This window comes from Blennius ocellaris (assembly GCF_963422515.1).
Source record: "Blennius ocellaris genome assembly, chromosome: 9".
Classification (NCBI taxonomy): domain Eukaryota; kingdom Metazoa; phylum Chordata; class Actinopteri; order Blenniiformes; family Blenniidae; genus Blennius; species Blennius ocellaris.
This window is the reverse complement of record NC_137658.1, coordinates 13,942,727-14,014,605: the sequence shown is the minus strand read 5'-3', so window position 1 is coordinate 14,014,605 and position 71,879 is coordinate 13,942,727. Positions and strand designations below refer to the sequence as shown.

The 71,879-nt window shown below is 41.4% G+C and overlaps 6 protein-coding genes across 6 annotated transcripts; 5 read left to right on the top strand and 1 right to left on the bottom strand.

The window, feature by feature from the left end:
- The first annotated feature begins 10,834 nt into the window (after positions 1–10,834).
- On the top strand, positions 10,835–12,639 carry tmsb2 (thymosin beta 2). The gene is made up of 3 exons (XM_080502584.1): positions 10,835–10,965; positions 12,077–12,181; positions 12,466–12,639. The coding sequence occupies exons 2-3, from the start codon at positions 12,082–12,084 to the stop codon at positions 12,501–12,503; spliced, it is 138 nt and encodes a 45-aa protein (XP_080358710.1). The 5' UTR covers positions 10,835–10,965; positions 12,077–12,081; the 3' UTR covers positions 12,504–12,639.
- Positions 12,640–14,745: 2,106 nt separating this feature from the next.
- On the top strand, positions 14,746–17,546 carry LOC308134129 (protein Wnt-8a-like; the record flags this gene model as incomplete). Its single annotated transcript, XM_080501759.1, has 6 exons — positions 14,746–14,801; positions 15,945–15,978; positions 16,122–16,260; positions 16,451–16,576; positions 16,664–16,806; positions 16,986–17,546. The coding sequence occupies 6 exons, from the start codon at positions 14,746–14,748 to the stop codon at positions 17,544–17,546; spliced, it is 1,059 nt and encodes a 352-aa protein (XP_080357885.1).
- A 573-nt stretch (positions 17,547–18,119) lies between these two features.
- LOC308134127 (protein Wnt-8-like) lies at positions 18,120–19,775 on the top strand (the record flags this gene model as incomplete). The annotated part of the gene is given in 7 exon segments (XM_080501757.1): positions 18,120–18,187; positions 18,267–18,300; positions 18,404–18,533; positions 18,757–18,882; positions 18,976–19,118; positions 19,211–19,723; positions 19,725–19,775. Coding segments are annotated over 7 exon segments (1,065 nt in total).
- A 9,395-nt stretch (positions 19,776–29,170) lies between these two features.
- foxi3b (forkhead box I3b) lies at positions 29,171–31,102 on the top strand. The gene is made up of 2 exons (XM_080502824.1): positions 29,171–29,901; positions 30,008–31,102. The coding sequence occupies exons 1-2, from the start codon at positions 29,301–29,303 to the stop codon at positions 30,583–30,585; spliced, it is 1,179 nt and encodes a 392-aa protein (XP_080358950.1). The 5' UTR covers positions 29,171–29,300; the 3' UTR covers positions 30,586–31,102.
- A 17,391-nt stretch (positions 31,103–48,493) lies between these two features.
- Positions 48,494–56,900, top strand: gabrp (gamma-aminobutyric acid type A receptor subunit pi; the record flags this gene model as incomplete). Its single annotated transcript, XM_080502619.1, has 8 exons — positions 48,494–48,602; positions 50,967–51,034; positions 51,375–51,592; positions 54,296–54,378; positions 54,582–54,719; positions 54,846–54,998; positions 56,273–56,466; positions 56,568–56,900. Exons 1-8 carry the CDS (start codon positions 48,563–48,565, stop codon positions 56,898–56,900), a joined length of 1,227 nt encoding a protein of 408 aa, XP_080358745.1. The 5' UTR covers positions 48,494–48,562.
- Positions 56,901–57,480: 580 nt separating this feature from the next.
- Positions 57,481–71,614, bottom strand: afap1l1a (actin filament associated protein 1-like 1a). The gene is made up of 19 exons (XM_080502517.1): positions 71,549–71,614; positions 67,798–67,923; positions 67,563–67,646; positions 67,377–67,456; positions 66,872–67,010; positions 66,593–66,688; positions 66,120–66,334; positions 65,851–66,030; positions 65,621–65,704; positions 64,638–64,713; positions 64,238–64,357; positions 63,947–64,158; positions 63,415–63,560; positions 63,251–63,314; positions 62,651–62,765; positions 60,873–61,040; positions 59,631–59,806; positions 59,420–59,545; positions 57,481–58,891 (listed from the first exon to the last, which is right to left on the bottom strand). Exons 1-19 carry the CDS (start codon positions 71,577–71,579, stop codon positions 58,865–58,867), a joined length of 2,265 nt encoding a protein of 754 aa, XP_080358643.1. The 5' UTR covers positions 71,580–71,614; the 3' UTR covers positions 57,481–58,864.
- Positions 71,615–71,879: the final 265 nt, after the last annotated feature.

The window sequence follows — 71,879 nt, the reverse complement described above, 5'->3', positions numbered from 1 at the left end:
CACACACACACACACACACACGTGGACAAACGCAAGCCAGAGCTGGTAATTGGGCCCATGAAGCCGTAGGACAAAAAACGGCAAAATCTTACTTCCTCTCTTAATGGAGCGCTGCCCGAGTGTGCAAGGCGCTTTTTAGTGTTTCAGTACAAAATGCCCTGGCGCACTCTCGCCATCCCAAAACCAGACAATTTCCTGTGAAGCCGTCCAAGTGTGACAGCAGCAGGTGGCTAATGGGCAAGGCTTAGGAAACAGGGCATTACCACAATTCAGCAAACTCAATTGTATTAATCCTCTGGATTAGCAGCTTTAATTCTCAACACGTTTCCAGTTTCAAAAGTCTTATTTCCTCACTGAAAATAGGAGGAGCACATGAGGTGAATATTTAGCCAATTCAAGTGTCACAGGATAGTTTCCTCTTCGTTTTATCAGTGAACACTTGTTTAAACTTTACTCTCCCATCATAATTCCACTTTTGATGCTTAATGTGAAATTATGAGATATGGCTCCTCCTGCATGAGACACAATGATGGCGACTGATGTGCAGTGGAAGCGTGTTCGAGGCGTTTTCACTGCTCGTTTCTTTTCCTCTCTTATTTATTCATGTCCTCATTTTGGTGGCAGTAAACAAGTTCTTTTTTGCAGGTTCCAATTAATATGTTTGTGTGTATGCTCTAGTATATGTGTGTATATTGTTCATTTATGCCACATTGGTTTGTCCTTTTCCATATGATCACCAATGAGCTGAAGAAAACCGAGCGTCATACAAGTGCAGGACTCAACAGAGAAAACCTCGGCTGCATGTTTTGAAGAATCTCTGCTTTACCTGTCAGTCTTTTGATGAGCTTTTTGCTAATTAACCCTGCGATCAATCCCTTGCTCGTACTATGGTCCCAGCATCTTAACCCCACTCTGCATGTTGGCCCCGCGACCACCAAAAACTGTCAGTTTTAATCTCTCTCACAACCACCATCCGCCCAGCTCCCTTCGCGCACACATGCAGCTTTCAAATAAGGGATTTAGATTACAGTGAACAGCGCGAGCTTCATGATGCTGAAGTGTGTGTAGTCGGAGGGTGAGCCTTATTGGAATTCATATGATGTTTGTTGACTCCCCTCATATAAACAGGTGGCTGAGTGGAGATAACGTACGGCATATTGTGCCGCCGATGACACTGCTGCACGTGCACGCTGACGTGCACATACAGTGTTGTGTTTTTAATTTAGTGTTGTTTTTTTTTTTAATTCCTAAGCAGTCAGAGGGACATTTAATAATCTCTCTATTTCAGAAGAAGGGAGCCTTTCAGGTGTATGAGCAAGGATTCCTGAGCACGTCACCTCGTCGCCACCAAACATTGAGGCTCAACAACTAAACAAAACAGGCTTTGATTTGTTTCCATAGCTGCCGAATGCTGTTTCATAAAAGACTTATTTCTGTCCCCCATCCCCCCCACTTCCTGTATTCTACCTGAAGTAGCTCCAGTTTATTATCGAGTTATCAGTCCCCCTGTTTAGAAGCCATATGAGTACTTTAGATGTGCCTGACAGAATGATGAATCCTTATTTCAGAGGGTAAGTGGTACTCTTTTTTTTTTTTTTTCCTCTTTTGAATTACAAATGCATAGCCTATGCAAGCACACAGAAAGGCTTTGTTTCATTCCTCAATGTCACACTAACGAGAACCCGAGTGTCACCTCGCCCTATCTCTCGCCACAAACTGACAATCACGACAAAACGAAGAGTACTTCGTGTGTTTGTCTTTTTGCTGAAAGTGTGTGTGCGACACTGTGAGACTGTTCATTTTTCTTTGATGATCCTTCTGCCAGTGTCTGTAAATGCCACGTCTACATGTTGACCTGGACTCTCCACATCCAGTGGCAGGATGCTAACCCTTACACTGATCTCTCATTTTACAGGCTGAGAAACATGAAACGGCAAAGCTGACAGCACCATTACAATTCATCATGACTGAATAAAACAGCCTTCACTTTGTGCTGGAATGTTTTCAAGCTCGTGTGAAGGGTTCTTTATATCAGCTTTTTTTTTCACATGGCAAAAAAATACAGAAATGCATTTGTATTGTTGAATCTCTTCCATATTTCAATTTCTGTTGATTGAAGACCACAATAGGCAGAAAATGAAAAAAAAAAAAAAAAAAAACCAGACCAGGTGATGTTGCACTGGTATATGTTCATACAATAAGGTTATAAATAACGAGATTCTCCTTTAAACACACACACACACACACACACACACGCACACAAAAAAACCCTTTGAAAAGCCTCTGACTCATTCAGCCCACACAGCTTTTATTTGAATATTACAGTAAACCACTAAAAGCTCTCCTACTGTATAAGGTCACTAGGAATGATGGCGTCACTGGCTACTGGCAGACAAACACCAGTGAACGAAATGCTTCTAACAATGTCAAATATAAAATGAAAGGTTGCTGCAGGACATGGAAGGACGGGCAATCTTAACAGAAAAAGTCAAGCCCAGCCCAATTGGGAATATTCTTTAACCTGACTGTGCAGTACTTTAACTCAAACAATAAGTGATACATTCTTGTAAGAGTTGGAGTTCAGCTGGTTGAGAAAACAAAACTTTTAGCCAAACACACACCTACATTGCGTTGCTTACCAACCTGAGGAATGACTGAGTTGGAGAACCAATCAATGCCGTCTGCACGTGTATATCTCAGGAACTAAAGCTGAGAGGCAACTCTTCTTGAAATCCTCTAAAGCTCTGCTCCCATTCCCAGAAAGTGAAATCACTAAATGCACCAAGTGAATACTACAACTGCACTCACGTTTGTTTAAACAGACAGCTTTGTTGATGTTTTTTTTTTTTTTTTAAGAAACTTAAATTTAATGAGCATTTTTTTTTTTTTTTGCTTTCTTCAGGCAACTGTGAAAATAAATAAAGTCTAAGCTACACAGCATTAATCATTAATGTAATGAGAGGTTTTGAAGACACACTCATTTTCATTTGTTCAGACATAAATCCCAAATGTATAAAGGAGAAACAGCAAAGTAAAGCTGTTGTTTTTGGGCCGTATTAGGTCTTAGATAGCGTAGCCTCCAAAACCATTAAAAGCCACATGTTTAGACCACACATGCATGCGTTGTTTAGGATTTTTTTTTTTTTTACACTGTCAGATATACATGACATTTTAACTGTGGAATGCAGTGAAAAAATAAAGTCAGTGAATTCTCTGTCTGTCGACGCTGAGTGCACATCACGGATCATAAATGTTTACAAGCATGTGAAAAAGTTTGCCTCTAACATCACAAAAAGAGATGAAATAGAAACACAAGTTATCGATTTTCCAAAGGGCACATTTAAGAGGACAAGTTGGCTCACAGCTGGAGGGGGGCGGGGGGGCACTGTCACACTATTGATGGTATGTTGTTTTAGCATCTATTCATCAATGAGGCTCCGTCATCTCTACGAGAAGATGACAGCTCCTTTTAACTGTACTTTTCCATCTTTTCCACAGACTCTTAAATGTACAATATGAAAGGCTGATGTAATTCCAGCTCCCTCTTCTGTCCATTTGCATGTCATTCTAATATATTTATTGAGGTGATGAATGCTCAAGGTTCTGATATCCAGTGATGCCAAATGAGAGGATGTTTCTGTGTTGGGTTTGCATGTTCTACCTTTGCCTGCATGGGTTTTCTCTGTGCATTGGGCCAAAATGCAAAAGGTGAAATGGCAACTCTAAATTAGTCTTATATGTTTGTGTGTGAGTGCATATATAAACACATGTCCAGGCTCTATCTATTATCTCTATAAGCTCCCTAATTTTAATAAAACAAATATGAAAGATGGATGGACATATGCACACAAATCCAAACCAAACCCCTCCTGTGAATACACAACTGCAACAACCTTCACGGCATGACTCAGAACAGATGAAAACACATCACAAAACAAGATGATTATCTGAAAAATAAATAGTAAACCAAAGCCAGATTGAACACAAACATTATCTACAGCCCTGAGCTGTGTCTACAAGCTGTCAGAATATCTATTCACTGTATGAGATCAAAAAGTAGAGGTATAGATTTTTATTTTTTACAAACACACCAAGCAACCACTGACTTGTCAGTTACTGACAGCACAGACTGCAGAATGAAGGAGTCCCGTTAGTAATACAGAGTAGAACATGCATCTGGAATGATTAATGAAATAATAGACCATGTTTAGTCTAGTGCAGCTTCTTCCTTTATTTTCTCTCTGACTCAGAGGTTTTCTCTCTTTTCCTTTCACAAAATGTTTATTGGATGATGTTTTAAGCACCCCCCCACCCCTCCTTGTAACTACAAAAACAACTGAAGAGTTGTGTTGTTTTCAGCTCGGCTGAATATGAAGCAAATATTAATCGACTATTTGGACCTGGTTTCTCTGCAGGATGCAACTGGAATCACAACACTGAAAATCTGGAGTTCACAGAGTGAAATCTCGGCACCACAATATCTGTCAGCACATCCAAGCAGTCAGTGCAATGCACGCCCTGAATTCAGGAGAATCCATCTTTGCAGGTAAACAGATTCCTTACAGCCGACAAGATAATATCGCTGAGAACCATGCCATCCATTCTCAAGACTCTTTGGGGCTTTGTTGATATAATTGTAAGAAATTGCTCAACTATAAAACTGCATTAGCACAACATCCTTTAGTGGCTAAGTGTTATTTTAATTGTCAGTGATGAACGGCTACGCGGCTCGCCCAGTTTTGTTTTCCTTTCAGCAGAAAGTTGTTCTATTTTTAACAAATGAGTAAAATTGTCTGCCACGTTGCTCATTTGTTTCTTTAATTTACAGGGGTGTGTGTTTGAGGGATTGATTTCTGGCTTAATCCATTCACGCCTGCGGTTGTGTGCACGTTTAATGTGTTGCATTCATCCCGGAGAGACAGAGGGAGAGATGAGGGAGGGATGTTGAAAGAGAGGAGATGCATACAAGATATTTACTCTCATGTGTTTGCCAACAAAGCCTGAGCTCGCCCTAAAAGTATAGATATCTCAGGAAAGGCGTGATGCAATCGACCCACAAAAACTACTAACAACACTCTGAGCGCACACAGACAGATTCAGAGATTGCCATCGGCCTCTGATACCCGATAAGGTGCATTACAAACATGCTTTCTTGTTGTTTATTTTTAGTTGATTCACCAGGCGTTTACCATCTCTCTTTCCATCTCCTCTCCTTCCTCTCTGCTGCTTCTCTCTCTCTCTCTCTCTCTCTCTCTCTCCCTCTCTCTTTTTTTCTATTTCATCTCTGTCACTGTCCTCCAGCTGGCTAGGTGAGATAACTCCTCCACACTCAGATCCTCTTGGCTCATTGGCCGGGTGATGGAACACAGGGCGCCAATCAAACGCTGCATCATTAGTTGTGGAGATCATGAGCTGCGGCTGTGTGCTTATCTGATCTGACTGATCCCGTGACTGTCCTGACCCATCCTCCACATCCGTCCGCTTAAAGAAGAAGAAGAAGAAAATAAACTCTCTGCTCTCTGGGTCGTCTCCATAATAGCTCCATTTTGTTTAACACTAATTCCTCTCTGAATCTGAAGTAATCAGACGTGTTTGAGAGACAACCCGGCGCTCTCGCTGCTCCTGACAAAGTGAAAAGATTATTTTGTAAGGCTTTTGCATATCTGCCTTTGAGTTCCTCCATTCTGTTGGTTTAAGGCTGATAAAGCGCTGGGCAGGATTTAATTTGTGTGACTGTGCTAAGTAATTACACTTCAGCCGGAGTTCTTCTTGTTGAATAACAATGTCCCCTCCGTTTTTGTTCGGGGCAAATTGCTCTCTCCATTTCCAGCTCCTAAAATCATCTTCCATCAACATGGACAATGAAAAATAACTCAGTGGAAGTGTGTGTGTGTGTGTGTGTGTGTGTGTGTGTGTGTGTGTGTGTGCGTGTGTGTGTGTGTGTGTGTGTGTGTGTGTGTGTGTGTGTGTGTGTGTGTGTGTGTGTGTGTGTGTGTGTGTGTGTGTGTGTGTGTGTGTGTGTGTGTGTGTGTGTGTGTGTGTCTGTGCGGACAGGAAAGTTAAAGTTTATATTTAAATGTCACTTAGAAAGGACTCAGCACTTCAACACAAGCAAGAGAAGTGAGAGGAAGGAATTTTGAGAGTAAAAAGACAGAGATGGATTGTTGATTTAAATAAACCCATGCTAAAATATGATGACTAAAGCTGCTATGTCATTTTTAGAGGAGGTCAATCATATCCTGTAAAATACAGTTAAGGAAGGCATGTTCGGTCCACCCATCCATCTTCTATGTTCTCTTTAACCAGAGTGAAGTCAAATAAATGAGTATACATCCTTGATATGTCCTGCCAATCTATCAAAGAGCCATGTGCTCAATAATAAATCTAAAAAGATCCGTTCCAACAGGGGAAATGGCTGAATGGAAGCACTTATCAACACAATGTGATGCATCAATACAGAGCAGTGTTTGGCCGCTGATATTTCACAGCCATAAGTTTGGGGGCCCAATAGGTTGTGACTTGCACAAACCTCAGTCAGAGGAAAGATCAATGACTCTAGCACACCATCTCCTTCTGTCCTGTGCATGATGCAATGGGAAGGATGGTTGGTATAGTCGGTCATGCCCCATCTCACTCGGCTGTGACAACGCACAGCAAGTTCAAGACAACACATTACAAGAAAATAAGCAATCAAGTATCAATTCTGATTTTAAATTACAAGAAATTAGTACTTTGTTGTCACACAAACGTTGCATGAATGTCACACAAATGTTCCTAGATATTGCATGCACATCACCAGAGGAGGATTACTAATTTTTGGCACTTGTGACTCTTTTGCAGCTATCATGCAACACTAGTGAAATTATTGAGAAAGGTTTGAGATGAGTTTAAGGCATGTACATCCACATGAGAATAAAGAAAGCCGGGTGGGGGGTGTATGGCATTTTTGAACATGCTCAAAACTCAAGCAACACATTTGCAAGATTCTGCGACTCGTGAGGGTAAATTACAAGCCTTGCCAAAGGTTTTAAGACAAAAACATGTGAAAAGACTAATGGAATACAGATTATGCAAAGTTATGCTGAACCGAGAGCCCATGCCCACTGATTAGCGTTTTTTCCTTCTCTGCAGCCTCTCTCAGACAGTGTATCACTTGGCTGCTGAATCTAGATTCATATTGACCATACAGTCATACTGTAAGTCCCTGATCTCAATATCCCTATTTTACTGTTAATATGTATCCTAAGTTTTTCTGGCCAATAAACACAGGACTCCTGCATATGGCATATGATATGAGCTTCTTCACTCACTTCTGTGCTCCCCAACATCTTCTGGTAATGTTTATTTATAATCTGGCCCGTGGGTTAAGAGTTGTTTTAAAAGATAATGCACGTTGCAGGTTTACCTGTCACAGATGACTGTGACATTGTAGAGCTTCAAGCTTCACACTCTACTCATCCTCTACTTTCTCTCAGAGTCCCTAACTGTGGCCAACTGTCTTGAATATGTTATTAAGAAAGAATTATCAGGAGCAAATAATTTTTTTTCTTTATAATAAAGCTGGTACAAGCTGCTGGTTGGTTCTGGGGGATGAGTGCGCCCTAGTGGTCCCTTGCAGACAACTTTGCTCAAATAAGCTCCACGTCTGCTGATTTTTCCATTGTCCTGTGCTGCCATCCTGTGTTAAGGCCACATACAGGTTTAACATTATAAGCAGCAATAAAGAACTGTAAAAAAATGTTTTATTAATTAAAAAAACAAAAACAAATATATTGTCGTGAATTAATCATCTACATTTTTTCAACCCATAGATCAACCTAATCCCTCATCGGGTTTACTGGTAACCACCATCCACCAACATGAATTTGTTTGGTTGTCAGGTTGTTCTGACAAGCCATTTGGCTGCTGTGCCTGACCTTTGTCCATCTGGATCTTGTCTCCAAGCATCAAATATGAAAACACATCAAACATAAAGGTTAATAAGAGAGGCTGGGGGAATTAGAGAAGGTCAGATATCCTTCTCAGCCTTCACAGGCGCGCACAGAAACAAACAACCGGATGTAAATATGCTTCTAAAAGGCTGCATGCGTTTGTGATCTGAAGAGCATTGGAGTATAATGAGCTGAAAAGGGCAGAGACGCAGGTTGGTCTCTTTAGTGTCTGGAGTCCTGTGAAAATGTCTGATGGTTACTCAACGTGAAATTCTCACGGGACTCAGTTAAATGAGGCAGTACCCATGATTGGCCAGCAGATGGCACTGCAGCCTTCATTCAGAGGCCCATGATCTCATTACAATGATGATGTAATCCAGTAAAATCCAGAGTCATCCAGTAATGTGATGTCACACTTTAATAAAGATTACCAGAACCTCCAGAACCTTCCACCCGGGGCTGTTAGAGTCACTCTACCTTTTTTTAAAAGGATGAGGTCATGTTGGAGCAGCAGATGAGGTCCTGCACATCATCTCAGGATAAAGATGACCAAATCCAACTCACGAGCTGGAAATATTAGGATCCCACCATCAGAGATATGAAGAAAGAAAGAAAGAAAGAAAGAAAGAAAGAAAGAAACTTGGTAATTTTGTATGTCATAAAGTCAATAAGATAATAACTTGCTAATTGATAGATAAAATAAAAATTCTGACTGAGATTGCTGCCTAATATGTTTGATAAATGATCAGTGTATGAATATGACTATCCCTTCCACTATACCTTTTTTTTATATGCAAACTGCATAAAACCTGACACCAAAAAAGGCTTTTATTCCCTAGAAATACAACACTATTTATGCATGATTTCAATTTTGGCTACAGTTATGACATGTTGAAATGATTTTCTTTAATGCTACTCCAATCATGTAATAACTTAAGGCATTGCAAGGCCATATTATCATGATAATGGATCAAATATCCATCAACTTATTACATTATGGGGGTATATTGCCTTGAAAAAGGCTAAAATCATTACATTATTGGCCATTTTTACATTATTGGTTGTTCGCTTCTTTCATTTTTTTGAATGTACACAGCAGCACACAGAGATTTTGTCCTTAACCCAGCAGTGGACAGCTATCATTCATCATCAAGGGACCATTCAAGGTTTAGAAACCATTTAAAAGGGTCCTCTGTAGTGGTGATTAAGGTGGGGCACATGTAGTGGCTTCAATCTCCCCATAATAACCTCCTGCCAGTATAAGGATTCAATCCGATGACCTTTCAGCTATAAGCTCACTTCTCCAACACTATAGCTACCACTACCAAGAAGGAAAGGAAAGCAACTTAGATACTCATTGAAAATAGACTAAATTTACTTTGTATAGCTGGGAGGAAGGAGGAAGGTTGGGGGAAGGAGGCGGGGGCTGTCATTTCATACCAACTGTCCAGTCGCATCACAGCACTGAGCTCGAGTTGACTCATCAGCGCTCTGCTATTCTGAGAGGAGCTGTCTTTTTCTGAGCCGTGTCTCCTCAGCAGCTGCCATCAGCAGCCTGTAACTGGACCTCCGGGAGGATTAAAGCATAAAGACCACCTGACATCAGCACAGATCTGCAGTGTCTACACGTCACAACTCAGCCGGTGCATAATCAGATGCAAAATAAAGGAGGTGACAAATTAGTGTCCAGTGATTATCAGTTCCTATGTTGATTATTTTCCATAAATCTCAGTACCAAAAATTGTTTATGTCAATGTGAGTGACTGTGAGGGACAAATATTTGACATTATACACATTGTTACACTTATGGATTTGCAGTAAAGCTTATTAGATTTTTTATTATTAATAATTTTCACCATACTATGCAATATCCATTTAAATTACAAAACAACCCAAAAAAAAAAAAGTCTGTAGTTTTACTCTCTACTTGTTCATTTGGAGAATGGTTTTTCAAAAATGTAATGAAAGAAATCATGCTGAGATAAGGAAACCCAATGGCCCACAGACATTTTTTTTCTGTTTTGTTCTATAACGAAATGTGTAATCCAGTGTGATTTTTTTTTAAAGAAAACACATTCAAAGACATTAAAAAATGTCGGATAATCTATTGTGCTGCCTTTCAAGCCGTTTATCACGATAACACGAACACAAAAGCAAAATGTATTAAAAAGCAGGAAGAGATCAAAGCTGGTGATGAAGATGAAAACAGATACCTGCAATATTGAGAACTGCAAATATTAATGGTGCTCTCAAAAGACATATTTCAGGTTAAGAGAAACAGTTTTGTCGTAAAACAAAAGTGCATAAAAGTAGTGTTCTGAGATAATCAATACAAAAGGTATAAGGTACTAGTTCCCAAAGGATTACATTTTTCCATAAAGACTATGATGGCCAATGTATTCTAATCCTTATAGTTTTAATCTAATGTTTGGGGTCCCTTAAAGAGTGGATCTTACAGGTTTAGTGTATTAGTGACGAAATGACAAAATACATGCATTGGAGGATTGTGATCGTAGGCCTGTGCTTTTCCCCGTCAAAACTATAATCAGAGTATCTGACACACGTCCAGTATGTGAGGGTTGTTCTAAAGGTGGAGAAGTATAATTTTGGCATTGATGGAGCACATTATTACCAGCTGTACAGATAAATAAAATCCTCTTTCCAGCATCTGATGTGGTGGGTCATGGGCATACTCAGCAAAACACACTATATGATAAATCTATAACACACATTATTTATTACACAAATAATTTATTACAGACCAGCTGTTTCCTAGAAGGAGTGGCTTTTCTCTTTTCTTTCCCCTCAGCAACATTAATATTGATGACATAAAGGAAAGGCTGACCATGCTCAGTCACTCTCTCTCTCTCTCTCTCGCTCTCTCTCTGCCCTCCCTCCCTCTCACACCCTGGATGTAGGCAGGCGCGTACACACCGGAAGATTCACTCAGCTTCCTCCATCTCTGCCTCTATTCCTCTCTGCTCTCTCTATTTCTCCACCGGTGGATTTTATCCCACATCTGTGAGGAACATCGGTAAGAGAAGCTCCATTCTCCTTCAGTGTGTTCTTTGTTTCTGTGTGTACACATTTCCCTTCGAGGTTGTGTTTTAGCTGGATTCAAACAAAGGACTGGGGTGTGGCTGGGCAGGCAGACAGCTGGATGCTGTTGGCTGAAGGGGAGGGGGGGGGGGGGGGGGGTGATGAGGTTGATGATGAGGTTGTTAAAGAAACAATACAGCAAATGCCTAATTATTATTATCTATTCAGTAATTGGATATGATTGCATTATGGCTGCTGTGGTTAGTGGTCAGTCAGTTCTTGTCAAAGGTGGAGAGTCTCCTGAATAGGGTGATCACAAATAGATTCAGTGTTTTGTTTCAAAAAGAGAGATATTTTCTTATCCTGGCCACGTGCTTAGCGTGTCTGTTGCTATGTCAAACTGACTCTATTAGGCCTCATTCAAATTCATAAGAGTGAGGACAATTTCACAAAAGCCTGGTTTGCAAATGACTGGTGGAGGGGGTGGGGGGGGTCAAATCTCTACAGAGGTGTCTGACAGAGCAGTGGTTCAAAGAGGCGTGACTGGGCGAGACTGTGCAAGAAACATTAGTCAGACCTGAGGCTAGGTTGGGAAAATGACTGCAGTGGAGCCTGTGGAGCATTGCCTACATCCATGAGGCTGCAGGGGTGGATGCAGAGAGAGAGAGAGAGAGAAAGAGGGAGGGAGAGCAAGGATGCGGAGGGTGAGAACAAAGACTCGAACAAGAGGGGAAAAGCGGAGACAAAGGGAAGGACAGACAGCTTGATAGAAATGTGCGCGTTAGCAAGATAGACATTTTAGAGAAGTGCATATCAAGATGGAGCGTGTGTGGGAGGCAACCACCACTCACAGGCATCCATGTGGTCGTAGTCTGAGCTGCACATGTTATAGCCACTCCCTTTTTGTGCAGTCGCTTACATCACAGGTATTAAATGGTCAGACAATTGGATTTTTAATAGTTTTTCATGATGAACGTTCATATCCCTTCAATGATTTTTACTTGTAATCCATGGTGACTGATTATGTCACGCTGTGTTATCGGTATAATGCTCGACAGGAAAGGTCAAAAGCTGTATGTTCAGGTGTCTTATCCTGTACTTCACAGCCAAAATGTCTGACAAGCCTGACATGACTGAAATCGCCCGTTTCGACAAGACAAAGCTGAAGAAGACGGAGACAAAAGAGAAAAACCCTCTGCCCACCAAAGAGAGTGAGTGTTACTAAGGCGTGTGTGTGTGTGTGTGTGTGTGTGCGTGTGTGTTTCTGAGCAATGCAGAGGCCACAAAGCAGTCATCCACATGCAGCATTGTCATTCTGTCAGGACCCACTCATCATCTCTTCTAACACTGCCAGAAAAAAAACCAACAAACTCAGCAAACAGGGCAACAAAAACAAATAGCTGCAACATCAGCGCGCCATGGATATACAACAAATCATAAAGAATCTTCTTCTCCCATGTTCACCAAACATGCTCTTTTTCTTTTCTCCTTTCAGCCATTGAACAGGAGAGGAAAGGCGACGCCACACCTTGACTTGAGCACACGAAGAAAAGAAGCTGAGATGCCACAGCAAAAAGCACTTTCTTTTGATTATCACAGTATTTCAATCTGTTAACATTGTCTTCAGAATGGGGAGTTCTTGAGCTCTCTGGGGTGCTATAAGGGTATATGGCATCCTCACATTGGGTGGGTGGGGGGGGGGGGGGGGGGGGGGGGACTCTCTTACCACTCTGAAAATGCCTGCCTGGGTGCCTGTCTTGCACTGTTAGCCCATAGCTAGCATGTCTCCAATATTGCCAAACTGGGGAGTGGTATAGTGATGTAGCACAGAGAGATAGGCAAGCATCCAGGCTAAAGGGGAGGTGGGGGTTGTCTACAGGCACGGAGGGCGGTCAAGTCTAATCATGTGGGATGTTTTCTTAATAAACTTTTTACTTTTCTTTATGAAATAAATATGAAGACATGGAACTGGTCTGTCCTGAGCATTTTTGGCTGTCTTATTCATGCAGACAATTCCATTCACAAATACATACACACAATGCACTCATTATAAAGAGAGCATGGCTTTACAAGCACACAAATAAAGTCAAATACATGCTCAAATATATCCAATCTATCAATGTTTAAAGTCTTACTATTCATGATCTTCAAAAGGTCACCTGAATTTGAGAAAAAGCTTTAATGTATTAAAAGAAAACATTAGTGGGGCATTTGTACTGGATATTTAAAAAGATTTACAAATATTTAATCTGCTTTTTGCCTGGTTAGACCTGGAATCTCTGCCATACAATTAGATTTTTCAATGATTTTCTGTAGTTTCTTTAGATTTTGTCCTTTAGGAATGAAGTTGATGCCACCTGAGCATTTCTCCGGGGGGAAAATAAAGGGAGCCAGACAGTCACACACAATCACAGTTAGACATATTGATCATTTAAAATCACACTTAACCCCATGAGCTGGAAAATGACAGAGAAAGACCACAAATGAGCTCGAATTGAAGATATTCTTGCTGTGAGGCAAGAGCGCAGGCCACTATACCACAGTCTGAACGCTATTACTGTTGCTTAACTAATGAAAATGAGCTAAAATAACTGCTGAGCTCATCAAAATGTCATCCCATGGTATGGATGGGACGTTTTCTTAACTTATTTTAACATTTTAAGATCAAACAATGAAGTTTTACATCATTGTGTAGAAATCAGTTAAAACAGCAAATTCATGATTTTAATTCTAAAGGAATTGCTCCTCTATTGGATGCTTGGTCGATCTAATCACAGAAACATCCCGAAAACAATATTGAACACGTCAAAATTAAATTAGATCATGCAAAGTGCAATAAAACTACCAATTAAACTGATTTTGAAGAGCCTATAACAGGATGGAAATTAGTGGCATAATGTCACGGTTTTGTTTATTGTTTGCACAGCACCTGAATTATTGTCACTTATTTATGTAATGAGAAAAGGGCAGAAATAGCACTAGCATAATGATTATAGTGTCCTCCTGGCTGGTGTTGCAGCCTGGCGTCACTCGCCCTGCCACCCCTCCTGCAGTCTAACAGACCTGACACCTCCTCAGCCGTCATTGCTCCATTTTTCTCACCTTGCACTGCAGCTCATCCACCAGTGGTGTCCAGACTGCCTAATAGGGCTGAAATGTGCAGCAATTACATTAAGGAGATGGGCATTTTTATACCCAGACATTGGTAAGTCCCCATATGCATACAGAGTGTGTTTAAGTATGCACAAAGACAAGTACACTACAACGCATATGCATCCACTCCAGCCACGTTGACATTTGAGCAAGACTTCTTCTACATGCATTAGGTTGATTTTCATTGAATCTTCACGACCAGCTATCTTCTGCGGCCATCTTTAGATAATCACTGGCTGCTGTTTACTCATCAAGATAGGAAAATAATAATAATAATAATAATAAAATTATGTTCGATAAAATCCTTCAACTGCACATAAATTATGGAGAGTTCTACTCAGGTTGATTGTAATCACTCCGTAGCCGTTATTGACAAGTTGGTGCCGAGCGCTCCAAGTTTCTTTCAGGGTGGAAAATGAGCAGCTGATATCTAATTAGTGGGGATTATCCACACCTACGCCTCTCGATCATATCTCAGTCCATTGTCCGGCTGCGCTGAGTGAATGGTGGCTTTAAGAGATTCTGAGTGGCTTTGGATGATGCTTGACAAGCGATTAACGCTGAGTAGATCCTCCAAATCAGCAGGGGAAAAAACTGCGCAAAGATAATCGAAACTGGCGCGATGAGTGCGCTTTACATCTGGGATACATTAGGGATCACGAGCTCACCCCTGTGGAAGTGAGGAGTGTCCATTTAATGCAGCTTTACGTTCGGTTTTAAAATCCGAGCCAAATATGTGACAAAAAGGAGTGACCAAACTAAACTGCAATTTAATGGTTAAAACGTTAAAGCTCCCGATGTGTTTATACGCTTGTAAATTCCAGACTGTTTTCACACCGAGTTGTTTCCCAGGGAAACAACTATTATCCTATTATCAGGACGATGCCAATTTCGCCGATGTGTGAGGCAGTATTTACATGACTATATACCGTCACCCCTGAAAAGCTTTAAAGTTTTGTAGCTGCGCTGTGTCGCCCCCCCGGGACACTGGTGCCATTTCCCAAACGCTTCAACATCACAACAAAAGTCTCAGGCTGGCATTCATTGATGTATTACAGCGTTTAACAGTTCAGAAGTACTATTAATGAGGGGACATTAAATCCCACCTTGAAAACCTACATTAAAAAACCACTGCAATATTTATATAACGTGGTCTAAGGTGTGTGTGATTGTTGATGCAACCTCACTAGCTTCTCCAGCAACCTTATGTGTCCTCGTGTGCTGATGTTTACACATAAAAAAATCGATTTAAATTCAACAGATTGATTGTTTTCAGGATCAATGGGGGGGGGCTTTCATTCACCAGTCAGTTCTGGTCGTGTCGATTTAATTCTGATTCCCTTCGTGGGAAAAGTATATACGGATTCAAGCCTGGGAACGACAGGTGAATGAATGAGGGGCTGTTAAACTGTCTGCGTCACTTCTTTGAAGTGCACTTATGCACCGACGGCACCTATTTGTCTCTGAGACGCAGCAATCAATGTCCTCTTGACGCATTTTCACAGTGAACCGTTACCTGCAGCGCAAATCTGTCATTCGCTGGAGCCAGGACGTATAAATATCGTCAGGGTGGAGAGAGGCAGCAAAACAGTTGCTCTCTCATCTCAGAGATTATCCACATCTGGACTACTCCGCCTGGACTCAGGAGTTATGGAACTACAGAATCTCCTCGCCGTCATGGCTATGTCCACTTGCTGTTTGTTTCCAGTGGCATCTTCTTGGTATTTTGCTCATTTGCGAAACATTTTTCAATGCAAAGGTGCAATATGAGTGCGTTATCACTGCCATGGTCTCATTGCTTTCTTATTTCTCTTTTAATAGGACGGTAAACAATTTCCTCATGACTGGACCGAAGGTAAATCCAATTAGAGGGAAATTGTGCGTAAAACGTATTTCCTTGGAGTTGATATAAAATCTGTGACCATATTAAAATACCAATAATCTTTCCTGAGTTAATTTATACATTGTATATCACAGTTCTTTGTACTTTGTTCCAAGGCTTTTTTGACCTATGCCAGCAGCGTGCGAGTGGGCGCACAGAGAGGTATACAGGAGTGCAAACACCAGTTCGCATTGGAGAAGTGGAACTGTCCAGAGAGCACACTCCAGCTATCAACACACAGCGGCCTTCGACGTGGTAAGAACTGTAAGAACATCCACATACTTCAATGTCATATTTATGACCGCTAGATATGATGTGTAGTGATTTGCTGCAGTTAAACTTTGCCCAAAGCACCTTTTACGCGCATTTTTGTAACAGCCATTACGCAGTTATGGTGAGAAACAGGATCAACTTAACACAATTTTATTTTGCTTCTTTGTCGTAGCTACAAAGGAAACGTCTTTTGTCCATGCCATCAGCGCCGCGGGAGTTATGTACACTCTCACCAAAAACTGTACAATGGGGGACTTTGATAACTGCGGCTGCGATGACTCCAGAATTGGACAAACGGGTGCGCATTCACTGCGGTCATCTATTTTCACCATAGACCATGGTTTCTTTACATACAATGCAATGATTTGACCTTTATGATTACTAGGTGGCAGAGGATGGATATGGGGAGGCTGCAGTGACAATGTGGCGTTCGGAGAGAAGATTTCCAAACACTTTGTGGATGCGCTTGAGGGTGGGCACGACTCGCGCGCAGCAATCAACCTACATAACAACGAAGCGGGCAGACTGGTAGGTTATGATCTATCTATTAGAATATTAGTAGTTATTGTTTGTCATCCATCACTTTTCACAATGAAGGCACTGATTGCCTAAGTAAGTGAAGCAAAAAAAACCAAAAAAACATGTAACTACTTATTTGCGTATTTTTCGCATTTGCGTAAAGTTTGTCACATTCCCTCTTTTGGCAGGCAATCAAAGCTACTATGAGGAGAGCCTGTAAGTGTCACGGAGTTTCTGGGAGCTGCAGCATCCAGAGCTGCTGGATGCAGCTGGCCGAATTTCGAGAAGTGGGAAACTACCTAAAAATGAAGTATGATCAAGCAAACAAACTGGAGATGGACAAGAAACCAGCGAGAGCGGGGAACAGCGCCGTCAACAGAGGAGGCATCGCGCACACCTTCCGGAGTTTTGCCCGAACAGAACTCGTTTACCTGGAGGAGTCACCAAATTACTGTTTAAAGAACCAAAGCCTGGGGGTGCAGGGCACGGAGGGGCGAGAGTGTTTGAAAGGGAACAGGAACATGCCCCAGAGAGACAGGAAGAGCTGCCGCAGGTTGTGCTTCGAGTGCGGCCTCAGAGTGGCTGAGAAGCGCATTGATGTTGTCAGCACCTGCAACTGCAAATTTCACTGGTGCTGCACGGTTAAGTGCGAAAAATGCACACAAGTGGTGACTAAATATTTCTGTGTGCGAAGGGATAGTTTGAGAAAACAGAAAGCCAAGCGCAGGAACAATGCACACAGACAATGATTTGCTGCATAACTAAACACGGCATCAATTGCCACTGGCTTTATCATTATGAACTGAAATAACCATTGGTATGATTTGCATGAATGTGAGTTCATTTTTATTATTATTTTTGTCAGCATGTCTTCATCTTAATGCACTTTATTTTACTGATTGAATTAATTCCAACATATCTGTTGAGGCCAAAAGTGTTTCTTAACATTAGGAAATTTAGGAGATAACTGAATTGTGTTCTGTAATGTCTGAAATGTCTTTATTTTTGATATTTTAAAGTTATTTTGAGAATATTCACGAATAAATATTTTTGTATTATATATATAAAATACTTGAACCATCACTTCAATTTTTTTATTTGTATATCGGTGGCCTCGTGTTCTAGCAACTTTAACAATGAAAATATTGTGGCCTGATACTTTTCTTTGACGTGTGCATATGAGGCGTTTCCTCAACCACTCGCCCAATCACCATCCTCTGGCCTCGAGGACAAAGAACATGACTAACATCTCTTCCACGTTCAATTAAAGTGAGAAGTTGCTCCGTGCCAGGTCAAAAAATACTGAGATCTTCTTAGGACAGATGGAAATCATGTCATCTTTTATTTACCTCCTTACACTTTCGTGCACAATATACCCGGGACAAGCTTGGTAAGATTAAAATGATTAATTTGCCACTCGCGAGACGATGCAAAATAAATTAACCCAGCTGCTGTATTCCTCTTCTCAGGGTTGCGAGTAACTTCCTTATGACGGGACCAAAGGTGAATTTGAAAAAAAAATCACAATTTCATTATTTTTGATTACACCGACAAGTTGTTGAAAACAATGCAAATTGTGGATGCAAACATATCACTTCTTTTACAGGCCTACCTCACCTATACAAAAAGCGTGCAGGTTGGCACTCAGAGTGGCATCGAGGAGTGCAAATATCAGTTTGCTTGGGACAGATGGAACTGCCCCGACAGCGCAACTCAGCTGAAGGCCCTGAGGCGGGGTAAGTCGTGCTTCTGTGGCAGTAATTCAACTGTGCAACAAACATTTTTCATATGACCAAGTCAAGTTTTTACCCCCCCCCCCCCTATAAATTTCTATTTAAAATGCGTCATAACATTAAATTGCCTACACTTGTTCTTCCATATTTCCATCGTCACCAGATGATTATCCACAAATGTCCTGGTGCAGGCATAATCTGTTGTGTGTTAATTTCCCCCGTTTAGCCACCAAAGAGACGGCTTTCATCCGTGCCATCAGTGCAGCAGGAGTCATGTACACACTCACCAGGAACTGCACTCTGGGAGAGCTGGACAACTGTGGCTGCGACGTCTCAAAGAACGGGAAATTTGGTGAGGGTCACTGTGACAATAACAAGGGCTTTGTGCATCAAGAGTTTTTTTTTTTTAATAATTCAGTGTGTGTGATTTTTACTTTGTGTGCAGGTGGTCGTGGATGGTTGTGGGGAGGCTGCAGTGACAACGTAGACTTCGGGGAGAGAATTTCCAAGCAGTACGTGGACGCGCAGGAGACAGGCCAGGACTCCAAGGCTGCAGTCAACCTTCACAACAATGCAGCTGGACGGCTGGTGAGTGACTTCTTTTTTCTTTTTTTCCCCCCAAGCACACCTTAAGTCAGTGTCGTCATCTAAAGCCATGTTTGTGTTTTTTCTGACGACAGGCTGTGAAGGAAAAGATGAGGCGCATTTGCAGGTGCCACGGCATGTCGGAGAGCTGCACGGTCCAAACCTGCTGGTCGCAACTGTCCGACTTCAGAGACGTGGGAAACTACTTAAAGATCAAACACGGCCAGGCACAGAAACTGGAGGTCGGCAAGAAGCCGGTGAAGGCGGGGAACAGCGCGGACAACCGAGGCGCCATCCGGGACGCGTTCTCCAGCATCGCGCGGACGGAGCTCGTCTTCCTGGACGAGTCTCCAGACTACTGCCGGAGGAACAGCAGCCTGGGGCTGCAAGGCACCGAGGGCCGGGAGTGTCTGCAGCACGGAGAGGGCCGCACGCAGTGGGAGAGGCGCAGCTGCCGCCGGCTGTGTCACGAGTGTGGCCTGCGTGTGGAGGAGAGGCGCACGGAGATCGTGAGCAGCTGCAACTGCAAGTTCCAGTGGTGCTGCAAGGTGAACTGCGAGGACTGCTCCCGGGTCGTGGTCAAACACGTGTGCGCCGGGAGGGAGGGAGGGGGACGCGTCTGGCTCCGGGGAGAGACATCGGGGGCCTAAACGGCGTTAATGGCTTTAGATGCACCCGTCATCTGCTTCTTTGGACTTTTCCGTTCGTTTCCATGTCTTTGTGTTTAAATGTGTATTTATAAATATCTTGCCTTTTTTTTTTTTTTGCTTCTCCAATAAAATGTGCGTGAACTTCACTGTGCCAGGTTTGTTTTCATCCTAATGTAATTACCCCCATTTAACTTAATCACAGTGCCACTCGACTCAATGACAGCACACACATCAGAATAAGAATGTAGCCAATACACTTATTGTGGGGGATTACAAGGGGCAACATGGTGAAGCTCACACTTCACCAAGGTGATGATCCGCCGTGGATCCACTATCACTTTGATGTCAATGTGGATTGACTCCATTCAAAGAGCATAGACAAGCAAGCAGAGCTCTTTGCGCCTTCATAATTTAGAAGGTATTCGGCTTAATAACCCGGCCATGGATGGCTATTTCAGTTTGTGACACGGCCCAGGGGCAATGCAACGGTATGACAATACATCAAAGCGTGAGAGGAAACGCCTTGACAGACATGTATCCCGGCGCTTTTCTCAGCAAGTGGGTCACACTGGGGTTCAACCATTACACAGGTTATAAATAAGCGTGACTCGCATTCCGCCCTGGGAGCGAGTTACGTTCTAATCTTATAATTTGCAAGTAATTAGGTCTGAGAGGAGCCCCGACTCCACCCACTGGTATATGTCTGCCGTCTGAAGGAGCCATTCATTCACTTCCTTCTTCTCTACCCCCTGGATCTCCCAAAAATCCTGCACCCAGCTGGACGTGTCATAAATCTGCCACTGTCTCAGCTGAATGACCGATGGCATGGATATTACCTCCGTCAGGGGGTCCTGGCCTGGAGGGGACCACGTAGAGGGGGTAGGAGTCCAGCAGAGGAGGGAGGGCTGGTTCCAGGACTGTTTCACTATCTTTACATGCAAGACAGATAAGTGAGGAAGATACAACAGGAATATCATTGTACTATAGATCAACTAAGGTGTACAGCTAAATAATTGAAGACTAAAAAAAAAAGAAGCACATATTTAAATCGCGCTATTGCTGGAAATTCCAAGACTGTTCAAATAAATGAAAATGGAAAAGAATGGCATTATGAATGTCTTGCAAAGTTCACATGACTTCATCCTATAACCTTCCAGATGTTCCACTTTATTTTCCTGCACAAGATTAAAATTGACAAAATCCAACACATTTAAACAATTTCTAGCCTGATATTGTCTCTGTACACAGTGGGGTTTGCATGTTTCCACCCACAGTCCAAAAACATGCAAGGGAGGTAAACTGGCTTAGTTAATTGGAGCTAAATTGCCTGTGCATTTCTGTTTGTGACCAGTCCAGGGTACCCTCACTCATAGTTAGTTGGTATCAGCTCCAGCACAGCACAACCTTGATTTTTACAGAATAGCAGGACGTTCTTATAGGTAGCATGTAAAAAGTAATCCTGTAATTGCCAAAATAAATCCTTGAAATGAGTCTTATCTGCATTAGGTATGTGAACATATGCATAACCTACATGTTTAAAACACATTTGCACTTCTTTATGTGCACAGTATATGATTGCATACTGAGTAGTTTTATATTTTTAAGGTAAAAGCAGCAATCAGGTACACTGGTGGACAGACTAGTAAGACATGCCTTTGAATTATTATGAATGTAAAGCTGAAATGTATATGTATATTTATCATTGTGTTATTTACCAACCAGTGTTAATGAGAAAGAATTGTGGAACAATACGGAAGTTATAAAATATAGTTGAATAACTTTTATGACTCTACACATTTTATAGTGTCATAAAATAGTTTGTGTTAAAAGTTCATTTATATGACATTAGCCTCTGCTACAATTGATGGGGATGCTGCACAGATGATTGCATGGATTTATAATGAATGTAAAATGCAGCTTTGCTTTACGTCTTACATTAACACAATAATTCTGTAACTGATCTGCATCATCACTAAAATAAGCTGCACAACTCAGTCACACAGTTCTTGAATACAAGACTCTGATGGCTCAGTCTTGTTATAAGACGTAATTATTATTGGTACCAATTTGTTTACCCTCAACAAGCTAAAATGACCAACCACCAGTCAACCATTCCTCCCATTTGTCAGTTCACTTCTGGGGATGTCCTGTATTTCCCACGCTGTCCTGCTGTGAGTTAATAAAGGTTTTGCTCTACTGGAAGCCCTCAGTGATCCGCCCTTAATTCCTGGCCTCCACTGAGCACAAGCCTGGTTCCAGATTGGTCCCATATGATGTCGTTTCATCGTTGTGCTCTAAAAGAGAGCAAAACCTCCATCTCATTATAATTCACTGTTTTTTGATCAGTTTATTAAACAAGGGAACGTTTTACACAGAACAGTAACTTTCAAAGTATATGGAGACTGTAAAAAAAAACATCGAAAGACTGGAAGTTTTCCTGTGCATTGCGTCATGAATGACCCGCTGTGGCAGTCTGGTGTCTTTTATTGAATAGGAGGGCGGGTTAATCAGACCTGCTACGGACATACACGAGAGTTGAGATGTGACCTCCCACATAGACCCCCTGGGGAAACTCATGTATTCATCCAGACGGGCTTGGGGGTGCTGAGCATGATTGATCACCCTTTTCTCCAGATGCCCTCCTCTGACGCCTGGGTGTGAGATGCCAGAGTAGTCTGACTGTAGACCAACTGGAAGACAAACCTGACCCAACATACAACGCCATGTTATTGTTTACTTTTTTTTTTTTTAAAGCATAGGTAAACATACAATAAACGGCAGCAGTAATACACCAGTAAAATTATATCTGATACCATTTATGGGGGAAAAAAGCTTGCCTTAAGAGGTCATTGACTCAAGACTGTTGAGTTAAGCTTTCATTGTTCTTGGCAAATATATCATATAAGTGACAGCATGAGTTTGATGAAGACTCAATCCAAAGCAAAATGAGGCTGGGATTCCCCAAGTCTCAAGTCCTGTTGACTACAAGAAATGGGTGAGTGGTATTAAAGTAAGACATTTCTTTCTTTTGTTTATGTAGTGTAATATTCAGTCTATTTGTATTAGTAGCATATACGTGAGGCATGCACTTATCCATTAAGACTTTGTTTATTTTCTATTTATTACGACTATTCAATGAAGGATGCAATTTCTGATGACACCTCACCTTGAAGAAAGCATGAAGACATCACTTTCATATCACTCCAAACAAAATAATCTGCCTATTCAAAGTTTGCTGTATTTGATATTTAGTCACCTTGAGCCGATTGATAGATTTTCTTATGGTATAGTTTCATACCATAATGTAGAATATGATGGATTATGACTTGTGTATTTCTTAATGATTTTCTGTAAGCACAATGTTTTTTGTAGACATAAGCTCATCATTGTAATGCACCATTGGTTGTACTAAACTGTACATCTAATGAAAGAAAATCATATTTTGAAGCTCATTTCTTTGTTGTAAAAATGCTTAGTGACAAAATCGTATATACTATTGAAAAGTACATGTGTTATCTTTATAAATTCTATAAGGAGCACGCACCAATGGGAGGAGCAGCACAGCTGATTATGTTCATTAATAAAATGCCAAATTATCTCTGTGAATGACAAAGTGCATATTTAAAGTTGTTTCTTGTTTGGTGGACTTAACAATAAATATATTTAATAAACAGCAGTTTCAGTAGGATATGGAAGAAACATATGTTGCTACAGCAGCCTGTCACTACTTCCTCATGATGGCCATCTTTAACCACGCACAGCTGGAATCGTTTTCATTCTCAATATCACGACCGAGCTGATCCGCAAATCATTTAAGGGGCTGAGTCCATCTTGGAGGACAATTTGTTCCCTGACTGTGGTGATGCCACTGTTTACAGAATTCCATCCTGATTACGGTCTTCAGAGAAGTCAATCAAGACACTTTATGATCAGTATCTAGAGTTTGCAGCAGTTATGCCACACATAACACAAAAGCATGTGACCATTCGATGCGGCCTAATTCAAAAAGGGAAATTATCAGGTATTTCGATGCCACATGATTAGTAACCAAGTATTATGGTTACAACTATGAAATGATTTACCAAAAGAAAAGACTCCTTTTTGTGCATGGTTACAAATCACAGCAGCAAATCTGACATCAAGCTACAGGCTGAGCAGAGTTCTGACTGGAATTACACCTTCATTAAATAATCATCAAGCTCCACTGTGAAATCAACCAGAGAGTAGAAGAAAACTCATTTAAGTAAGGAAACATTTAATTAAAGTGAGTAACACAACCCTTCTTTTACTGTGCAGATTTGCTCAACAAGGTCAAGAAAACATCCCTTTGTCCTTCTTGCACACCACCACTGTTTCTTTCTGAAATGTAATCAAACCAGATTGTTTGGATCTTCTCAAAATGACATACTTTTTAACTATTTGTACAAGAGGGTCTGGCCTGGGACGGAATGTGTCAGTAAATGTCAAAAAGCACACAATTTTAGAATGAATATATGCAACTTTTGACCGTAAGATGGACGATCTAACTGTTCAGGTAAATATTTTTATGGTGTCGAGCAGAAAATCCAAGTTGGAAACGAGAAAAAACAATAAGCCATCAAAATAAAACAAGATGACTTATATCAGACAGAATATCCCACATTTGGTAGGCACTTTGTATTAAGTAATGTTTCAATGCGTTATAGCAACTTAGGACAAAAAATATTTTATTGAGTTGATTATGCCATATATTTTTTTTTCCACAATACAGCTCTTGTCCACCAGAAGGCAGTGTTACAATGCATCTGTTAGAAAGCCACCCACAAGACTCCCTAAACAGACGTGTTTAAACAGGCATTCGGAACCACATGTGAACCAAGGTCTTGGCAGGGAATACTGCTCTTATTTCTATGGTATGACTTATTCCCCTCTCAGGGCAATTAAACATATTTACCTTCTTCCAGTGCCCACAGAGCCCCTTTAAATCAAACAGCAGGCCACACAAGAGCAAAACCTTCAGTTTGATTCCACACTGGGAGCACTTTTAGACAACAGACAGCAGATGGCGGTGTTGTACCAAGAACACAACAGGGATCCCGACATGAGAACTCGAGGAACTGCTTTTTACCACAGATGCTGATTAACTGGAGTGATCTTATGCAACTTGAAACAACACGTCTCCCAAAATAAACACAAGTCAAGTTATTTACTACCATTCCTCTAACAGGGTGCATCCAGGAATTGAATTCCCGCTGGTATGGAGAAAAGCTGATCAGACACCAGGCTCTGAAGATGCTCTGAAGGAGGCCAGATGCTGCATCTCGCATCCTCACAAACCTCATCCTTCTCCAACGGGAGTAGACACAAACAAACAAACAAACACACAAAAGGAAAGGCAACTTAAGCTTCACAGGGTTACAAATGTACGAAAGAAATCAGTGTGCTCCCTTGGAGTAAACTAAAAACTTCACATCTTGCAGCACGCCCCGGGTAATGTTTGCTGCTGACTTGTGCTGCGTCATTAGGTCTCCGACATCTTTTTTGTGTGTGTGTGCTGTTGTGCTATAGAGCTTCCCCGGGGTGACGGAGACGATTACCCATCTCTCTCTCACACAGCCAGTTGCTGCCACAGACCAGACTTCTGAGGCACATCCTGTGCCCCCCGTGGGACTCTGACCAGATCAGAGCACCGGGCTTGATGTCAGCGTTTGGGTCTTTTTTACTTTCTTTTATATGCTAATCTGTGTGCTTATGTGGTGTGTTCAGAATATTTTGAAGAAACCTAAAAACAAATGCCGCAATTTTCACTCCCTCAAAAGGTCATTGTTATGCAACCCGTATTTTGGCTACCTTCACTTGTATTTTTAGTCGCCTGCCAGTTTGTGTATTTTCCTAAGCTGTGTCTTCCAGGCTCACTGCATTACCTCCATTCTTCGTACGCTCCGTTTCAGGTCAAACTGCGGGATGCTGCTCCTTCAACGCGTCCTGGATTTTGAGAAGCTCCAGCTTGTCGGGGTGGCCAACACAAGCAATCAGATCACATAGTTTCAGATGGGTTTGCACTGCAGACAGAAAACAAATATCTTGTTTCACAACAGCCTCCAGTAAACATCAACTATTATTTCACTTCAGACTAAAAAAAAAAAAAGTACTCTTATCTTCTTCTCCATTTCCTTTTGTTAAGCTCAAGTAGTTCTTGTGTTTTACTATGAAGGTAAAAGGTACATTTCTCCAAGAGCCACAAAGACATCAATATGCACATTAATTGTCAAAGGAATATCCAAAACAAACAACTCGCAGCTGAAACCCTTGACAATTAAGGAAGAAGGGTAAAAGCAACATTTTAACACTAAATCTTTAACAAAATGATGCCTTTACCTTGTGCTTTACCATTATACTAGAAGGGACACTTGATTTTTCAAAGTACAAATCAGTTTCCTGTTCATAGGCATTTCTTTGCATGCTACAGACAAGAGATCAGGTGTCACAGTTCTTAACACACCTCAAACTACCAGGTGTTGCAGCGTTCAAATGAAGAGATAGTCAAAACCAAGACAAGTAGAGAGATTATTCTGACAAACTATACCCACAACTGTCCCTCATGGCAAAAACAAAAACGAAAGGTTGCGACATCAAGCCTGTCAGTCGACTTGAAGGACAACTGTGTGTGTGAAATCCTTCAGTTACTCCTATCTGCCCATCAGCAGAGCCGCAATCTGACAGACATCGTGTGGCCTCATGTAACTCTGGACTGGTGACATCCACAAGCAAGGCTAAGCCGGCGTATAATCACCCGCTTTCACTTATCACATTTCATTTCAAGGATCTCAATTTCGTCATGCCCTTTGCATATTTCCAAATTGATCAACATACATTTTTTTTTGCTATTGTAATTGATGGTTTTTGACACTTGTGAGGGTGCAAAGTGAGTGGATGGAGATAAACAGTCACCCATACGTGCAAGCTGATCCATGCAGTTAGACCAGGAGTCCAGCCCTCTCAGGATGTTATCCAGATCAGTGCAAACTGCAGCGGCTTGTTCTGCTCCCTTGTCAGAGTTTTCCATCTGAGAAATTATTCCAGTGAATCAAAAACGGTTAATGTCAACTTTTTTTCTCTCTCTTTGTGGAAAGCATTACACAATTTGAAGTTGACAGTGTTGTTATTATCCAATGGAAAATGGCATCAGTATAATAGGTTTATATAAAAAACAAACAAACAAACAAAACAACCTCATTTTCAATTAGTTTATTTAATGCATCTCAAACAAATCATAACACTTGACGGTCAAACAGTAATAAACACAACAGGGAACAGAGCTGCCGCAATATAGACGAGAACACAAAACAATTACAATCCAATTGAACAGCAGCTAATCTCAGTGCAACACTGGAGGCTTGAAATCATCATTTTTCTGCGACGGCTGGCGCAGCAGGCCCGGGATTGTCTTCCACGCCGGGCTCCGGGTGCGAGTCTCCGCAGACTGCGGCTTTGCATCTCTCGTACGCAGCCTGCAGCGCCTCCATGGCGGCTCCCAGCTCGGGACTGGCCCGCAGGGCCACCATGTCGTAAGCCATCCAGGTCAGCTGCACTGTGGAGGGCCACCGCAGGCCATCAGCACGGATAAACACAGTCCTCAGACGTATCCGCCGCGCTGTGAAACACGCACCTGCCATGTCCTCGACGCTCTCAGTCACGCGCTCCAGATCCCGGTGGAGCTCCGAGGTGTCGACGTCGGGGCTCCGCGGGAGCTCAGCGGGGGACAAGTCGGGCATCGCCACGATATTATAAACCACCTGTTCACCTGACACAGAGGAGTTTCAGCCGATAAACTAATCCTAATTTATCAGACGCTTCAGTTTTTACCTGTATGATGTATTAAATCTATTCGTTTGACGAGCCTCGCGATGGTTTGTGACGAGAAACATGTTAGCATGCTAGGTTCTTCCAGAATGGTATATTTTCTCAATTTAACACTCAGAGAGCGAACACGGCGTCCGGAGTGAAGTGGTTTGAATTCAAGACGGAAGTATAGTTTACCGTGAGATATTTAAATATACAAAATATGAGAAAATTTTGAAATAAACTCACCGTGAGGAAATGTACTTGATTTGACAGTAGAATCTCGCGATATAATGACTGACAACCAGGCACGCGCTGCGCACCGTGCTGAATGACGTCACTGTGAGTGATTTTGTTGCATTTATAACTAATATTTCGCGAAAATAATTGTGTTGATGTAAAATTCACCGTAAAAAATATTTTCCAATATCAATACTAGAATGAAAAAATGAAACAAATTATATATATATATATACATACATACACACACGCACGCACGCACACACACTGTACAAGAGAAGAAGTTTATGAGAACCAATGGTGTCTGAAACTGAACTGAACCAAACTATTGATTTATAACAGCATAACAGCAGAAGATTTAAAGACCTGTATTGCAGATTATGAGGCAACTTTCTTTGAAGTTTGAAGCATCAAACTCTTGTGATTTTAATGATCCCCATTTAAAGAAGGAGCAAAAACAATATTCCTATGTTTTTGTCTTATCTGTCTTGGGCTTCTACTTTAATGAAAAGTGTGTGAGGCTTTGTCATCTCTTCCATATATGAGAGAAAAAAGGCTACTGTGACTACCCTCCAGAAACAGAGAGAATTTGAATACCATTTGAATACAGCATAATCACTGTGAAGTTTTGGGAGTTTTTGTTCAAACCATTTATCTTAATAATCCCTATGCCAAAATACATTTTGTTTCTAGTTTGGTTATTATTAAAATTACCCATGCAATGTTTCCAATTCAATTATTTGCTTTATTTATGAATGGAACTTCTACATGTGCTGAGCTTGTCTTTTTGTAGCTTGTATAGCTTGTGTGTGTATATATATGTATATATATACACACACACACACACACACACACACACACACACACACACACACACACACACACACACACACACACACACACACACACACACACACACACACACACACACACACACACACATATATTCTTTTTCAATCGAACAAACACATCATACAACACAACACCAGAATATCATTACAATCATCAAAATATATCACTTATGGCTGAAATCAATTAATGCTGGATGGACACTTGGAATGGAAAATTCTTTAATTGAGAGTGAACAAAACCCCTGAGGGGAATGAACTAGCTGACAGCAGGAAAAAAAACCGGAGAGAAAGCAGGATGAGATACTCACCTGAGAAAACAACCAATCAAATTACAGGTGGGCGTATCCAGGGAAAAAGATAAAGCAGGCATGACAGGTGACCTCTTGACATAAATGAAGGGCAAACAGACAACAGAATAGTGTAGCGGAGTGGCATATCTCTTGGAAGCTTACAAACAAGCCTGTGGATGAGCTGAAGATTCACAAACAGACAATCGACTGGACGAGAGGAAAAACATTTCAGGCACTGAGAAGATTCAAGAAAAAGAATCTTTACTGAGAGAAGAACAACCAGGGGGAAAGGTTGAGAAGAGAACAAGAGTTGAGGTGAGAAGAAACCTGACAATGTCTTCATTTGAGGCCCAGGGCCAGTCTCCTCCTCGGTGTGGCCCGCAGTTCCCGAGCCTCGGCCAGGAGCCTCCTGAGCTCAGCATGTACGGTGACTGTTACTACCCTCCTCCCTCGCTGCCGAGTCCTCAGCGCAACACGCCAACCTCCTACGACCTGAGCGACTACACCACCCCTTCAACGAATCCTTACCTGTGGTTCAACAGCTCCGGGATCAACACATCACCCTATCTGACAACTACCGGTCCACCCGGTAATCCCGGCCCTCCCTTTGTCCCTCAGCACTATGGCATGCAAAGGCCTTACCTTGGGCCAGCCGGAGCCGGGGGTCCAGGAGGTGAACTGAACTGGTTCTCTCTCCCCTCACAAGAAGACTTGATGAAGTTGGTGAGGCCTCCTTACTCCTACTCTGCTCTCATTGCCATGGCAATCCATGGGGCACCCGACAGGAGACTGACCCTGAGTCAGATTTACCAATACGTCGCTGATAACTTCCCCTTCTACAACAAGAGTAAAGCGGGCTGGCAGAACTCCATCAGGCACAACCTGTCACTCAATGACTGCTTCAAAAAAGTTCCAAGAGATGAAGATGATCCAGGTAATATTTTTAAATCATTCTTTACTGATTTTGTTTTTCTCAAACAACCAAGTGCTTCTATTAATTTTAGACTAAAAAAAAACAATTCTTCTGTCTGATGTTATAGGTAAGGGCAACTACTGGACCCTTGATCCAAACTGTGAGAAAATGTTCGACAATGGAAACTTTCGCCGCAAGAGGAAAAGGAAGTCTGATTCCCTCTCCGGCAGTGATGCCAGCGCTGGGACTCCAGAGTCAGGTGACAGTGAGAGGGGTAGCCCCAAACACTCTGGAAACCCTGCCCTGAACATCTCCCCCACAGCGGACAGGGTCCCCTCTCCTTCCTTGTCGGGACCCACACCGTGCCTGAGCAGCTTCTTGTCTGAGATGTCTGGAGTCTCTGCCGGAGGGACAAGTGAGGTGGGAGGTGATGGGTTAAACAGGCCACTGCAGATCAATCTTTCCTTAGATGGGCCTCATCGACCCACACAACCAGGAGGCTTTAGCAGCTACTCCCCCAACTCAAGTGGCCCAGAGTGGGTACCCCAAGTTCCAGCTCCCCCCGTGCTCTCGTCTTCACCTACCAACTCTTCCCTCGGTTACACCAGCCCCATCCTCAGTCAATATAACAGTTCCACTGGGCACTTCTACCCCACACTGAGCTCAACAGGAATCATCTACCATCGGGAGGGCACAGAGGTTTAATAATAAGAAAGACATTATTGGTGGAGAAGTCGTATTTAGAAAGGCTTTTCACGGGAAATTTCATCTGTCTGCTTACTTTACTTTATGAGAGGCTCTATTGTGTGAAGCCAGTACAAAGTATGTTTGGGGCTGACAAAGACAGTTGAGATCACGACAGCGTGTGACAGCGAGCAGAAAGGCTTTGATTCCCACAGAAACAGCTGAATCAGCTGCAGCCACTGCCACTACCTGAAACCACAGTCACTGTCACTATCAGATCCTCAGTCAGCTATTATTCTAACTAACACTAAGCTCTATCAGATCTGAGTCATTATTAACTGATCCGAGATCTGATCTGCTGACATCAGGCCATTCCACTCTGCTATCAGTGATGCTCTGATGGTATCACCCACACATCGCTCAGGCAGCACATTTAAGAGTGCTTGAATTACATCTTTGTCTACATACTGTGTGTGAAAGAATAAACAAGAAAAATTTACAAGACTTCTTTTTTTCTTCTTTTTGGGAGTGTTATAACTAGAAAACTCAACTTAATGTTATGTGTGACACACAAGTGTAAATATTTGTATGTGCTGAGTAATGTTATACATGATTGTTGGTTTGCTGGTACAAGTTTAATATAGAAAATGATTTCATAATGAATGGTATAAGCTGTATGCATTGTGTTTTTGATATGAATAAACGGTTTTAGAGTTACTGGTGCATTTTCTGTTTTTTAAATATATCTATGGAGACAAATGAATAATGGCACCCTCACCTCTGATCACTTGCAAACACAAGAGAAGAAAAAATAAATAAAAGCATGAGAATGACAAAGTGAGATGAGACAATAAGTACCAACTGACAGAAAACTGTCCTGTCAGAAAAAGCGATGACCAGTAGTGTGGAACCTGCATGTCTGTGAAACCTGATCTTTGTGTGATGGATAGGTAACTGATTCTCCTCAACGTTGAAATTCCACATTCCCATGCTGTTCTTCTTCCCTACACTAAACACTTAAATCCCTTTACACAGGGATAGTGCTGACTGGATGCATGCAGCTTTATTGGGGGGAGGGGTTGGGGTGGTGGGGCGCAACTGTAAAGATGCTGATGAGTGAAGTCGCAGCTAAATTAAACACAGTCACTCAGTCGCGGTTGAACCAATAAATCATTGCTGCTGGATTAGTTCAGCATTACGTATTTAATCTTATTCAAAACAGCTCAACAAACGACAAGAAGGGAGAAAAAAAAAGTACAGATTTAGTCAAATCAATAACTTTCTTGGCATGGATAAAGAAACTGCATTATTCTGCAAATAGCCATGCTTGTCTCATCATACTGTCTGTCATAAAGTGCTGGAAAAAAAGAAAAAGTGGGTACATCGGTTTATACATACAGGGAAAAAATAACATAAATAAAGGGAATGTAAAGCGTTTCGTGACATGCAATATATGTAGATTATAAAAGTTTTGCAATCGTAATGAAATAAGGTGACATATAGAAAGTCAGACGCATTTAAATATTTGGTAGCATATGTTAATATCATTATCTTCAAACGTCACTTTCTACTGCATCTGTACCTGCCATATAAACATCTGGTATTGTTTGACAATGATTGAAGTAATTCATTTTTGTGTTGATTTTCTCATCTCAGTGGTTGGTCTCCGCACAGGTTATCTAAATAAATACAAACCCTTTCATCAATGTCACCCTGAGGCTTTTATTTACCGTGAAACACAGGCAGCATGACAGAAATTTACACTAAACACAAAGACAAAAAAAGTTAGAGAGGTGAAGGACATGCGCGTCAAATCCAGATCAAGAGGAATTTAGCATCCTGGCACAAATAACAAAGTGCATTTGTCATAAGAGGTCAACCAGTCAAAAGTATTTGCATAACGGATTTTAAAACAAAGTAAGAAGACTCCACTTGGATGGATTATAAAGTCCTCCTTTATTAGTTCGACTTACTGGCCTGCCTGATTTAACTGTGTGGAATGTCCTGCCTCACAGTCAGCCATAAACTGCTGAAGTCATTCAGAGAATCACTGTCAAATTCACATATGCAAATAGCATAACTTTCCTCTTTCCTGCAGATACTCTCCCCTCGCTGAATGAGAAGATTTTGACAAAGACAGATATAAATTTGAAGCAAATATCAGACAAGATGATGGTCCTAACCCGTCACCCCTCATTGTTTAGGCACTCCAAACACAGCCGACGAGTTTGTCTGTTTTTTTTCCCCCCAACTTCATGTCATGTTCAGACTAGCAGATGGAAGATGTGGCATCAAGAATAGGGGAGGTCTTGTACGTGGTCTTTCCAGCATGAGCTCTCTTTCAGTGTATCTGCCAACAGAAACATTATAGGGCTTTTGTCTTGCAGACATCGTTCACAGCAGCAGACAACACCGTCTGCTGTTTTACTCAGACAGTTTCAAACTGATGCAAATTTGTAACTGTTAATCACACCGTGGATGAGGATGACAAGTCGCGGAGGGGAGAATGTGGAGCTCCAGATGGAGCTCCCCAGGTAAGAAACGGTAAAAACTTGAGGGATTTACCTTCCAGATTCCCTGAAACCAAACTCAATTTGCTTTTATTGAAACTCAAAACACAATATCTCCCAGCATCTTGGGACTCCCCTTGTCTTTTGAATATTTTCTTTTTGTGGGCAGTTAACACTCTTTACAAATACAGTTGTCTAACTTGACAAAACATAGTTATCCTTTTTCCTTCTTCTTTTCTTTTGGCTCCTGGCATTTGTTCTCTTCTACTTTCATTTATTCTCTAGATGAAAGCAACACAGAGCAGCACTTCCACGTAAGCTTCTTTCACTTTGAGTCTCTACCCTTACCTGCAGAAAATGACTGTGCTTATAGCACAAAATTAAGCTGTCATGGATTAGCACTGACAACTAATCTACATGTATTATAGGACTATATGGCTTTTCTTGGATTCAGGGATATCCAGCACAACATCCATCAATCACATGCTACCCTGGCTATGGACCTTCCTTGCCTCAGGCAGTAGAATTATTGCTCAATAGAGTAATACAATTAAAATCTATAAATCCTCGTCTCCACCTGCTGCGTGAAGTCCTCCACACACCTGTCGAACTAACGGAACGCACAACTGTGTGTGTGTGAGTGTGTGTGTGTGTGTGTGTGTGTGTGTGTGTGTGTGTGTGTGTGTGTGTGTGTGTGTGTGTGTGTGTGTGTGTGTGTGTGTGTGTGTGTGTGTGTGTGTGTGTGTGTGTGTGTGTGTGTGTGTGTGTGTGTGTGTGTGTGTGTGTGTGCGCGCGTGCATGTGCAATGCAGGCCTTACAAGTGTGCGCAGTGTTTATAATATAAACTCAGACAGAGAGCGATTATACGAGAGCTGTTATGCATGACAGATTTGTGTGTGTAAGAACTGTCCTGATTATAGATTATAGCTGCCTCCCTATGCGCTGGCTTGAGCTTGGCAGCAAGTGGATGTGGAAAAGTTTATTCCATCAAATTGATGGGATGCACCGCTTCACTTTTGGCGACTCCTATCTGAGGAGAAAGACAACCAACTGTCCTGGTACCAATTCAACCCAAAACACACACACACACACACACACACACACGCACGCCTTCTGTATTTACTAAAACAGTCTTGTCCTATCAAGGCTGTTTAGTAAACGGTAGAGGAGAACGTCAAGCCTGGAGACATGTCGTCATGCCCACTGCCACAGTGCTGCATTACCCCCTTGCTGTTATGTGTAAACATCCACGCACACTCCGGACACACGCATACAGGTGATGAAAAGAATTTAATGGCTTTCCAGTAGCGTGGAAGTCACGATACAACCTTTCTGTGTTTTTTTTTGTCCTGTTTAGAGGTCAGTGGAAAATGCCAGAGTGTACAGTTGGTTGGATCAGAAGTGCTGCAAACAGGAGTTAAACACAATATTATTAAAAAAAAAATCTCTTGAACACTGAATATTTCTTTCCCCTTTCTCTAATTTTGAAAATTAATGAAATACTCCACAAAACATTAAAAGATGCATAATTCTTCAGAAAGCCTGAATACTCAGGCAATTACAAACGTCCAAAAGTCTTTGTCCATTGAAAAAGTTCACCCTTTCCCAAATTCAGTAGCTTTTTCCATGGAAAACAGGACAAAACTGCAGCGGCTCCTTTGCTGCGAAGCAGAGAATCCCAGTAGATCATAGTCCTGACAATAAGGCAATGAGTGATCTTCCCTTCCTAAACATGGTTTATATACACGATTTGGGGAAAAGTGAAGTTTGAAGACAAACACAGAGCGCAGTGAGAGCGTGTGTATATATGAATCATTGCTATTTCACCCTAAAATATTTTCCATGTCAACATGCAGTACACATGGCGATGTGAGCAGGGCTTTGCAGCGAGGGAGGGAGAAGAAGAAGGAGGAAGGGCGGACAAATGTGCATATAGCTCACATCCGCCGAGTAATGAAGGTGCTTATTACTGGAAGTTGCCTTAAGTTGCAACATCCTGACAGACAGTTGTGATGGATTACAATAAATATATGGACAGATGACCTCCAGATTTATGCTATGGGACCCCAGGCAGGTTCATTACCTTCCACCCAATTTATAAAATGTGTTCAACATCTGATGCAAAACAGTAGTACGTAAGATTTCTCACCATAAAGCCCCCCAAAAGATTAACAACTTGATTTGCTAAAATATTGAAGCCAAACAGTGATGGACATGAACACTCTCACATACAAAAGAAAGTGTTCAAACTGAAAGCAATGTATAGTTTCCTGCTTTAGATTCTAGAAAGTCTGTTTTTTTATGTTTTGCAGACATTGCACATCCAGTTTTAGCAACATCAGGAGAGGCAATGCCTCAGGCCTCTTCTTGTGCGGTCCTATTACAAAGGTTAGGAACCACCTCAGAGGATCATAAAGAAGATCAGGAAGAAAGCTTAGAAATGTATACAGCAAAAACAAACCGAACAGAGTCCTCTCTCGAACAGATTACTTGATACTTCAGTTATTGCCTGCAGTGTGGCTCTCCCTCCATACCTGGTTATCCTGATCAAGAAGAGGAGGGCAGTCAATAAATCAACCACCGGCGTTATTGTTCTCACAAGGCTTTAACTCATTATATTTCTCCTGGAGCAAGAAAATAATTACTTTCTGGGTACCAAGCTTTGCTGATTGCGTTCTGGTTTTTGAGATGCCAGCTGAACGGCGGACTTTATGAGACTGCGGCTCGGTATTTAGGGTGAGGAGTGTATCTCGCAAGCGGTGTGCTTTAACGCAGTTCAAGTGGCCAAGAGGGACTCCCATTTATTTCCATTAGCCACTCCTGAAACAGAACCAGACAGCATGAGCAAGATCCAAACCGTGTCAATTTAGATGATGAATTGCTCAAAAGAAGTCCAATTCTGAACATATACAGAGGGGAAACCAACACGAATGGCTCAATTTCCAGTCTGAAAAGGTGCCAATTAATCTTTAGACACATACTCTGCTATAATGCCAATGCCTCAGGCACAGACAGCAGAAGAGAGTATATGTTTACAATGATTAATATGGTCGTTAATTAATCAAATAAGGCTGTTTTTCTTTAAAAAAAAAAAAACTACTACTGCAATGCTGTAATCTAAACTTTACAGTTTTTAATATTCAGTGGGAGAGTCTCATCTCTCTTTTTTTTTAATAAATAGGATTCACATAAAAATGAGGAGGCAAGTCCTCTGCTTTTTCTTTCCTATCTATATTCAGAAGAAGTACATTCACAAAAAAAAACCAAGCCAGAGAAATACAAACACATTTGCTTTCAAGTTGATTAATATTTATTCACAACTGTGAAGAAGCATTTCTAGATTTATTAAAATTCCATGCTATTAAAAAGTTCTCTTCTTCACTAAAGTTTTCCAATGTGGTGACATGAGCGGCCAAAGGAGAGCTGGTGACCAGCTGCGTGGAGGATTATTCAGATCTGCTGCAGTTCAGTTTGCCAAAGTTTGGAGTCGAGTTTGCAAATAGGTGTCAGAGACACTTCCAGCACAAAGTGCATCGTTTATAATCATAAAGCTATCTGTGTGAAGTCAGTGCCTGAAGGTTACCTGTGATGGATTGCGTGTCACATCTCCTCAGTGAAAAGCAGGAAGCATTGCGAGGAAACAGTTGGTCCTCCATGCTGAGCAGCATCAGACTAGCCGATCTTACAAAAAAACCCTCATAATCTGTATGTTATGACACACTGTGCTGACTTCACAGACAAAAACAAGGGTCCTGACTGCACTGGTCTGGTTAGATGGGTACGGTTTGGGTTTTTCCAAAGAATACCTAAAGTGCTAGGAAAAGAGACAAGATGTTTTGACATGCTGTTTAACGTCTGGCACCAGTTTCAATCACCTGACAAAAATAGCTGTACTCTATAGCATTTGGATATGTTTTATCTTAATACAATGCTGGGTGATTATTTTAATAATTTCAGGCACCAAGTTAAAGCCAAACAGGTCTCTCATAACAATTGTGAATAACAATGTATCAAGTGACATTTCTGATTCATTTCTCAACATCTGATGTGAATATCCTTGTTTTAGTGAACAAAAACATCCCTCTTGATCCATTAAACCAAGTAAAATCACTTTGCTTCACTCCAATCAGTAATTCAAATTCAATCTATGCCATACACATGCACCAAGCTATTGTGTGTGTGTATATGTGTGTGCGTTTATTAGTTGGTTTTTTTTTTATTAATTCAATCCCAAGGATTTTGCAATAACACAGGTAGTCCTACTTTGTTCCATGTGTGCCGTAACCTGACCAGGTGTAGTGACTGCTATTGAAGATAGAAAGACACCATCTAGTGGCCACTGACAATTCACCCCTCTGCCACTAAATTGAATGTGAGACTGAATATGCCACAACTTTACTGAGTGTTGAATTTCGGTAATTTAAAATACCACAATTACAAACTGCTGACATTTCATGACTGGTTTTTATCTGGTAAAATAAGCTGCAACCTCTCATTTTGAAAGCTACAGGGAGTCATTACACATGAGCTGGATGTTACTCCTTCTGATCCAATGCATTCATGGTCAGTTGATCCCAAGTGTGTCAACCCCTGTCATTATATAGCTCAATATATTGGTAGTAATGAAGTCTGGCAGCAAAACGGCACTTTAGTGTGGATCTTAATGAAGGTGTAAAAAGGCAATGCTTTGTTTAACAAAAAAACCCTTCTGCTTTCTACACCTCTTTTGCTGAACAGTGCAGGTTAAAATGGAAATCAATGGCAATTTAATTAGCTGCTTTGTCCTTGCGAAAGAAGGTTTTCATACGTGTCTAATCTGGAGTGATAATCAATGCAATGGAGAAATACTTAATGGCCTATAAATGAGTCACAAGCCAGAAGAGCAAACAAATGCAAAGTTTAGGATATAATTGCTACTTTAATAATGATGTGATGCGCACAAGGAGGAATTTATGATCCACGCAGTTTTTTATTGAAATATTGATTGTTGTGCAGGAATTTATTGCTGTTTATGAGATATGGGGATTTGTGGGTAATGGCTGATGTTACAGTTAATTGTGCCATCACACTACGTCGCTGCATGACTTGCCTCAAATATGATAACACCTACACGCCGTACGAATGCACATTACATACATACTCTGCCCTATTCAGACTGTAACACTTTCTTACAGTCTGATTTCCATATAAATGAGGCAAAGAACAGAGAGGGAATATTGCAACATTGGTTGGATGTCCTATACTCTGGGGATGCGGAGGTGGGAAATGAGTGTGAATGGATAAGAAAGGGAGGGAGAGCTAATGGAGTCTGCTGGATTAACAGGGAGTGTAGGAAAGAAAATCTGTCTATAATATCCTTTTGTGTTGACAAAGGTCGCTGATGTGTGAACACCTATGAAAAACGTCAGGGATCCCACCGCAAGTCCCAGTGCTGGAACAAATGAATTCACTTTCCACCAGACAGTTGTTAAAGCAGAATATATTTCCCCCAAACAAACATCCACCAAGGACCACAGCCCACACCTAAGTGGATTGCAAACCAATATACTGTTCAAACACCACCTGACAATACAAAAAGTAACAGAAATCCCCATTGTGTAACTGTATCCTGCTGAGAGTTAGTGCAATATATTCACCGTGAGTGTATTCTTCATTTGAAATTTGGTCAATTTGAAATCAAAAAAAATTCCCATCTTCTGGATGAATGACAAATGACTACACATGGACCTCATCTGACCCTGTTTTGAGGCATTTTTTAACACATTGTAGCAAGGGTGTGGTGAGCCTCATTAAACATCTTACTCGAAACAATGTTGACAAAATACAGAAAGAAATGAAAAACCGCAGCAACTCTGCAATTATTAGAGAACCCCGTGAAACCACACATTTGAATAGCAGGCAGGAGAGAATGAGGCTCTCTAGGTTTCCTCATTCCAGAAAAGCTGGCATGTCACTTACAGAGCAGGGGCAATGCATCACTCATATGACAGAATTATTCAGTACAATGGCGTGAGAGACCAAATTATTTCATGTTCTCCACCTGTTTCATTGAACGATGGAAAATACTGCAATAGTGGCTATAATGTTCATTAGCCTGTTATTGTGTCTTTAGCTGGGAATCTCTCAGAAGTCATTATAGATGTAACATCTATACTACCGTGTGCTTAATTATTTTCACAGCGGTGTGACACTAATGGCTGTCCAGACAAGACGTACAGCTATGGCCTTGTGAACTCTCATCCTCCCACCGGGCTTTTATCCAGCTCCTGAGTAAATCAACTGGTGCATACTAATTGGAGCCTCTAACCCCTGGGCGAAAATAAGGACACTACGTATGTGTGTGTGCGTGCATGCATGGAAGTGTGCATAGACGTGTGGATGTGCAGTGGGTGGAGGAGCCCGGTGGACCATGTGGATGTTTTGGATCCCATAGCTGGAGGAAAAATATGTCCCACTATACCACAAAACCACAGTACACACAAATACACATCTCTGGATTTCCTGATGAAATCAGTGAAATTTGAGGGTGGCAAAAACACTGTACACTCATACAAGCTAAAAAACAAAGCTTCGAAAGTGTGCCAGATTTATACAGTGTAATCAAATATGTAAATGTTGCAGCATTGTCACCAGATGGGCAAATCCAGCATCTATTGAATGTATGAAGGGGGTGAGCCAAGATGTCTCACAGTGCAGAAACTGAGAAAAACTAATACGTGACTGCCTCTAGCTCTCTGATTACCCCAAGAAAAACATAAGTGAACCATATTTATTTACTTTATTCAACTAAACTTAACATAAATAACAAAACCCTTTCTGGCATGCACCGTCTCCAGACATTGTGGAGCTTTTCTCAGCAAATCAAACGACCAAAATTCTCACCTTTTCATGGGGAATTTATCATAAAGCAATTTTGCTCACCTATTGGTTTCTCTCCAACAAATTATACTGTTAGCAGTTATTTGACAGCAAGATCCTAGAAAATACACAACAGAGCACAAAGGCTTATTTTCCAAAGCATTAATTTCCAGTTTACTCAGGTCCAGCAGTCCATCAGAGTTTGAGGCGTGAAGGCGACAGGAGAATGAATTCCCTGTTCACCTGACCTCCATCCTGTGAAATTGAATGAGATGCCACCCCAGGTTCAGACGATAACTAATCCTGACACTTTACTCATCTGAATTTCAAGTAGAAAGGCAGAAGGGACAGGACACGCCTTGGGGAAAGGGGGTAAATCTGGAAGGAGAGACCACGGGTCAGTAGTTTGATGTGATAAAGGTAAGAGCAATGATAAAGAGAAATTACATCGGAGTTCATTGGTGAAGCAAATGTGACAAGTGGAGAGAAGTAACGGTTACGACCTGCTTGAAGAAGTCCACCAAAAAGCCTAAACAACCATGATCGTCACAGTGCAACAAATTTTCACAGAAGAAATTGCGAGTGTTAATGTGCACTTGACACCACTGACTAGTCCTTCTTCCCAGCTGTTGCCAAGGTTATGGCTGTTCAGATGACATGAAAAAGGATTAAATCCTGTGAGATTCTGCTTGATGGAGTCACACCTCCGCTGCTCAATAAAAGCAGACTGGAGCACTCGGAGCAGAGCAACAGTGGACAAAACCTCTCACTCCATCAGCCCAAGATGGACAGACTGAGTGAAGGTGGAAGACAGAGAAGGAGGGATGGTGTCAGAAGGACTAGACAGTTACTCTTTAGTGGTGCCACACTTGATGCGACTCAAAAAAAATTGTAAGACTTTGATTGCCCTACTGCTGCTAAAAAAAAGACTATACTATTTTGATTGTTTCATTAAGATGGGATATGAATAGAAGAATAGAATAGAATGCTTTATTTGTCATTACATAGTTGATATAAAGACATTGCAGGTGCTGCTCCCATTGGCCTCAATGCAAAAATGCATTTAAAATATATATGTGCATAAGTTATAGCATCAAAATTCCAAAATGTTAAAAAGGTATTGATAAAACACAACAACACTAAAATACTAGAGTCCAGGTTAGCTGTTATTTAATATTCAATGATATACATGCAATAAAAGGGGAAACAACCTTGTGCTGCACCACTGCAATGAACCCAACGTCAATAAAGAAAATGGGAGAAAATGGAAACACGATGGGGAGAAGTGTAAACAAAAGTGCTGTTTACAATTATCACGATCTCCCAGCATGCCTAGTGAGGGTGAAGAATATTTTCCCCGAAGCACAATTTTCCCTCCACAAACCTTTCCAACCTTGTCCCCACGATTCTCTGGGTTCATCCTCACAATGGTTCTGCATCACCCTCTCTCCATGCTCTGCTCACAACACTCTCCTGCAGTTAAGTAATCCCACTGGTGCCTTGCAGATGCTCTCAAGATGGCATATTTACATGTGTATATAGAAGCATTTTGCTGCAAATATAAAGCATGCACAAAAGGTAAAAACATGTGCTTGACAGATTATGTCATTGTAACACTGCCTCATGGCAATACATCTTACCCCAATAGAAAGTTAGTTTGATTCCCTCATATTTGTAAGAAACATGTTTTTTTTGTGGCTGAACAATGATTTGTGCAGTCGTTCCAAAAGATATAAACTTAGTCGATTGGATGTAGGATGGTGAGCTTTGCTGATTCCACAGCTCTACTCATGACGGGCAGAAATTGAATTTCCAATATGATAGAAGACTTTCATTCATGGTGGGTCTTGATACACCTTTACGATAGAGAGGAGCTTTCAGTCTTCTCTAGTGCTGACAGCTCCAATAACAGCCCACGTGACTGAGTGCAGCTCTGTTTGCAGGAGAGGCTCACACGGCGGGAACAAGGTGCAAACGCCACGGTTCGACTATGCCAGCAAAACATTTGCCTATTACTGAATGCACAAGTTCATCCCAAAGGATGAACGGATCACAACTAATTTGATAGAGATAGAAGAGAACAATGGATCATTTGTTTTGATATCTGAGAACTAATATCAACAGTCTGCTATCATGCAAATTTTATTGGCCTCACCGGCTTAATTTCAGATCAAAGAGTTAATATCTTGAGTGGCTGTCTGACTTGATAGTTTGTCAGTTTACCTTTCTCCCATAATTACTCTCTGTGCTATACTGAAAAAAAGCAAAAGCTAATTGTGCTATGGCCAATCATACAGATGTCTTCTGATCTGGGAGGAGCGCAGGAGTTTCACCCAGAAAAAACCTCGCAGCCATCCCGAGTCGGCTCAAGACAAATCAAGATGTTAACATCAAGGGAATGAGTATTTTACACGGGATCGGCCCACCTCTCCTGGGCCCAATGCCAAATCCCAATGTCCTTATGGGGAAGAAATAAACAGCCGCTCCTCTAATAGACCCACTAAGTTTACCGAGTCGATCTCATCACAGTGCTGCAGCATAGAAAGCCTAAATTCGAATTTAATGAAGTTTTTCTTAAACACACAAACAGTAATTGCTACTGGCATTACAGTACATAACTCAATCTGCAAGACAATCTTCTTCATGATTTGTCTTGGTCTCTGGTGTTTAGAACTGCTTTCTGTTTTGGACAAAAAACAAACAAACAGGAATATGTGATTTTGTCGTAATATTTCTCCAGATTTTTTGATATAGATGTAGGTTAATTTCAAATTCAATATATTATACAATCCTGCTTCTGCAACAAATGGGCAACTTCTATTTCAGGTTTTGCAAAAAAATACCATGAAAACCATTTTAAATGTATCAAGTTAGCTAAAAGTTTCAAGTTATAAACACGACTGAAAGAAAGAAAATAATTCCTATTTATTCCAACAAAGTCAGTTCCAGTAGTTTAAAGTGTCCAAGCCAGACGTGGCTCCGAGCCATGATTTGTCTGTGATGTCTCTAATTCTTTCAAGGTCTACTTTTATTAACGTATCTCCCCAAAGCCGTTGTGGTTAGTGGTCTTTCAGGCTGGTGTTTTGCTCCCAGTCCCAAACAGAAGGTGGTGCCATGCTCTGTGCACATTGTTTTCGTTGAATTTTAATTATGCTTCTGCGAATAGTAATCTTGAGAGACCTGGCAGCTTATATCCCACAAGTCAACACATGAATGTATTAAGTTATAAAACATTGGAGGTAGGCTGATGTGGCTCTATAATGCCAATCATTTTCAGTTATATTGTTATAATGATCAGAGTTTAATTCCGTGTGTGGTTTTAGTGTACCAATTATGCTAGTGTTGAATTGAACCAATAGAATAAATACTACTGATGTCACTCACATGGCATATGAGTGAAGCAGATAAAATGTAGATTATAGATTGGATTATTTGATTCTCGTTGAGTGAAAGTGTTCACTTGGAAGGAACATTTTCTTGGGGATTTCTTACAACAAGAAAAGAACCAAAAAAAACACTTTAAAAGGTTTAGTTTTTTTCTAAAGCAGTGACGTGATAAAGAAGTTGATGACTAGTGCTGGAGTGTTCTGTAAACTGAGGGATTTCAGCTATCAAGAAGAATAAAAGACTTGAGCCTTTCAACAAGTACAATGACAGAGAGGAAAACACAAAAAGAAAGGCCTGCTTCAAGTTCAGCCGCAGGATCACACCACAAACTAAAAATCCTTTGAGGTTTCCAGATCTCAAAGGATGAAAAGGAAAAGCTAAATTACAGTTCATGTTGGAGTGAGAGGGCAGAAAACTCTTTGTCCTCCTCCCAAGTAGACGCAACAGTCACAGGGAGACGTGACAGCTTGCTGGAAGCGTCTACGCCACATTAATTCATACGTGTTCCTCCTGGACATGGCAGCCGTCACAGTCATTTAGGAGAGATTTATCTCTGTCCCTCTCATGAGCAGTCCCGTGACATTTCCATTTGTCACATGACAGCAAATCACTGGGCCAGTGCGCAGGGCAAGCGACGTGTCCATTTTCTGGTGCCTGAGTGGAGTTCTACAGAAGACCACTACCTGAAACACCATGAAATCAAAATGCATCATCATATTACCAAGGAGTGAAAGGAAGAAAAATGGAGGGACTGACTTAAAAATATGTCTATGCAAGAAAGGACTGAGGACAGATTTAAAAATATGTCTATGCAAGAAAGGACTGAGGACAGACCAAATAAAAAGCCGAAGCAAGCCTTACTGGATTGTCAGAAAATGAAGGGTGGATGGGTGGGTTAATGGAAGGATGAGAGAGAAAGAAAAAGACTGCAATAAAAGTGGAGGTAAGGCTGGAGCTGCAGAAGACACAAAAGATAAGTGACAGATGAGGAAGGTCATTATAGCAGCTGGCTCCAGCAGCAAGGTTAAGTGATGCCATCTGAAATTAAAAATGAACAGAGGAAGTGACCAAAAGGATGCAGTTACTGGTACGTTGCTCTTATTGAGTGAGGGTGAAGCTGGAAGGCTCCTGGCTGGCACGGTCACAGGGAAACACATAATGCACAATTGCAATTCATTATGAGCATCACTAGCACTAATTTACTATTGTAAACACAACTATATCACTGGAGTATCGCTGGAGCTGTCAGCAGAGTGTAGCTCAGCCTAATAACCAATTTCCTAACTGAGTACAGATTAAATGAATGTCACATAACTAAAGGAAAACACGATACAATAGGGATGCCATCAGTTCTTGATATATTTATGAACTAATAACACTCAGAATAACCAGCAACTGAATAGAGAGCAGCATAAAAGTCTGACAAAAACATACTAGATATCAAATCCATCAGATTTTAGAGATTTGGTATATTAGCAGCTTCAAAAAGTAAAGCATAAAGCTGTAAAGTACAGCAACAAAACAACAGGAAAAAAACAACATGTAGACAGGTACGCCTTAGGCTATTAAAGTTACTTCCAGTCTGACATTCTTTATTTTGCAGTCAGCAGGACGACATTGGTTCAGGAATTCAATAAAATATTAACAAAGCTTGTTTTTGCTGCAGACAATACCATTACAACAGGCAGTAACTATGCAATACTAATATGAAACAAATAATATATTCTTAGGGTTTTGTATGTTTTAATCTGGGCAGCCTATGTCTGATGTGTTTCAGGTCCAGAAGGCCATTTGTTTGGATCTCAGTTACACACTGCTCTGACATCACAGCTTTTGGCATTTATCAAAAGCCAGGGTATTTTGATCCAACTGTAAAAAAAAATCTAACAAATATCAGGTTGAATATTCCACAAAGCATTTAGAAGTCTGCAGATGATGTGGGCATGTGAAAAGGGATTGAACTGCTACAAAAAAGGATGTAAAGCTGGAGGCCAATAAGAGGGTAAGGGGAATGTTCAGGCAAGCAGAAAGATAAACAATAATAATTCTGCAGGCGAGTCACAGGAGAAATACACATTCAGTTATCGGGAGGATAATTAACACACATGCATGTGTGATGCTGAATGGTGACTCACACTAAATGGCTGCAACATTGACATCACCCTTGCGCCGGTTATAATTATTCATTAGGCTCCAACTCAGCCATAAAACATTCACATCCTTCCCTGCAGGTGCCTCCCAATTGTCTCCATTTGTCTCAATTTGTCTCATTCACTGTCAGGGGCCACGTGCACTTGCACTCTGGTTCACATGATTCTTTAGGTGGATGCAAATCAGATTACCTTTGTACACTCCTCACTGTTGCTCATTATCATAATTAGGAGTAAAAAAAGATGAACTACTTACAGTGTAATCAGCTATAATACCATAAAATTAAGGTTGAGAGGGCTTTATAACTGCCGTACGCTAGTGGAACACCGGATAGCCTGGGATGGAAGCATTTCAGCTCGGTGGTGGCCTGTGAGCATTGATTAGTCAGCACTGGAGATCACAGAGCAGGTAGCAGAAAAAACCCCTGAGACCGCCTGAGATTTCATTATATCCCAGGCGGTGTGTCCCAAAGGGTTTCTCTCATATGTTAGAGCTCCGATGGGTGTTCAGAGGCCACGGTATGTAATTAGGGATAAAGCTCAGCACAGTAAGGCCAGGGGCAAAGAGGGGCTCATATAGATTATTCACACTATGTCAGCAGTGCTAAAGAGTAATGACTGACCGCTCAGCACACACAGCGCGCTTTTCTATGGACTTTGGGAGGCTGCTGAATGCGGATACATCATCACCATAATCATCATCCTTACTTTTACCTGGCCTAATCTGCTGGTTAGTTCCTGTAATCGCTACCAGCAACATGGATATCATATAGCGTGAATGTGCACTTGGCTCATTTTCTTCTCTTTATAAATACATGTTTATGAGCTATGTGGTTTACCAACGGGTGGACAGGAGGAGATTTCCATTGCTAAACTGGAGGAAAAGCAATTGAAAATGTTCCATGTGGGAGATTTATAAAACTCAAGATGGAAAAAGTGTTGTAAGGGAACTAAATCAGATAATGACACTGATGCATCGGAACGTGGTTGGAGGTGAGGATGTGAGGGAATGAGGGGATGAGACAGAATGAAGCTTTGAAGCCCAGAAGGTGGTGCAGTGTCAGTGTAAATTTCAAGAGAAGCATGGGAGACCTGAGAGCAGGACACAAGACAACACGGAGAATAGGGCCAATGAAAGGTAATATGGAGAAATCAAAGTGCATGTCAATGGGTGAGGAAGTGGTGGGAGGGCGGTGTGAAAAGATGCTGCCTAAATGAGATGCTGAGTGGCATAAACAGAGAGGGAGAGAGAAAGAGAGAGCAAGAGAGAGAGAGAGAGAGAGAGAAGAAGGGAGGGGGTGCACAGAGGACTCTATGGGGAGATGAATATAGCTGTGCAGAGAGAGGAAATTGCACAAACAGTAAAACAACCAGCAGTAGCCCACACACCAAGACCAAATAATACAAACAACTGTGGTTAGCCAAGCCCATGGAAAAGTCTTTGTGTTACACTCGGAAATAACTGAGGAAGAGGACCAACCTGGAAGGAAGAGGAGGAAACAAAGGAGAGAGCTGAGAGAGGAGGAGGAGGAGTGACCTGAGAGGAGAAATCAAGAAGGTAAGTGTGGCAAAATCCAGCAAGGTAGGCAAGAGTGAGACCCAAAACTTAAATATTTGTAAAGAAATGGCAAAGCTGAATTTTTGCATGGATGTGCATGCAATGGGTTGTAAGGCAACGTGGAGGGGAGGAAAGTAATCTGCTGCTTTCTGGCACAACATATGGCTGAAGGGGGAAAAAGCATGAGTAGATTGGGAGAGGAATGAAATGATGGGAGGGGAAAATAGCAAAGGGAAAGAAGACGGTAAACAAGAAAAATGGATCAAAACAACAAAATGTGGCAGTGTTCACAAGCCATGAAAGACATGCAGAGAGACAGACACAACCCAATAACATTTAATGACTTTAACTTTCAATGCATGATTATTTAGATGTTGGTTCGGTGTTACTGAATATTAGATTCAGCTTTACCATTTTCAGGCAACGTGTCAGGATAATATTGCAGGATTCCTTTGTGAACAGCTGCAATGCAAACGCACGCCACACATTTGCATAATTTGGATGAAAGTTGGAGGTGAGGGGGCTGCAATCTATCACTGCTCATGAGATTTATCTGCCAAAGGAAAAGCGAGTGAATCAGTTGTGACTAACAACAGGGCAACAAGGAAACCCTGATGAGTTGAAGACAGGTTCAGTGATCAAGGAGACTTGGTGAATAAACCATGAGGTGGTGGACCAATAAATCAGCAGGTGACAGCCGGGACGTCATAGTCACAAAAAACACACTGAAACAAGCACTTAATCTCAACGCTAGCTTCATTTTGTTGAGGAAGTAAGTAAGTGTGTGTGTGTGTGTGTCTGTGTGTGTGTGTGTGTGTGTGTGTGTGTGTGTGTGTGTGTGTGTGTGTGTGTGTGTGTGTGTGTGTGTGTGTGTGTGTGTGTGTGTGTGTGTGTGTGTGTGTGTGTGTGTGTGTGTGTGTGTGTGTGTAACCCAAATGAAGCAGCTGCTAACATATTAATGGAAGCCGGGAGGCGGGGATCAATACAAATTTCCACTGCTTTTTACAAGTATGAGAGCAGGAGAGGAAGCCCTGTTTTATTACATCAAAGTTGAGAATGGCTGCTCTGCTGAAGATTTCCCCTGAGGTTTGTCATGTCACTCCGTTAGGTGCTGCCATCCAATGGTCAAACTGTGTTATCTCCCCCCAAAAATTGGTCAAACATGTAGTATAATGACTTTACGACGTCGGGTTGTTTTCTATGGTCTTAATTGTCTAGCTCTTCACACTGCAGTGCCACTGACCTGCCTCCAGATCTATGATGTCCGTGCCACAGCTCGTACTCCTGATCTTCTCCGTGACCTTCTCCCAGGGGTGAGGGGGCCTGAAAGCACACAAACAGTGACAAGAGCACATTACATGGACGTATTGATTTTTAAAAAGCTGTTAAAACGCTTTGCACCAACATTTATGATCCATTTTCTGTGCCTCTCATTACTTTTTCATCTCTCTACTTGTGTCAGCGGCTGTACGTTCCCTAGCAACCACTGGGGCGAATGGAACGACTCCCAGCTCCAGCCAACCATTCAGAAGCTCATGAAGGGATACAACCGCTACCTCAGGCCTAATTTCAATGGTAAGAAGCCATCTGAGGAGTCCTTCTTAGAGCAGTTAGTAATCTAACTCACTGGCAAAGTTTATTCTCATGTAAAGGCAGTATCGAGGAGCTGATTTTACCATTTATGATATCAAGCCAATGATGAACTTTTGCCAATTCCATAATTCATAAAACAGCCTGAAGCAGTCTCTCTCTGTGATATCCAAGTGACACATATAGTTCTTTAGCCTGTGGCTCTGGAGCCACAGGTGGTTATTTAGTCCTTCTCTCGTGGTTCCCTGAAGCTTTTCAGAAAATATGTAAATAAAAGTTTTTAGCTGATTTTTAGCTTATTTACACACCAGTCGTTTTCAAAAGGACGAATGGCTAAAAAACACTCCAAAAAAATACCTAAAAAATGAAAAATAGCTGCTGTTGTCATCAGTCAGTCTTGGAAGACTATAGTTGTGTCGTGGATTATTCTGTGTTTCTGTCACTGGGACAGTGGCACTGGAGCGACCTCTCCAGAGTGCAGGCCTGGGCAAAGGTTATGGAGATCCTGGGGTTCCCAGTGAAAAATAGCTACAACCATTATAAATGAGGTAAAACAGCTTTAAAAAAATGAAAATGACTAGGATTACTAAAAGAAAAAGCTTAAAAATGCGTGGAAAACATGCACAGCTGCTTAAAAGAGAACCAAAATGAAAAAAAAGCTCAAATGTCCAAACTGTAAAAAAAAAAAAAAAAAACCCAACTCAAAAATAAGAAAGTCAACTCGCTAAGATCAGGTCCAAAAACAGCTGAAAATGTAATAAAATGCTTCCCATCCTGAATTGTAATTGAAACTTCATGGATGCAAATGTTTCTACATATGTCACAACAACACATAACTAAAACATTTTAAGCTGTTTCCACCTCATTTTCAAGGTAAATTAGTTTTTTGCAGCTCCACTTAAATCTGATTTGGTGGCAAGTAGAGTAGTAGCAAAAGGTCGCAGAACTCTGATCTAGAATAACCTCAAGACTTAGGTTATCCACTTCCTTATAAGACACCTATGATTTAACAAGCATTCAACATTTCCAGTTTTATAACATTATGATTCTGAATTCTTAACCTCTACCCTTACTAAATTCTTTCTTTATCCTTTGTCATCCTAGGCCGAGATTAGCCAACGTGTGCGCACAAGCTCTCAACAGTCTTTTGAGTAGCCTGCAAGGCATGTATGAATTATTCAGGAAGTTCTCAACAAGTATAGGAAGTTCTCAACAAGTATATCTTTTTAATACTTAAGTAACTGAAGGGGGACGTTCCCTGTTGGAGATCGGGAATCCTTAAACCGTGTAATCTTTTAACTAAGCACAAATCTTTACATTTAACTTCAAATAAGTACTGAAATCTTCACATATTTTTACAAACAATCATAACTTATTCGCCCGCCAACACACGAGAAAAGAGAAAGTAATGTATGCCCACAAGCACAAACAATAATACAAATAATAATGCGTTTGCCACCTTTAAACTAAAAGCAGTACAGCGGCACAGCGTGCATCAGTATGCTGCATATAGCGCAGGCTGTACAGACCGGTAAGAGTTTGTCACTGCAGGAAGATTAGACACATTTTTTCAGCCTGAGACGTGCAGAAATATCAGGAGAAAACCTGTGAAATAATTTGCATACTTGAGTGGAAATAAAAAATGTACTTTGGTTTCATTACTACTTTAACTCATTACTTGCAACTGAGTCCTTCTACAATATATATTTTTCAGAAATTTACAGTTTTTTCCCTTTAATGGAAAATCAATGCTTTATATCTATATTTGTTTCAACATAGTGTAATTTTAATTTCATTAATTGTTTGACAAAATGGGCTTGAAATGGGCTTTAAATGTAGATATTCTATTTAACTAAAAAAAAAATACACCGAGTTGAATCAAAATGCAATTAATTGATTTTTAAAAGTCACAAGCAGTTTTTAGGAATCTACTCGATACCTCAATACCCGTATTTTTTTTTTAAACAAATTTTACTTGTGGGTAAGGGTGAAGGTAATCTGTATAATTGCTCAGGTAAATCACTATTTGCCAAGTTTCACCCTCAAAAACAAAACGTTTCATGAGGCAGGTTCCCTCCCTGGTTGTGCACTCACTTGGGTCCTGGGGAAGAACCCAGGTTTTAATCTTGTTTTCAGCTGGAAGGGCATCCAGCGTAAAAACTAACTTCATGTTGCGAGTTGCAATAACATGCTGTGGCGACCCCAATCGAAAAGGTAGCGGATGAACAGGCACGCACGCTTCAGAAGCTAGATTTCACCCACGGCAGCACGTAGAGCGTTTTTCTTCAGTAAATTGGGGTGAGAGTGCAACCTGATGCCTGAGCCTTTTTATATTTCTACCATCTGCAGAGGGTCCGGTGGAAATCGGAATGAGCCTGGATATTGCCAGTATCGATGCCATCTCTGAAATCAACATGGTGACACCTCCTCTCTTCCTCTTCCCGACATCTTTGTATCAATATGTAAAGCGCTTTTGGGCAATTTGTGCGATCCACCGATTGCCCGGCACAAATTATGGATCAGTTATTTGTGCAAAGATCCCTTGATCACGTTGCTGAGCGACAAACTTAACCCGATGCGCTGCTTGAATCATGCTTGCGTGATCCACCAATATGTGTGCTAATTAAGGAGCCATTATTTGTGCAGCGTAATCTGTAGATCATGCCCCATCACCCAAAAGCACCAGAAAATATATTAATAAGGGTGTTATTTGGGAATAACCTAAACCTCCACCTTCTCTGCACTTCTTTTTCTCAGGATTACACTGCGACCATCTTCCTCCGTCAGCGCTGGCGTGACTCCAGGCTGGTATTCCCAGGGAACGAGAGCGTGAGCGTGGACGGCCGTCTGGTGTCGCTGCTCTGGATCCCAGACACCTTCATCCCGGACTCCAAGCGTTCTTTCCTGCACGACGTCACCGTGGAAAACCGCCTCATACGCATCTTCAGCAATGGCACCGTTCTCTATGCCCTCCGGTAACGCTCCTGTTTGGGATGCACCGATACCACTTCTGATTTTAAAAGGACAAATACAAGTCTGAGTACAAACCTTTAGCTACTTGCTGATAACGAGTCCCGATGCAAGACTTTTTTAACATGCAGCATGTAGCGCGGGTCGGCGTTACGTGATGAGCAGTTAAATTAATGAGCGACATCTCTTTAGCTCTGCTGGTCCAAAGGTCACGCTGGTGATTAAATTATCGGTATTGTACGAACAGCCTTTTGCCCCTTCTCTTGATATGTTGGCAGATCATTGTTTACACTCTTTCGCTCTTATTCATAACAGAAAAATCTCCAAAACGTCGACATCGCTCGTGCTCTCTTGGCGACCTGTGGGTTGAGTTGCTGACGCATGATGTTATACTGGCCGGGTGGTATCAGAGATCTTTTTCCGAATATGAGACGCTGTACAGCGTCGGACCCGATACTGGTATCAGTGCATCCCTATCGCCTGTTATTCTTCTAAGGTTTTCATCCTATTGACATTTAACTGACATTTGACGCTCTTGTAGCCGTCAGAAAACCAGCCGGTCAGAATTGGTGGAGCTTGTTCAAAGAAAATACCTTCAAAAATAGAAAATCAAACAGTGGTTGTGATAAGGTGAAAGAAGAGGAAAACAAGCATATGTTGTTTTTTTTAAATTTATTTTGCTGTTGTAATCAACCGTAAATTGGCCTCGGGCTCAACTAAAAACCGGGCTCATGTATCACCACTAAGTCATACAACTTAAGGGAATGGCAGTGAACTCCCTGAGTATGCAGTGCCCTTCAAACACTTCCCATTCTGTCAGCAAAGATTCGCAGAGTCCCCTACGGCTACGGCCAAAAACTGTCCTGACGTCTAATCAGTCATGTTTCCCTGCCACAGAACTTTATTATTTCACTTATTATTTTTTGCCTCGACAGCCTGATTGAGGACAGAAAGAGCAGCTTTGTGCAGAGAGCACAGGGAAATCTCAGCTCCTCTGGAGAACAGTGAAGGCCTTTTGGTTCAGGACTGTGTTTGATTTGATGCTGGTGATTACATTTTGCACAATTCAACATCTTGTACTCATTTTTTTGCTGTACACAGGATTTTATCAAGTCCTCACACACTATATATTTATGTAATCACAAAAAAACTCAGTGTTATTATTAGATATACACAAAGGTGAGAAAAGTATGCAAACTTTACTTTTTCAACTTCCCTGTCCTTTGGTTGCTCAGTTATGATCTGTATGTTTGGCATTCAACCATTCATTTGGGATTAGGAACCAGTAGTACAGTGATTTGACAGGGATTTGAACCAGCAAATGTCCAGTCACAATCTCGAGATCGCCACTGAGCACTGCAGTAGAACAACTGATGTTCAAACACCAAACCACTTGTATAAACGCTTGTTTAATCTTTCCATGATTAAACATTGAAAAGTAGTTTGTTTGTAAACATATTCAGAAGCAAAACAGGCGTTTTCTCCCGAAAAAATACTTATTGACTAATAATGCAGATCAAAGGATTTGTATATTATTCAAATTGTGGCAAACTCCAACACCTTATATTAATTGGCTAGTGTAAATTAAACTTAAATGTGGCTAAAGTTAAATTGTGAAAAGTTCAAGAACTATAAATGACATCATGTAAATGTTTGTAATGTGTTTTTTCACTTCTGATAAAATACGAATATTTTATTCAAAAGCTCCAAAGGTATATTGAAAGATATTTCATAAATATTACACATTTCTTGTTTTGAGAGGTGAAAGCGCTCCACGTGTTTATGTTTTTGAGTCCATCATCTAAAATTGCATCTCAGCCTCAGACTGAATTTTCAGTTATGGCGTGCTTAAGAATAAATAGTCCCTAGAGCAAGCGAGGAGTAGGTCTTCTGCTTGGCTTTATATTTTTCTTTTATGATGAAGAAAAATAGGCTTGGTTAAATTTAGTGTATATAATATATTGAGGATACGTATCGATCTTTTAACACAATCGATCTTTCGCTGACATTATCTTGTTTCAACCTAATTAGAGCTGCGTGCGCTCAGACTGATGTACAAACAAATAATGCGGCACAAAAACTCACGTTGCTCGTCACCGCAGAGTCTTCGGCGTTAAACCATTTAGTCATCAGGCTCCACTTCAGAGGGAAAAGAAGAGTTATTTTACTGTGTTAAGCAAGAAGCGTCGACGTCGAATAACGTCATGCGCAAGGATACATACTATGAAACTTCCTGGATTGTTCACGTGTTCAGAGCCAATGGGGATATATATCGCAGTAATGTATGAAAGTTAAGTTATTAATCAATAAATACCTTGTCAGCATCACCCATCTATTGGCTTTTATGAGTTGCTTGATAGTAATTTTTGATTACATTTTTTAATTTGGTTTATGGGAAGTGGCCTTTCCTTGTGAATGAATCTAATTTAACTTAAACAACTGGTAACACTGTAAACTGACCTTATATGCGTCTGTCAAAGCTAAACAATGTTTAAAGTAGTAGTATATTTTCAATTTGAAAGATTATTGTGGCCTTAATTAATGGTTTTGCTGCAGTAAGATGTGGGTGTTCATGAGTCTAGATTATATTCATTCTTACTGCGATCTTGAAAAAAGAAATCTATTGATCAATGTCATCTAAAATACAACAGTCTGCTTGGGGAACCTTGCAAAAGATGCTTAAGGTCTTGTGTCTGAACACTCAACAGCATCACAGCTACGATTGCCTGCAACATGGACCTGACCAAGTACCCAATGGACAAACAGGTGTGCACCCTGCAGCTGGAGAGCTGTGAGTACCTCCTGTGAGCTCCACCAACCACATCTGACACCCCCATCAGATCTGTAGCTGGCCATAAGTCACCTTCATGTCATCCTCAATGTCACCATTTGCATCATCATCATCATTACTGCAGTGAGTATCAAGCCGGACAGGCCATGTCAGCCGACCAGCTCAGATTCAGCAAAATGTAATGATTTTGTTTGTGTTTTCAGGGGGCTACAACCTTCAAGATGTGGTCTTCTATTGGACAAGAGGGAATGACTCAGTAAAGGGTTTGGACACACTGCGGCTGGCTCAGTACAGCATAGAAAGCTTTTACACATCAGTGTCACGGGCTGTATATGAGACAGGTACCACATTTCTGCTTCTCATGGGTGTCTTCGTCTGTGATGTTCTATAATGAGAAATTCCCGCACAACGTGTGTGATTCATTATTAATTGTTTTCGAAACCCTGTCTTCTTGTCTCTTCTCACAGGACATTACCCCAAGCTGGTGCTGCATTTTGCACTGCGCAGAAATGTGTTGTTCTTCATCTTGGAGACTTATGTGCCTTCTATACTGCTGGTGGTCCTCTCATGGGTGTCTTTCTGGATCAGTCAGTCCTCTGTACCAGCAAGGACCTGCATCGGTCAGTACCAGATACATAGTATAGGCTGATCATTTGATAACCTATAATCTTAGAGTAACGCTGTGTCATCACAGGATGTTAGGTAGCTGAGGAATATCAAAGTTTAACAAAAAAAAAAGTAACAAAGTAAGGCTCTTTGTCAAGCCTGTCTCACTCATAAACAATGTTTAATTGGAATTAAATGGAGGTTTTGACAATTTCTTCACACTGATTATATTAAGAACCCAAGTAATTGCTGTCTTCTTACCTCAGCTTGATCCTAATTTAAGTTCTTGAAATTCCTCTATTATAATCATACCAGCACTAATCTTTATCTGTCTGAAATAATTAGCTCTTAAAGACAAAAGTAGCATCCAAAGGAAATCTTGAAGGCTCATTAATAAACCTGCACTGTAACATTTATCTTGGAGATCAAATTGAGCAGATGGCCCAGTTTACTTTATCCATTTTCTGAGGTTTCTCACTCTGAGCTCTACACACAATCTTCAGTATCTTAGAAATAGATTTACAACACCACCTGAATGTCAGCACATCAGATCGACACTTATCCTTTGCAAGTTTTTGGACTGTAGATTAAAACAATGTGCTTTAATCATCTCATGCAACACAGAAATATCCTAAAGCCTGGTTACAGTGCTTGAGATGGCTTCTGGTTGAATTACAGTTTCCCTCTTTTTTTTTCAACCCCCTTTTGTCTGTCTGGAACTCCGCAGGTTAAATAGTCTGAGATTGATTTCTTCTTTGGTTTATTACTGGGCCACTCAGTTACACCTGTGGTCTTGTATCGGCAGCTCATCAGCTGAAGCAATCAGCTGTAAAGCGGGACTCAAAAAAGAAATCTAAGTTTGCTGCATTCATTCTTTCTGCAAGCAATCTGACCCTTCGCGGCCTCATGAAACCATAATTCCAATTCAGCCTGTTTGCCTCTTTGCATCCCTCAAGGTCAGAGAGGCTGTTCCAACTCGTTTCTGAGCCATGGACATTTTTTATTTAGTATATTTGTTTAAAGATCAAGTGGATTTTCCATGTAGCTACATCTTATTTTTCTTATTTCAAAAGAAAAAGTTGACACATTAAAATATTCTAATGAGTACTGGCAGCTGTTTTTGAACTTGTTTTGGAGAGCAAGTAAATTAAAGATGATGATGCCATGGGAGGATAATGAGGGACTGGGGCAGGGGATAAACACACAATTCTGCACCTGCAATGATTTCCAACAGATGGGAGATACTACAAACTTGCATGAGGAGAAAATGTAACTCTGTGTCCCTCAGGTGTGACCACGGTTTTGACTATGACGACTCTGATGATGGGTGCCCGTACTTCCCTTCCAAACGCCAACTGCTTCATCAAGGCCATAGATGTTTACTTGGGCATCTGTTTCACCTTCATCTTCGGGGCCCTGCTGGAGTACGCCTGCGCTCATTTCTATACCATGCAGCACCAGACCATAGAGGATTTACACAGAGTGAGCTTGATGCTTTGTATACAAACATTTCATGAAAAAGCTTCATGTTGGGTACTGAAATATACCGCAATCTCTAAATCACTTTGTTTCCTGTCCGCAAGGAAATGTTGAGGGATTTCAGCGAGTCGAATGGAAATGGCTCCATCCCCATTGTCGGCTCCAGCCAACGAAGACAGCCTGTGGAAGTGGGCTCCAGTGCAGAGGAATCCGCGGAGCAGGCGGCCAACAGCGATGCTCAGAACCATGCTGGCTCCAAAGACAAGGCACCCAGTCGGGGCTGCGGATTGTCCTCCGTGAAGGATGCGTCACGTCGCGCAGTGTCCATCTTCATTGTGGAAAATCCGCACAACATTGATTGCAGGGCCCGCACCGTTTTCCCCACGGCGTTCCTCTTTGTCAATATCCTGTACTGGCTGTACTATCTCTTTCTCTGAGTGCCATCTCCAAGCTAAGGAAACATTTATGTTATCACCCTGAAGCTGCTCTACCTCCTCATTTGAGATGCAGTACCAGACACCACAGATTGGATCTGAGCTGGTCTGATACAACTTCTTTGTAGCATACTTACAAAGTCTTTTAGAGCTACAGATTCATAAAAAGCAGCTGGTCAGAAGTCCAAAGTAGAGATTCTACTGTTATTGATCATAATGAATGGATTGTTCCTGACATATTAGCATGAGTGGTGATACAAAGCCTATGTTAGCTCTTGAAAAATCAATTGATCATTAAATGAGGATAAATAAACAAGCTCTAAACAATAGGCTGCCTGAACTGCACCACACAGTACTGTGCTGCATTGAATTGCCTTTATTAAGTGACTGGTGTGTTATTTTCTCTTCTTTCAGCTGTATTACATTGTTTGTATGAGGTATTGTATACTTAGTTTAAAGCACATGTGAAATTAAAAGACGATATGAGTAATTGAGAACTGTTTATGGATTTCAATGAAGAAGACAGTGTTTCTTGTGGGGGAAAAAAGTATATTTATTTTTTTCCTCAACCAAGTAGCAGAACAGTAAAGTGCAATAGTCGCCCACAGGTTCAGCAGAGAAGAAGTGAGAATGGCATATGGAAATGTCATCACTCAAAAAAATTGATTTCCATCACCCCGTCGCACCACTTTGTTGGTAAGTCAATTATTTATGACAGAGGGATTCAACCATATTCAATTGCATTTAACAGAGTGACGAGTGGATGCAGGACTCATTCGCAGCCAATTCATTTATCAAATGATTACACAGAGTAGTCCAGCTGCGACCTGACAGGATAAACTTCAAGTGCAGGCACTAATGACAAAAGATTACACAGAAACCTTCAGGGAACACAGCTGAATACCTACGCCAAGTACAAGTAGATTTAAAATAAGTCAATAGTCTAATTTCTAAATTCATACCATGACATTTCCATGTGGTTCAGATTTCAGATGAACTGAAATGTCTCATACATTACTTGTGTTCATCTTTGTAAATGTATTCTCTCTACATCCCTCAATGGATCTCCTCCATCTTCAGGTCAAGACTCGACCTGATATACCATTCGATTAAAAAACTTGGAATGAAGGCTGATATGCAACGTCTGTCAGGTTCCATTCAAAGGTATGAACAAATACAAAAAGGAGTCCTGCAACAGATGGTGTGATCTCAATATGCCTGCAGGGGATTACAAGAAGGTGTCAAATTCCCCAACATAGGCAGAGCAATCTACAATCCCACCGCTACTAAAGGGCCGGACACAGTTCTTTGTTTTTAATTTCTATATATCTGTGTGAATGCAAACAAAACACATACAAGCTGTACAAGGTGTCTGAGCCTTGCCCTTTGGCTGAAACATTACTGATTAACTAATGCCTAAAACATATGCACAAGTTAATATATCTGATGACAATGGGTAAATGAAACACTGTACAGTATAAAAAGTATAAAACGTACAAAGCAGTAGTCACGACTCACTATGTACAAAGGCACATCATGTTTAAACTGCCTCTTATTCTCTGCTCTTTCAACGCATCACATTAACAAGATTTGTTTCATCCCACTTTAAAACAAACAATCTTGCTGCCAATACATGCTGCACCTTTCAACACCACGTTTTAATGCACTTACTGTGCTTTCACAATACCTTTCCTTTGTCTTTCTTTCATAAGCTCTGCTTTCTTGGTTCAATCTCTCCCATTGTCAATCTATGTCCTGAAAGGGAGCCAGGAGAGTGAAAATGTATTAAGATACATCTCCACCTAGTGGTTGATGTATCTCATAACAGCTCATGGCTCTTTAATTTTATTGGTCAGTTCGCAAACTGCAAGTTGAGGACTTTAGATACACGCACAGGACGACCCTCAGTGACAGTGAAGATGAAAAACTTTCTTTGATATCCTATAGTCCTTTCCACGAAGCCATTCTTAGGTTCCTTTCTTTGACTCCCATTCCTGGAGAAACAAGATACAAGCAGAAAAGGAAATACAGTAATCTGAACACATGGTAAGCAAGGCTGTGTAAACAGCCTTTTTAAGAAATACGAAACAGTTAAGCATGCATCATTCAGCCATGAAATTACATTTTTATCAAATCTATACAATGATATTTTAGGTTGATCATAATACATTTAGTGAAAATTTTATTTATGTTATCAGAATGGACCCATGCTTCTCTGCTGTAAAACAAAAGTATAAATTAGAAGTGGTTGGTATTTATAGGTTATTGTGTTTCAGTTTTATTGGTCAGACCCGGCAGAGATCAAAACAAGGCTTTATGTGGCCCCTGAGGACCACGGCTGTCAAAGATCACTTAATTATGAATGTTGAAAGTGACAGGATCTTCATACAGCGACCATATATGTTTGTATGAGGACTGTAAAAACCCATTACATGATGGTGTTCAGCTGTGATCCAATTAATTCCCTGTGGAGACTGACAGGCTGAGGAATTGTGAGTGGGTGAGAGTCTGATTGCCGTTACCTTTGCCTTCTGCATGACAGTTCCTGAAGAGGAGGCATAAACAGACGGAGGTCTGCGACGCATCTCCGCAGCACAGTTCACAGGCAAAGTGTCACTGTAGATATTTTGGGTCTTTTTACTGGACGCCTGTACACAAACAGAAAGTAAACAAATAAATAAAAGCACGAGTGCAAATGGGCATCTGTCATCATGCAACATCCTACAAAAGTACCTTAGCAGGTGGCTTTTTGTCCAGCGGGGTCATCAGTGCTCCACTCGCCACACTCTTCTTGAGGTTTTCTTTAACCTGAGTCAGTCGCAGCTCCAGGTCCACCCTCTCTGCTTCTTTAGCGCGACAGACTTCCTCCAGCTGGGCCACTCGTTTGTTCAGGAAAGGCTTCCTCTTATCTGCTCCACAGAAGCACAATGACAAAAATAACAACCAGGATGAAAAAACGTTCCTACTATTCTTCTCCCCTGGCTGACACCAAGACTGCCTCGAAGAAAGACCTCACTGATCTCTGATTTGTAATTATAGTGAAGCCAAACACAGGCAGACATACCTACTCTCACCAGTTATCTGCGACACCTTCTGAAAGGGTAACACAAAATTATGACTGAGCATGCCTACGGGATGGACTTCTGTGACTATTTACTGCTTCAAATTTAACAAAAAGAACCAAAAATATGTCTCGAAATGGGGTTTAAAAAAATGAATATAAATGGTTTTATGTTTTTACCTTCAACATATTGTAATTAATACAGTATTTGCAGAGTATTTCCCTTTGAAAACCTGGCTCAAATGTGATTAAATTATGCCCATAAGTTATATATTTCAAATGTGGTCAGCAGACTGCCAGTTGTCCATGTCTTCTCTAGAAGCTCATGGAGTCTCAAAATTCACTGTAACCTTGAGCGAAGAATCAGAAATATTTACTTATCATCAGTAGTGACAAGCATTACAATTAGTACTTGCATTTCACAGATTTGCGGAGAATCATGAAGACATGATTTGCTTCTCTAAATGAAAGTTATTTTCTATACAAGCTTCAAGTCGTTTACCTGTAAGTGAAGTGTACTGTATTAAGAACTGAGTTTGTTCTTAGTAGCTGCCCCTGTGGATGCAGCAAAATGCTTTGTAGAACGAGAGGAAATTAATTCATTAGACCACGCAGAAATTTTCAGAAACACATTGTTGATTTTAATAAAGTTACATTTGTCCCTATGGGGGACTATTCTTCTCACACGGCCCTCTTAATGCTGAATGTCAGAGTGCAAGGTCGGACAGAGAGGAGCCATGCTTCAGATTCACAAGCCATCTCTTAACTTTTAATATAATCAGCACAGATGCCTTCTCCTATTCTGTTTATAATGCGAGATGACAAGTTTAATTTTCCTTCTTTAAGTAGGACAAGCCATTACCCAAAATGATTTGTGTAGCATCTGCTGTCTGTTATGCTTTTCATCTTCTTACCAGAGGCGGTCTTCAGCTCCTCCTTCTTCTCTCTCTTCTCCTGCCGCAGGGTCACCAGTGTGTTTCGGATCCCATCCCTCTCCTTCTCCAGCTCGTCTTTCTCTCCCAGGTAACGCTTGGCATCTTCCTCGGCTCGTGTTTTCCCATATTTTCCATACTGGTTGGCATCTGGGTGGGGGAAAAGGGTGAGGGGTCAAATGTGCAGGGGTTATGGGAAGAACACAAAATCTCCCCCAGCTATCCGCTTGTCTTTCCTTCCAAAAGCTTCTAACTCGGTTTGAAAGGTTCAAATCCACCTTTACAATTTGCGTATTAAAAGTAACACTCTGATGTGGCAGTTTTTTCACGAGAAAAACTATTAATTTGTAAAAAAAGAACAATGAAATAAAAGTGAGAATAGCAGACGAACACACTCACTCCTGCAGGGCAAGAGGTCAGGAGGCGAGACAGCGGATCTAATGTGAGCGTCCAATAAATCTCAGATTACATCCTGAAGCTATCAGCCCTGGAAAGCTCCCGAAGACCCTTTGATGTACCAGAACATGACAGTTAAGCCCAGGGTGTAGAAACAACATGAGGAAGAGCTCTGTTCTGTTTGGGTTACTTTCTGAGACCCGGGACTGTTGTTTTGTTTTCTCTACTTATACTTTTGAAGTTTCGGGACACAGTGGAAGGAAAGAGAGAGGAAGAGGAGAAATATTGAGTGTGATGAACGATGATATCACTGAAAATATCTGAAATGACATAAGAACCTTGGATTGTATGACACCAAAGTTTATATAAATAAAGCATATTAATAACCTTAACCTGCATGTTACTCCATCTGTATAAAAATTACACTTTAAAATGTACCACAATTTTCAGGGTTGGACTGTTTATTCCTACAACAGATTTGATTTTATACAAGACATTTTTTTTCCTACTCGTCGTTATTTTGACATTTTTAAGTCAGTAATTTATTTTTTTGACTGTTATGTTGATGTGTTTTTAGAAGACACTGGAATTGAAAAGGTAATAATAATAAAGTTTTACTACTCATGCTGTCCCGTAGTAATTCCAGTTTGAATATTGGATTTCCCAATTTTTTTCACATTAAATAAAATATTAGTTGTATCACCTGTTGGGATCTATAGGTAATAATATAAAAAAAAAATGACAACTTTGTAGTTACGCTCTTTTAAGCTTAAATGTATGAGAACATTCTATAAGTGCAGTCTGCAGCTATCATTACTCTCAGTTTTATGGTTTTGCATTCAGGTAGTTTTATAATTTTAATTGATTTACATTATACTGAGAAGTCTTTAAGTGTCTTAGTAAAACAATAAATACCTGCCATTGCTTAAATTGATAGCTTTGGCTTATTGTCTCCTTAATCTTTAAAACTAATGATAGACCCTTATATTCTCAGAATCTGTGAATTCTCTCGCCCATTTCTTGCATATTTATGTGCCCTGAAGTGGAAGAGCATTAGAAAAAAAAGTGGTAAGTGGGCTGAGGAATGATGCTACATGCATACATCATTTGCAATCAATTTGGTTAGTGTTGGAGTTGTACGAAGAGCAGGAAAAGAATTGCCTTCTCATTGCAGATGTTATCCTGTTGCATTTGATTGTTTCATGCTGTTTGTGGCCGAGTGCACCGTCCAATGAGGAGCCGTTATATTTAAAAGGGGTCGCACAGGGCAATCCTCCAAAAGGTTCAAAACAAGTTCATGTGGGCAGGCTGATCTCCTTTAGAGGTATGCTACCATGTTCAAAAACCAACTGAACAACACTTACTTGAGCCTGTCCGCTTGAGGGAGACTAATGGCTTGGTTTTGTCAGAATCGCTGCTTGAGAAACTTGAGCGTCGCTTCCCGTGATTCCCAGGCTGCTGTCTGCTTTTCTCCCCTGACTGGGTGGGATAGAGAGGGAGTGTAAGATGACAGATGTGAGAGGATGAGGGAATGAGGGGAATGAAAGAAGAGCAAAGTTTAGCCCAGGTATCAAGAAATCTTTAGATTTATTAGTCTCTGACTGCTGTAGGTATAGTGGGAGGTGTGTGTTTAAGGGCCTGTCAGCGGGGTTAAAAAAAAAAGGGGTTTACAAGCTGTTAAACTGTTGTGACCTTTCGCCTTCCTGTCACCAGGCTGATCACTCTTTTTTTTTGTTGTGTAGTTTCTCTCCTTCTCCCATGCCTGCCTTTTCTCTGCCCTACAGAAAGCCATCATTGATAGACATGCAACAGAGCACTGTCTGTCTGTCAGAGTGACTGATGTGGAGTGTTACACCCAGACAGCTCAGACAGTCCCTAACAGCTGCAAACACACAGACACAGGGCGTCTAATCCGGTCATATCAAAGTGAAGAGACGCGTGTGGTTCAAACAAATTGCACATACCTCATTCGGGACCTCGTCGTATGTCCGGGAGTCTGTGGAAGTACCGATTGCAGAGGTAGCCCACCTACAAGCAGTGAGAGAGCAAAAGTCAGAAATGTGGGTGCTCTTGCTTTGACCTCGTCTGAACTCCCCAGTCGTCCTCCCCCACTCTACGTCTCACTCACAGGAAAGAATGACGAGCAGCATCCCGAATGTTGGCGATGGTTTCCACGTCAACATAGTCATAATGCAGAGACTCCGGGTCGGTCGCGGAGCCTGTTTCTGCCAAGAGAACACCGAGCCAGCGTCCAAGCTCCTCAGAGCTGCTCGCCTTATGAGACAACACATTTAAGTGTTATCAAGCATGTTTGCTTTGGGTTTAAGAAAATCTTAACAGAAAATGACCTCATTGTCAAAATTCATATCTAATAATTTGTCAGTTAATTATTATATTATTTTTTTAAATATGTTTTGGTTTGCATCCATCCTAAAGAATACATGGCTCATTAGCCGATAGTTGCTCCAGAATCAGTTCACGTATCAAAGCTGTTTTCATTGAAAGCAGCTGCCGGTTGGTGGCTACAGAAGTGTGACTAAGACCTATGACAGTTCATGAAAACATAAACATTAAGAGTCAAGTTTCATAGTAGACTTGAAAGGACTGCAGAATAAATTGCCCAATTTGCAAAAAAAAATAGCAAACAAGCAGCACTTTACCTCCAGAGCGGCCACCTCCGTGCTGTTCCGCAGAATACGAAAAGCAAAGGGATGTTTGGGTCCGAGCCCCGGGACCACCTCGCAGCCGTGGAGAGGAAGGGAGGGCAGGGAGGTCCGAGGGTCTCCTTTGTCATGGTAGAAATACAAGGAGCCTCTGCAAACACAGCACCACTGCTCGCGCCACACCTGGTTCACCAGCAATGACAGGTAGCCTGCATGGCGGGAACAGATGGAGAAATGAGGCTTCTCCCAGTTCCGAGGCAGGAAAAGTGCCAGTAGGTAGCGTCCCACCTTGACGGGGGTTGGTGTAAGTGGCGCGTGGATCGCCAGGCCGAGGGAACTTCTTCTTAGAGAAGCTGATGATACGCGTGATCTTACGACCTGCAGCCAAAGCTCCTCTTCTCACCTTACCTGTGGCAAATGTTTTTAAAAAATCAGTTTTAAAAAAATGTGACTCGTGTTGCATCCTGTTTTTGTTTTTCAACTATCTTGTGAATTGTGAAAAGCTAAAAACAGGTAAAACTCCCATGTCCCAACTTCTCATACTGCAATAAAGAAAGTATGAACACAAATGTAATTCCTGTCTATTATTAAACGTTTTATGCAGATGCAGTTAAACAATAAGCTCTAAATTGATGCTGGGATTTTATTTCTGTTTTTAAAAAAATATTTGTTTTTCTCATTTTCTTACCATTCTCTCTGCAACTTTCTCCTGCCGACACACCCACACTGTCTGAATCAGATGTGTTCCTCTCTGCAGACAACCTCTGTGAAAGAAATGAGCACACAAACAGTTAACATAAACAGCCAAGTAAAAATCTTACACTGGATCTCTTCGTCTGCTGGATTCAAACTACACCTCAGCCTGTCTTCGCTTGTCCGTTATAATAATAAAAGACTATTCACTTCAGGGTTGAAGAAGTTCTGGAGAGGAGCTGGAAGGAATTCACCGAACTGGAGAATGATGCAGAGAGTATATTACAGATTAAGTTAAGATATAGGTTAGGGAATTCAGAGAAAGCAGAATATACTACCCAGAGGAATTGTTATCTCAATCCCGAGGAGCCAATATCTGGGGAAACGCATTCATGAAGAGACCCAAAGAATACAACATTTCCAGGATTTAGATATGGATATGTACAGATGTTTTGTCTCAGTTGGGACATGATGACATGTTTCTAGGGATAGAGTCGACGGACTGTATGGCTCTTGTCCATGTTACAAAGTGGTGGAGCAAACAAGTGTAGACAAATGGTCAGACCAAGAGTGGCAGTGGTTAGTTTTTCCTTATCATCCAACTGGGACATTTGTATCATACATCGATCTCAAATATCTCCTTCTCTTACAAGGTGTTTCACCACTACAAAAATAATGAGACTAATGGAATTCTCTCTCCTGTGCTTTTGTCTCAGAGTCTGTTGTACTTCAAGTTCTGGCAAATTGCTAAGATTTCAGAGGACGTTCAAACACGGACACACTTCCGCTCCCTGTCATTGTTGCTTTAACCACTGGTGACTTATAACGGGTGACGATTGTTTGGGAAAATTAATGGTGACATCATAATTGCTACCTTAGCACCAACTTTTCCTCACCTCAGCTGTGAAGATAAATGATGTGTTGGGAATGAAAAGGACAGGGGTGAGCCGACATAAACAGCGTCCCTCCCACACTCACCTTGTCAAGTTCATTTTTTCTTGGAATGACAGGGGAGGCAGATTCCTCTGGCCCCGCGTTGTGGCTGCTCACCTCTCTGACAACCTGCGGGAATTATATCAAGCAGATTAGTCCCAATTACACAACTGCTTATCATTTTCAAATCCACTTCCAGTGATGACAGATGGCCAGCGTAGCAATTGCGCAATCCTTAAGTAAACACAGTATTTCTGCATAGGTTGTAATTTTACCGTCAGCCAGGTATGGGCCTGCTCTTTGCTTTGCACTGCCAGCACTAAGCCGTCTCCATTGGGTAAGGTGAAGCGGAGCTCGTGGTGCTTTCTCTTGCTGTCTTTAGGAACATACACAACTGTACACTGGGACAGCAGGAGGTCCACATAGGGACATGTGTCTTTGGAGCTCTTATAACACTAGAAAAAAAGAGGACACACAAAAGACTGTTAAAAGACGCAAAAAGAAAGATAAGAGAGTCATTTCACGAACATGCATATCTTCACACCTGTAACCTGTTCTCTCGTATGACAGTGAGCTGTTTGGCCCACTGGCCGAAGCGTTTTTTACGCAGCAGGAATGCACAGATGCGACAGTCTCTGGCAGGAGGCATGGAGCTTTCATCTGAGGGCCACTGATGAGTGAGCTGGATGCCGGTGCTCCGGTCCTCCTCATCCTCCTCGTAGGACTCATAGGAGCTGCTCAGGGCATCGGAATCATTGTCTGAGAGAGCAATAGCAATGAGTTATTATTACTACTCATATGATGTTCATCTTGTAATCTGCAAAACATGAAGGTATGAGCATTTCTTTGGGAAAACTTGAAAGAATTTGGTTAAGAGAAATGGATCTTTTAAAAACTAAAGATATCTTTCATACCCAACGTTTTCATTTTCGTGGAATAAATTACAAGAAATTTGGAAATGATGACAAATGGCCTGCCTTGGAACATTCTGTATGTGCATGAGTGCTTTTCGCTTACAGGAGTCTTTTCGGTGTGAGTTGATGCAGGTAGTTGGGTAGTGATTTTCAGCATCCTCATATCCATCTTCTATAGAATTGGGTGGACTGGGCCTGACTGGAAATAAAAAAAAACAACAATAATTTACCCTTTTGCACCATCCCATCAAACACATTAAAGCGGTGTAATACTTTGTAATTACACCGAGAGTGCAGCGCTATAAGACTTTGTTTATCAGTTAAGTACTGACTCTATACAAAAAAATGACGTTGAGTTGAGTTGAGGTGGGGACATGCTGACCTCGTGTGATTATATACTCAGGCATCTTGCCAGGACTGAGTGGCACTGCCTCCTCGTAGTAATCCTCAGGAGGTGGCGTGGTGGGTAGAGGTGGAGGAGAGTCCGTCAAGTGAGGAGCGGGGGAGCCGACATAGCTCTGCTGAGGGAAACATAAAAACATAACTGTGTAACCACTGTGTTTTACTGAAAAACCCAATGGGCAAGACGATCAAAGAGATGCAGTAAATATTGCTTTCAAGGATTTCCCATAAATTAGACACATGGGCTCGAGATGGAACCCCAAATTTTCCCTCTTTTAACAGCCTGCTGAGTGACAAGCTTGTGTGTAGGGGGAAAACCCGCCACAGAAGCGTAATCCCTCTCTTTTTCATTGCTTCTTCCCCCTAGCCACAATATGGATGAGCATGTGATGCTTCCAAAGTTTGACTGTGTCATTACACCTCTATCAAAAGTACAAACTGTGCAATTACAGACTGAAACAATTTACCAGATACTCTCTACTTGCCTGTTTTAAAGTATCATCTTCTGTGTTCTTGTCATCTTTCAGATCATCTGTTACATCCTTTAGGTCACCAAGCTCACAGTCTATAAAAGAGTCACATACATAAATGTCATAAATTATGTTTGCATCTCATCCAATGAGTACACGACATGTATGTTGTTGCATCATTGTGTTAGAACCGGAACGTACCAAATGTCTCAAAGAGAGACTCCACAAAACTTGTGCCATTTCTGTACACTGATGAGTTCATGTAGATGTAGTCTGTTCCTGACACTACAGGAGAAAAAAAGTATTATAGGAGACATCACAAAAGTCTAATTATGTTTAAAACTAGGGAGTTTAACAGTGGACGACTTCACCGCTGATGAACAAATCACTGTTTTAATGAGTGAAGCCCTTCTGTTTTCACTGGGCCCAGTCTGACCTGATGGCTGAATCTGCTGCAGAAGGTTCCACACGGACGTCTTTTTCTCTTGAGTGGAGGAGCTGAGGTTCTCCTGGTCCAGCATCTTCAACAGCACACCCAGCTCGCTCACCAACACCTCCATCGCTGCAAGAATGAAGGCACGGGAGGAGGCAAAAGGTCAGAGAGGGCATGGGATCAGCACATAAGCACAGAGGGCAAAGGCCAGATGGACGAGTCTAAACAAAACCTCCAGGCTGTATGTTTGAGAGCATTTTCTGCTTTCCTTTCCCTTCACCAATTCTTTTTTTTCCGTCACCTCCCCTCAGTTTGTCAAAATCCATCTGACAATTCATGGCAGAGTGTCCCTCCTTCACTGGTCAGACTAAACAATGACTGGAGGGTCATGAAGAGCGGACGCGTATTTGCTAATTACTCATTAACCCAAAAACAATACAGCTCTGAAAGAACAACACTTAAACCGTACAGTATAAAAGTATTATCTGTTGTTTTAAATTACCTCAGGGCTCATTATTCTGAGTCCTTTTCTGAGTTGTGGGGCAGAATTAAAGAAAGACTATCTTGCTTTAGGTCAGAATTATAATGTTACCCTCAAGCCAGTTTTATTTTCATCAATTGTTGTTTTTACTGCAGGTGGAAGTGACTGGCTTCAGTGACTGGTAAACAGTGTTGACATGGGACCTGCTTTTCTGGATGTCTCCATGCGGTTTATTGTGTGATTAAGGTAAAAATCGGCTTATCCAATAAAGTGATGCCAATCTGTGTTCAGATTCTGATGCATTCAAGACAAATGGAAAACACCATCAGCAAAATGTGTTTGACTAACAAACAGATTAGACAAAAAATTAGGTAGAAATTTGAATTTCTGTCCTAAAACCTTCTGAAGAGAAAAGTGATACAGTATAGCTTCTGCTACAGTTTGGTCCATGACCCTGAAATGGATATATGGAGGGTCACAGAAGGTACATAAAAAAAACATAGAACGAGCCAAATGTACCAACAAAGAAAAAAATCAGTTCACAAGGGTCTGATCTTTATCAAAGAGTTGGGGTATTTGAGTCATGGTCTCACAAAAACACAAACTGGATCAGACAGGCTTTCACACAGCTCTGCAGCTTCTGATGACTCAGCTTATAGGACTATAAGATTCAAATGTTGATCCCAGAGGTGGGATGGCCTCACTCCCTGTTTTCAGAGCAAAACTTAAATAAACCACCTCTCTCCCACATCTGAGAAAGGGTTTGCAACCTGCTGATGTATGACTTTAGATTCCTCCTTCTTTGGAAAAAAAAAAAATTCTTATCTTTTACTTAAAATAAAATCCACTGAGCAACTCTACCTTCTGCCCTTTAGCTCAGTTTCTTCTATTATATCTGTCATATGCACTTTTTCCTCATGTCACTGCCTCCTAATGCACATTTTTCTGCCTGTTTGAATCAAAACCCTCAGCAAAACCTGACAAGAGGCTGAGTCACTGCTGGCACACTTGCTTGCCTCCCTTCCAGCCTCCATCTCACTCCCCCTCTACCCACCGGCCCCATTTTCACAGTCCAGTCGCCTTACACCTACTGAACCATACATCTTTAAAAGGGGTCAGCCATGGGACAATCACTGAGCCAGAAAAGTCTTTGTTGGGTGGGCGGTCAGATGGCAACAAGACCCTGTTACACTGAATGCATACACACGCATGCACATGAACCTAAACGACAGCAGCAATCTTGTGTGTTGTGTATTTTGTGAACTGTGTCATCAGTCGGCTTTGGTAAGGAAAGGCACCAAAGCCACAATTGTGCTGAAAAGTTGCAGATCTCAATAAGCTAGTGGATCTGTTTATTGTTGTGGATGATATACGTTCTACATTCGAAGCACTCCCACTTCTTGAAGAGAGACATACTTTCCTAAGGTGGGTCTTCCTATGGGCTTAACAATGCCCAGCCAAGGATGTAGGCAAGAGTTATACAAGGTGTGTGTTGGCCTATGTCTGTTTAGCTCTTGTTACCAATGTGGTTTCCTTCCATTGTAAAAAAAAGCTCACACTCGGAGAAGTGGGCATGAGGAACTAAGCCACGCAAGGGCCCGGAATGTCTACTCATTAAGAGACGATCCACTCTGGGGCAATAAGGAAGTGGAATTCATGAAAGGAAACTCATGAGAGTGGGACGTCTTGGCTTGGTGAATGTTGTCTCTGTGCCAGAGGCTCCAGCTGTCCAGATTTGGCTCAAGCGCACCACCGGGCTTCCCCTAACCGAGTGTAAGACAAAACCTTTTCCACAGCATGACTCATTCAGTGAAGAGAGAAAATGAAATTTACACCAGTCAGCACTAAATCAAATCTAACACAGAATCTAAGCTGGCGTGAAGTGGAACCCCCATAAATATCATTCATGATTTCAAAGTCTGTTTTAAAAAAATCTCAAATAAATGACTAAAGGGTTGCTGATCTTCAGAAAATAGGAATTACTGTGCAGTATTTGGCATGTGAGGTGCAAAAGATGTCAAATACACTGCCAAGTCTGCAGGTATGCCTTCATAATCAACACCCCACATCACTCACATGGGCTTTCACACAGCTAATGCAGCACATGATCCTTTAACTCTCTCCTGCAACTGTTCATGTGTGTTTGGTTATTACTCGACACTTTGATGTCTTAAAAAGGCATACAAACTTATTATTGAGCTTAGCACCTGAGGGGAGCTCAACCTGTGTTTATATTATACAACCTTGGTACCCAAGAGCCTGTAGGTTATGATTTTATAGAATTAACAACGAAAAGGGCAAGCTGTGACTCCATTTATTTCCTCAAGATCCATTCACCCTTGGGGGGGTGGGGGAGTGGAGAAAAAACTTCAGATGAAATCTTGGATACCAAAGATATGGCGCAGGAATGTTTACCAAGCTTTACACACACACAACCATTTACCACCTCTCACTTGCCTGACAATTGCTGTTAAACATCAGACGCATTCCTCACCTTGTTAATAGTGCAAGACTCTGCGTTTGTGTGTATGTGTACATTTCTGTGAAGGGGAGAGAGTAGTTTGTTTAGCACTGCAGACTCAGACTTTTAAAAGGAAGCTTACAGTTACAGACCCTCTGTGTACACACACACGCACGCACGCACACAGGGATGGAGAAAAGTGGGGGGGTGAATAATGTCAGCGAGTTGAACACCTGTGCTAACATGTCTCTGATCTGGAGAATAACGTGACCTGAATCGGGTGCACAGGGCACTTTTTTCTTCTTCTTTGCTGTTCCCTCCTCACACTAAAGGATTCATGCTGAGCTTTTGCTTTTCTTGCAATGCACACACACACACACACACACACGCACACGCGTACACACAGCATAACTTGAAAGTGAACATATTCAGTCACAGAATGGCAACTTTTGTTTCTCAACATCATTGCAGACAGGGATTTCAACTAATCTTAGAATAATTTGCAACAGAGTCTTAAGGGGATTAAACAATTACAATGTTTCACCATTCTGTCTGGGTGGCAAACAGTTGGCTTTCTCAACATTTTAGGTTTTTACTAAGTTTGCATGACGTTGAAGGTACGTCATGACGTGAAACGTCACCTGATTCCCAACATATTGGGATTGAATGCAACCTGATTTGCACTCTTTCTCATACGTACAGTTTCCAAACTATAGGTATGAGAATTTCACAAATCCTCAAGGTTTCTTTAGTTTTAGATGTCCACTGTGGTAATACACTGACAGTGCACGTAGACCCATTTCAACACTTACCCTCAACAACAGTTGATGAGAGACCCACCATTCTCCAAGATTAAAAAGGAGGCCAAGAGGTTCATTCATACACAAAGCAGATACTGTAGGAAATATTCCAGAGTCACTCAGCCTCCCTGTGTGCTATGTCCTCTGAAGTCTTTGTAGGAGAGGTGAGCTGCAGCCTTCTGAATTCACAGTCCCTTTACCTCTCCCTTCCTCCATCTGAGCTGTTTTTGTCTCTCCACCTCCCTCTCACACTCTGGCTCCCCTCCTCTCTTTCCTTGGGTGTGTGTGTGTGTGTGTGTGTGTGTGTGTGTGTGTGTGTGTGTGTGTGTGTGTGTGTGTGTGT

Coding starts and splice junctions, on each gene's coding strand:
- tmsb2 (XM_080502584.1), top strand. CDS start 12,082: ATGTCTGACAAGCCTGACATGACTGAAATCGCCCGTTTCGACAAGACA. Junction 12,182..12,465: donor CCCTCTGCCCACCAAAGAGA/GTGAGTGTTACT, acceptor TTCTCCTTTCAG/CCATTGAACAGGAGAGGAAA.
- foxi3b (XM_080502824.1), top strand. CDS start 29,301: ATGTCTTCATTTGAGGCCCAGGGCCAGTCTCCTCCTCGGTGTGGCCCG. Junction 29,902..30,007: donor AAGAGATGAAGATGATCCAG/GTAATATTTTTA, acceptor CTGATGTTATAG/GTAAGGGCAACTACTGGACC.
- afap1l1a (XM_080502517.1), bottom strand. CDS start 71,579: ATGGTGGGTCTCTCATCAACTGTTGTTGAGG. Junction 63,315..63,414: donor GCTGCTCGTCATTCTTTCCT/GTGAGTGAGACG, acceptor CACTGCTTGTAG/GTGGGCTACCTCTGCAATCG. Junction 59,807..60,872: donor GGAGCTGAAGACCGCCTCTG/GTAAGAAGATGA, acceptor TCTGTGGAGCAG/ATAAGAGGAAGCCTTTCCTG.